Source organism: Nuphar pumila, chromosome 7, assembly GCF_984573655.1.
Source record: "Nuphar pumila chromosome 7, dmNupPumi1.hap1.1, whole genome shotgun sequence".
Lineage (NCBI taxonomy): Eukaryota > Viridiplantae > Streptophyta > Magnoliopsida > Nymphaeales > Nymphaeaceae > Nuphar > Nuphar pumila.
Genome location: NC_143255.1, coordinates 111,872,216 through 111,944,304, shown reverse-complemented (window position 1 = coordinate 111,944,304; position 72,089 = coordinate 111,872,216). Strand labels below are relative to the sequence as shown.

At 36.4% G+C, this 72,089-nt stretch overlaps 1 protein-coding gene across 3 annotated transcripts; it reads right to left on the bottom strand.

Annotated features, from left to right (window-relative positions):
* Positions 1-33,179: 33,179 nt before the first annotated feature.
* LOC149832952 (MADS-box protein SOC1-like) lies at positions 33,180-71,334 on the bottom strand. Of its 3 annotated transcripts, none has more exons than XM_090014798.1 (7): positions 71,064-71,334; positions 36,128-36,206; positions 35,258-35,319; positions 35,048-35,147; positions 34,906-34,947; positions 33,930-33,985; positions 33,180-33,468 (listed from the first exon to the last, which is right to left on the bottom strand). In XM_090014798.1, exons 1-7 carry the CDS (start codon positions 71,243-71,245, stop codon positions 33,384-33,386), a joined length of 606 nt encoding a protein of 201 aa, XP_089870924.1. In that variant the 5' UTR covers positions 71,246-71,334; the 3' UTR covers positions 33,180-33,383. The 3 variants fall into 3 exon arrangements, with proteins under 3 accessions (XP_089870924.1, XP_089870922.1, XP_089870923.1); XM_090014796.1 differs by having other exon boundaries at positions 33,944-33,985; positions 71,064-71,333; XM_090014797.1 differs by having other exon boundaries at positions 33,944-33,985; positions 35,258-35,316; positions 71,064-71,333.
* Positions 71,335-72,089: the final 755 nt, after the last annotated feature.

Here is a 72,089-nt window from a genome sequence, read left to right as displayed (position 1 = left end):
CTGAAAAAGAAACATCAAGCCTGGTTAGAGTAACATATTGAAGGGCTCCAACCACACTGCGGTATTGAGTAGCATCAAACATAGGTTCTCCATTGAATTTAGACAAAGTTAGTTGGGGAGCAACAAAGGTGACCATGGGTTTGGATTCTGTCATTTGAGTTTTAACCAACAAGTCATAAATGTATTGCCTTTGAGATCAAAGAAAACCATTGCCATCATTATGAACTTCAATTCTAAAAAAGAAATGTAATTCATCAAGATCTTTGATAGAAAATTCACAACCAAAATAATCTATGAGAGTTGTGAAGACGTTCAAACCAAGCCCTTGGAGCCTTCTTTTGGCCACAAAGAACTCTAGTGAGTTTGCATATACGATTTGGAAACTTCTTACTTTCAAGTACAGAAGGTTGAGCCATATAGACTTCTTCTTTCAAAAACCCATTTTGAAAAACATTATTGACATCTAGTTGCCTAACTATTTACCCCCAACATGAAGCAATAGATAGAACAATCCTAATAGTGGTAGGTTTAATCACTGGACTGAAAGTTTCAAAATAGTGTACTCCCTCTTGTTGATTGTATCCTTTGGCCACAAGTCTGACCTTGTAATAAGCAATTTTATTATCAGCATGACATTTTATACTATATATTCATTTGCATCCAATGATATTATGATGACTACTTGGTGGAAGTGAAACTCGGGTATGATTTTTATGAAGAAATTATATTTCTCTCTTATTGCTTGAACCCATTTTGGATCTTGAAGAGCCTATTTAATATTGCATGACTCTTTCTCATTGGGAGTTAATTCACTAATGAGTGCATTAGATATAGGGTAAAGGCTAGTGGCAAAGGCTTTGGGTTTTCGAGTTCCATCTTGTGATCAAGTGACTATATGATGTGTTTCGATAAGAAATTGAGAAGTAAGATCAATTGTTTATACCATCACTCAAATTTTGAGATTGCAATTGAGCACCTATGGGAATAGTGGGTTCAGTAGGGTCAGTTGAACTAATGGGCTCAACAAAATCAAGTTCAATGTCAAACTCGAGTTCCACAAAGCACTCTTGGGAACCAGTTTCAACATGGGGTTCAGTCTGATTTGGACGATTTTGGGTCTGATTTTCAAAGTCATGTACTTGATATTGGATAGCAATCAATTGAGATGAAATGGGCTTATTCACGTTGAAAATACGGGAGACACCGTTTTTGGCATTGTGCTTACAAAGTCATTCTTTGACTTCCATGGCAGCAGTGCATTCTTTTGTCCCAACATATAAAAATTTTTGTTCATCAAAAACAATATGCATGGAAATGAAAACCTTCTTTGATATAGGGTCATAACAAATATACCCTTTATGACAAGAGCCATATCCAATAAAAAACACAAGGCCTGGATTTGGGGGACAACTTATTTTATTTGTATGGAATGAGATGAGGATAACAGGTGCAACCAAAGATTTTGAAATAGTCATAATGAGGAAGCCTTTGAAATATTAACTCAAACAAAGATTTGTTACTTAGATTGACACTTGACAATCTGTTTATAGTGTGAACGACCATACAAAAAGTATCAACCCAAAAAACTAGATTTGATGGTAGCATATATCATCAAACTCATACTCGTCTCAATCACATGTCAATGCTTTCTTTCAACCACTCCATTTTGTTGTAGGGTATGAGGACATGCCAACCATCTCTTAATATCATTTTTCCTCAAAAAATCATAAAAGCTAGAGCTTAAAAATTTACCACTACCATCACCGTGAAAGATCTTAATCTCATGACCAAATTGTTTCTTAGCTATGGTTTTAAAATTTTCAAAACATTTTTGTGTTTCAGATTTTCTAGCCAAAGTTAAAACCCAAGAGAATCTAGAGTAATCATCCACCAAGAGAAGATAATCTCTAAAACCTTCTCTAGATAAGCAAGGAGAAGGTCCCCATAAATCAGCATGAATTAATTCAAGAGGATGAGAGGCATGGAAATCAACAAAATCTAAAGGAAGTCTATGCATTCTAGCAATCATGCATGTAGAACAAAAGTTAGATCCTCAGTTTTTCTCAAAATATAAAATATTGTTTTTTCCAATTATTTCAAACACCTTATGTTTAGGGCGTTCTAACCGACAATGCCAAACATTTGCAGCAACTTTCTTGGCTGCAACATATGCTTCCTTTCTCTTTATACCATCTTTCTGAGATGCTTCAGTCCAAATGTATAAGTCGCCCTTACTCGGTCTTTTTTTTAGAATGGTTCCTTTCTACACATCTTTCACAGTGAATCATTGAGAAGAGAACTCAAAAGTGCAGTTGTTGTCTCGAGTGAACTTGGCCACATATAATAACTTTTTCTTAATATTAGGAACTTATAAAACATTCTTTAAAAAAAAGGAATTGGAATTTGAGTTGAGGATCACATTACCGGTATTAGCAATAAGTAAACTAGCACCATTCACAATAGTGAGAGAATTGTTTTCTTGGTATTCTTTCTTGTCAACCATACCTTCATCATCGGAAGACATATGATTAGTTTCTTCAATGTCAGGGTACTAAGCATCATTCTGAGTGGAGTTTAAAGTTGTAGCAGCAAATGCCTTGGGTATGTCATAGCACTGTCGAGTAGTGTGATTTTTACGTCCACAAAATTGGCACATCACACGCCCATCATGATTGAAGTTGGACGTTTGATTGAAACCAGATTTTTGTGCTTGGAAGTTACTTTAAAAGTTTCTCCCAAAACTGCGTCCTCTTCCTCCACGGCCTTGGAAATAAGTTTAGCGACCCCTACTTCTTTGAGAAAAGAAAGTTGTTGAAGAGGATTTCATCTGATGAAATTGTTTTGGCACGAATAACTTCAGTCTCTTCTCTTGAGTGAGAAGTATGTCAAATAATTTGACAATTTGTCTTGAAATGCATAAACAATGGTGATAAAACTCGTATTTGATAGGAAAGCCATTGAAAGTAAACAAGACTAGATCCTCATCTTTAACTTCCTCAATCATGGCACTTAGAGAATCCGCCACAAATTTGACATGATTGAGATAATCAATTATAGATTTATCGTCCTTCTTGACATTATTTAGTTCTCTTTTTAATTGAAGAACTCTCAATTTTGATCGGGACGAGTAAAAACATAACAACGGTGAGTCATGCTTTACGCATGGTGGTAAATCTTATAATTTGCTCAAGAAACACAATAGCTTTTATCCAACTAAGGGCCAACTGATCAACCCTCTTCCAAATGAAAAATCTAGGATATTGAGAAACTTGCTCACCTTGAACCATAAGCTGATTTGAAGAGGTGACAGAACCATCAACATATTCGATTAAATCCTGACTATACATTACGGATTCTATATGTGAACGCCATAACAGATAGTTGATGTAATCTAATTTGATCGACACGAGACTTGAGAAGGCACTTCTCTGCACAGAATGGTTAGTAGCCAACGAAAAACTTGGAACCATGCTTGATGATGAGGACGAGCTTGAAGCAGCCATGAGAACATGTCAACAGCACTTCAGGGGACGATAGAAGCTCTTCAGCAGGGATGACAACATTGTAGATCGTGCATGCTCTGATACCATGAAATTTTTTAAAACTTAAAATAACAATCACACTCACACAAGGATACACACGGGATTAACGTGGTTTAACATTTGATGCCTACATCCACGGTAAGGAAGACCTCTCTCCTTTTACATCTTCTTTTTTTTCACTCTTTACGATTTTGGTGAGTGAATGTGCAACTTATGTACATTAGAGTCTTTACAGTTTTATGAGACTCTGATTTAGGTATGTAAGATTAGATTGCCAGTGTTTACAAACTTGTGAAGCACATGAATAAAATTTTCTTTCACATGGTAAGTAGATGACATTTTTAATTTTGGGCTGAGATTCTTGCTTCTTATGACCTTCCTTCTCCAACATGCCATCTAAAAGAGATTTCCTTCGATGAAGATTGTTGCCTTGATGGTCTTTCCTTTCTGTTCTCATAAGAACACCTTCCAAAGCCAAGTGACTTTGTTTCCTTTCTGGATGCAATCATTGCATGTACCACTTGCCATATCAAACCTCCTTGAGTCCAGCTACCTTTCACACCCTCTGAAGTCCAGTTGCCCCTCTTGAAGATTGACCTGCCTCTCTTGAGGAATGACCTGGATTTCACTTTCCTTAACATTCTTTTGAAATATAATCTAGTAATTAAACTTTCCCTAACTCCTTTGAAATACCTTCAAATGCCTTCTCCCAAACAGAGCCTAATATCTCTTGAACTCGAATTCTCAGTCTAAGAACTGACCATTAGCACTATTTAGGGATGTCAACAGGTCAGGTATGACCAGATTTGAACCCATATTGGATCCAATAAGGTCAGGGTTTGGTAACAGAAGAAGGAGTCTGATTAACTATTCGAGGTAATTGCTGGGTACAGTTCGAGGACCAACCCAAGTTCTGATCATGTTTTGCAAATTTTTAATGTAAAAAACTTAAAACATATTACTTTGTCATGATGGACCAGATATGATATATGTAATCTTTATTGGATCTGTGTATAGTTTTTCTTCCCAACGAACCTGAATCTGAATCCAGCACCAACACCTCTTACTTGGATCTAGTTTCAAACCCACCCATTTTGGCATAGGCTCATCCCGTTGACACTCCTAGCATTATTGCATGCACTAATATCACCATGAGAACAAAGGCAGAGAATAAAAATCTTTATGTGTTCAATAAGTGGTCTTGGAGTTCCACTTATTCAACTGCTTCTGCTCTTATAATAATGATAAAACATGCCCCCACATAATCCAATCCTTTTGCTCTTGTAATAAGAATCAAGACTCTGATCCTCGTGCACATTGAGGGCTATTTAATTGCATAGATATATAGGATTGTGTAGGACAGTCCTGTTTGGATATTGTTGGTCAGGCGCAGAGGTGTCATAGACAAGTCGAATCTTTGTCCCAAGGATTCTGCTCTCTTTTTTTTGTTTTTTCTCCTAGGTGTTCTTAACACCACTAATGTGTGTGTGTGTGGGGGGGGGGGGGAGGAACAATGTGGGTAATCTTTTTAAGTGTCTTGTTGGATGCATGGGATGCAGTGTTTCAGGCATCCTTACATCCGTCGTAAGTTCCAAGCTCCTATAATTTATGGGACCCAATCAGATCAGCCAAGCAGGACAAGTGGGACCCATCCTTGGGACGCTACCTTATTTCAACATTTATTTAAGTGGGATGTCCCCTCGAAGAATGGCCATGGAAGAAAGCGTGCCCCACCTCCTTGGTGCTCCCACCAGCTCCAAGAAAGACATGTAGCCCTTTGACTTTCCCAGCCTTAAGGCACTCCAAGAAAGACATGGAACTCGTGCAACCCTCCCTAATTGTAGCTTAGGAAAAGTCAAAGGGCTAACCTAATTTTGGGAGAAGATACTTTACATTAAGAGAGTCCAAGTAGGTGCATCTAGGGTAGGCCTAGGTGCTATCAAAAATTAGCTTTAGGTTTTATCTAAGATTAGGTTTATTTATTTAATTTTTTCTTGGTTAAGTGTGTGATATTTAGGAAGTTAGCTTTGACCTTTATATCAGCCAAATATTGTATTTAAAGGGAAGCATGAAATGAATTGAATCAATTTTGATCCCACTTTCGCTCTAAAAAGCATGGCCCACTCACTCTCTTTATCTCCCTAGCTCTTCTCTCTCCTCTATTGGTGTCCCTCTCTCTCTCTCTCTCTCTCTCTCTCTCTCTCTCTCTCTCTCTCTCTCTCTCTCTCTCCAATGCTTGTCCATAACCTAATCTACCTCAGTGTCTTGATCCTTGAGGTCTATCTCACTAAGAGAGCCATGTGGCCGTATTCAACAAACTGCATCAACCCCACTAAGCATTTCCAACCCAATTTTGTATAGCCCACACCTTCCCAAGCTGACCAAGACTTTGTAGTAGACCCTAGACAATCCAACCTAAGTCAAGTAAGTTAAACCAATCCCTTTCATTAAGCCAAACCCAGCCTAGAACCTATTGGACCCAAATAAGACTAACCTAAAACCTGACAACCCTAAAATTAGCCTAAATTCTAAAAAATCACTCAGCCTAGACCATAATGTATCTAAGTCTGAAAATTGAATCCAATATACTTTAGGGTGTCTAGTATCTACCCTAAAAAATTATGATTTATTGAGCTCTCTGCACTGAGAACTCAATTTTATAAGTTGATAGGTCTGTCTTCAAAACCTAGTCTATCTCTTTCCTGTTCTATTTCTTCCGCCACTTGTTCAAGTCATATCTCTTTGTTCTGGTGTCGCCTGTCCTTGAAATTTTACTCGAACCTAGTCCAAGGTGTCCAAAATTGTTCCTTTAAATTTAAAATTTTTTCTGTGTTGCCATTTGGGCACACTTATTTTTCTACCAAACCATGTCAAAAACTTGCACACTGTTTACCCAAGTTTGACCATTGACCTAGACCTTAACCTAACCAAGCCTATCCCTGACCAAAACTTCCTAATCCATACTCATGAACGCATAGTGGTATCAGAGTGAATGATCCTTCATTCCTTAATTTTTTTTCCAAAATAAATTCTTCATTTGACAAAGCCGCCAAGAAAAGAAGCAATGCCAAGCTTGTTCGTGTGGAAAACTGCATGCCCGCGGCTAGCTTCCAACAAGTGTTGAGTTTGTTGCAGCAACTCCAATTTAGCATCCAAGCCACTCAAATGCAACTCTGGCCTGCTTCCCTTGGTGAAAATTTTTTTAAGAAGCATGTCAAACTTCCAACATACGAATCGACACCAACGTCGCAGTGTGATGAGAAAATCATCGAAGGAAGCTCAAAAGCGGCTAAAGTGCAGTCGTGTGATATGTGCGAGTCTCATGTGCACATGACACTATTGTAGATCACCTACAGCAGTGGCCTTTAGAAGCCCTAAACCCTGCTCAGTGGCTCATGCGAGATAAAAATCCAGCCAGCACCTCTACCACCAACGGTGATTCCTTAGCTAGCATCACCATCTTCAAAGCTTGGAAGACAATGGTTGTTGATTTGCGCAACAAGATGACTCAATTTGTGGTGCCAACACCTCTACGGTCATCATCACCAATGCTACAACAATGCACCACAGGACGAGAGCACGTCAAGCCGAGCTGGCAGCTCGACCAACCTGCAACAAGTCATTGTAGCCCTAATGGTCACACCATTGTGCTTAGGGAAACACTCCTATGCACTGCAGTTGGCAAGAGACACCAAGTTGTTGCAAGCAGTGCATCGCATGCTACACAGGGCATCCAAAGCGAGCCTCCCCATGCTTGATATGTGTTGGACCCAAAGCTCATGCCCATGGTAGATGGAGGCCCTCGCGATGACTGGAACATAGGAGGCAAGATCATCTACTCTCTAGTGTGTAAGAGTGTGGCTGATGCACCCCACACAAATGCTATTGGACCACTTCCAGCATATGGAAATCGGCTACAATTGTATGCTGAAAATGGTTTGACAACGGGAGGCTTGAATCAGGGTCTCAAGGTAAGCCTCTTGTGTGTCGATAACCATGCACCCCCGAATGAAGAAGTCGTGCAGACTGAGCCACCCATTGCCCAACTTGTTAAGCTATAGGAAAAAACCCAATATGTAAGTTTGAATCAAATCCTTGATGTTGCTGACATGTCAATCACTTTTTAGCATCTTCTGTGAGGATGTCATACTTGTAAACTAGCCAAGGAGAGGCTGGATGGATACGTTAGCATGTGAGGTGTGTGGCTTTCATCTTCTCTTTTCCACACCTTCATCATGAACTTCATAACAAGTTGAAAGGTCTATAGCAGTGTTTAGCCTGAAGTTAGATCGCTGACACAAATCAATTTGTCCATGGAAGGACAAAATACGTGATAAGCATTTGGCTCAATTTCCTCCAACTACTACTGTTGTTTTTGTTGGGTTTCCCTCCTTTGTGGGATCCATTGGTTCAATGCACATTCAGTATCGCTGCAGAATTCCAAGCACGACGCTTGAACTTCTTGAGGATGATTTGGAGTATTTGCTAGATAGCGATTTATAGAAGTCCTCTCAGCTGAATAATGATTCAGTTGTTCAGAGTTTGAGGTTCAACGATTTGTCGATGATGATTTGTGGTGAGTGCCTTCAGTTGCATAGCGATTTGTGGTATCGTTGCATAGCGATTTGTGGTATCGCTGCATAGCAATTTGTGGTATCGCTGGATAGCGATTTGTGATAAGGCGTTTCAGGTGCATCGTAAGTGGTGCAAGACATTTAGTCTTCCATATTAAATGCGGGTCTCATCCTCTATTTAAGGGATGGATGAGAGAGAATCAAGCGTGAGCAAAAAAGGCCAAACATTGAAAAGAGAGTGTGAGAAACACTTTTAGGGCACCAAAAGGGTGCGTAGAAAACAAAAGCAAGAAGTGCCGCTACACTTCTTTCAGGACAGCTTCGTTAAGCTGGTTCTTCAGATCATTCATTCCTTGTTCCTTAGTGAGGTATATCCTCTTGTTCATTTCGTTATACCTTTGTGTGTGTTTGTAAGGCGTATGTCTTTTGGCCACTTTGTAATCTTTGTTTGAAGATAGTGAAGGTGTTGACCTATCGGTCGTCGTGGACATACCTCATCTTGAGGGAACCACATAAATCTTTGTGTGTTTTTGTTTCCACTGTTGGTTTTTGTTTTTAGTATTTTCTTTAAGTATCATCGTTGTATTGCCTCCATCGATTTACACTTGTGGGAAAGCCAGTTTTTCCCAACAATTGGTATCAGAGCCTTGGTTCATATATTTGTGTGTGAAGTCATGAAGAACAACGTCGGTCGTATGATCAGTTTGAATGGAACAAACTGGATGACCTGAAAAACTAAAATAGAAGACCTCTCAGTTTGTAAAGATTTGGATGGACCCATTGAGGGTGTCAGCGGCAAACCAGAAGAGATGAAAGATGATGAATGGAGAAAGCTAGACCGAAAGGTGGTCGGTTTCATTCGGCAATGAATAAATGACAGTGTCTTTCATCATGTATCCAGAGAAACTTTGGTGCATGGTCTTTGGACCAAACTAGAAAGTCTTTACGACAGAAAGACAGCAGTGAATAAGGCTTTTCTATTTCGAAAGCTTGTAAACCTCAAGTATAAAGAGGGCGACTCTATTGCAGAGCATTTGAATGAGATCAAAAGCATTGTGAATCAGTTGGCCACAATGAAAATCACTTTTGATGATGAGTTGCAAGCTTTTTTGCTCCTTATTTTCCTTATTGAGAGTTGGAAAACCTTGGTGGTCACAATCAGTAACTCTTCACCTGATGGAACGGTAACGATGAGCCAAGTTACTAGCAGTCTGTTGAATGAAGGGACCAGAAGAAAGTTATCAGATCCTTCTACTTCTCAGGTGCTTGTGATTGAAAACCAGAAGAAGTAGGAGTAAGAGCAAGGCTCTGCACTACTGTGACAAATCCAGAGGCCACTGACACTCAAGCTCAAAGAAAGGCGTCGAGTGTTATTATTGCCACAAGAAGGGGCATATGAAGCGGGAGTGCATGAAGCTCAAGTTCAAGGAGCAGAGCAAAGAGAAAAGCTCAGAAGAAAAGCAAGGTGCCACAGCCGCAGTCACGGATGGAGAGCTCATGGTTGTCTGTAATGGCACCAGCATAAATTTGATCGGTCAAGAGACTGATTGGGTAATTGACTCTGGAGCTTCATTTCATGTTACCTCGCGGGATAATTTCTTCACTTCCTACTCGCAAGGTAATTTCGGTAATGTCCGAATGGAAAATGAAGATGTGCCAAAAATTGTTGGCATAGGCGACATTTGTTTGGAAATAAGCGTTGACTGTAAATTATTGTTGAAAGATGTGAGGCATGTACCAAACATCCGACTGAATCTGATCTCTGCCGGAAAGTTGGATGATGAGGGCTACAACAACACCTTCAGTGATGTAAGGTGGAAGTCAGCTAAAGGCTCCTTGGTGGTAGCTAGAGGAACAAAGACATGTTCCCTTTATACTTTGCAAGCGAAGATCTGCAGAAGTGTTGTGAATACTGTGGAGAATGACTCATCCACAGAGTTATGGCATAGAAGGCTTAGGCATATGAGCGAGAAGGGACTGCAAGTCCTGGTTAAGAAAGAGCTCCTGACGGGTGCAACAGGTACATCTTTAGAACCTTGTGTTCATTGCTTCCATGGCAAACAGAACAGAGTTTCATTTCATAAAAGCATTGCATCTAGAAAATCTCATATTCTAGATTGCGTACATTCTGATGTGTGTGGACCTTTGAAGGTCAAGACACTTGGTGGTGCATTATACTTTGTGACTTTCATTGATGATCACTCTAGGAAAGTCTGAGCTTATACATTAAGAACTAAAGACCAAGTTCTAGATGTATTCAAGCATTTTCAGACCATGGCTGAAAGAGAAACTGACAGACACTTGAATTGTGTTCGCTCGGATAATGGTGGCAAATACATTGGGCCATTTGACCAATATTGCACCAATCATGACATCAAGCATGAAAGAACTGTGAGGATGACACCTCAACAGAATGGGGTTGCTGAGAGAATGAATCACACCATTCTTGAGAGAGTTAGATGTTTGTTGTCACACTCAAAATTGCCAAGATCTTTCTGGGGTGAGGCAATGAGGACAGCAGTTGATCTTATCAACTTGTCTCCTTCTATTCCCTTGAAGGGAGATGTTTCTAAGAAAGTTTAGACAGGGAAAGAACCTTCCTATGGACACTTAAGAGTGTTCGGTTGCACAGCATTTGTTCACATTCTAAAGGAAGAGAGGTCCAAGCTTAATCCAAAGGCCAAGCAGTGCATATTTTTTGGCTATGGACATGAAGAATTTGGCTATAGACTCTATGACCCTGTTGATAAGAAGGTGGTCAGAAGTCGAGATGTTGTCTTCTTGGAAGATCAAACCATTGAAGACATTGGTAAGTCTGAGCAATCTAAGTCCAGTAAAGGTGATCTTGTTGACTTAGATCCCCTTGATGCACCGGCTATTAAGGATTTTGTGGAGGAGATGTCACCTTCTCACAATGATGCAGAGGGAGGATATGATGAGACAAAAATTAAGGGGGAGCCAACACCCCAAGAGTCACTTTCTGAGACTCTGATAAAGAGGTCTACTAGAGAGAAACAGTCATCCAGAAAATACTCATCGAATGAGTATGTGATGATTACAGATCAAGGTGAGCCAAAAACTTTTGAAAAAGTTTTGAAGGATGAAAACCAAACTGAGTGGCTTAAGGCAATGAAAGAGGAAATGAATTCATTGCATGAGAATCACACATTTGATCTGGTAAAGACACCTAAAGGGAAGAAGGTGTTGAAGAACAAGTGGGTTTTTAGGCAGAAGACTGATGGGATCAACTCTCAACCTAGATATAAGGCACAGCTTGTAGTGAAAAGTTTTGCTCAGAAGAAGGGAGTTGACTTTGATAAGATTTTCTCACCAGTTGTGAAGATGTCCTTCATTCGAACTGTGCTCGGTATAGCTGCAAGCATGAATTTGGAAGTTGAGCAGCTTGATGTGAAGACTACATTTCTGCATGGTGACTTGGAAGAAGAAATTTATATGGAGCAACCTGAGGGCTTCATTGACAAGGGTAAAAAGCACCTAGTCTGCAAGCTGAAGAAGAGCTTGTATGGATTGAAGCAAGCACCAAGGCAATGGTACAAGAAGTTTGATTCCTTTATGACTAAGCATGGATATTCAAGAACCTTCACAGACCATTGTGTATTTGTGAAGAAATTTTCAGATGGTGCTGAGTGAGACCTTTTTCATGAAGGATTTAGGTCCAGCAAAGCAGATTCTTGGGATGAGAATCGTTCGTGACAGATCACATAGGCTAATCTGATTATCTCAAGAGAAGTATATCAGAAAGGTTCTTGAGAGGTTCAACATGGATAAAGCAAAGTCTGTTAATTGTCCACTTGCAGGCCATTTCAAACTTAGCTCAAGTCAATATTCTGCAAATGATGAAAAAGGAATTGAGATGCAGAAAATTCTCTATGCTTTGGCAGTAGGTTCGTTGATGTATGCTATGGTCTGTACTCGACCAGACATAGCTCATGTTGTTGGAGTTGTTAGTCGATTTTTGTCAAATCCAGGGAAGGAGCACTAGGCAATAGTGAAATGGATTCTGAGGTATCTTCAGGGCACTTCGAAGTTGAGTCTGTGCTTTGGAAAGGGTGAACCTATTCTTGATGGGTTCATAGAATCTGATATGGTTGGTGATGTAGACAATAGAAAGTCTACTTTTGGGTATTTGATTACTTTTGCAAGGGGAGCAATTTCATGGCAGTTGAAATTACAGAAATGTGTAGCTCTCTCCACTATAGAAGCTAAGTTCATCGTCATTACAGAAGCCAGTAAGGAATTATTGTGGGTAAAGAAATTCTTGCAAGAGTTAGGCTTGAAGCAAGAAGAGTATGTTCTTCACTGTGATAGCCAGAGTGTGGTTCACTTGAGTAAGAATTCCTTGTTTCATTCAAAATCAAAACATATCGATGTTCGATATCACTGGATTTGAGATGTCTTGAATAAAAAATTGCTCAAACTAGAGAAAGTGCATACTGATGACAATACATCAAATATGTTGACCAAGTCATTGCCCAAGGACAAGCAAGAAAAGTGTCGATTCCTAGCAGGAATAGAAGAAGCTTCCACATAAGTCAGGAAGGGGGAGAATTGTTGGGTTTCCCTCCTTTGTGGGATCCATTGGTTCAATGCACATTCAGTATCGCTGCAGAATTCCAAGCACGATGCTTGAACTTCTTGAGGACGATTTGGAGTATTCGCTGAATAGCGATTTGTAGAAGTCCTCTTAGCTAAATGATGATTCAGTTGTTCAGAGTTTGAGGTTCAGCGATTTGTCGATGATGATTTGTGGTGAGTGCCTTCAACTGCATAGCGGTTTGTGGTATCGCTGGATAGTGATTTGTGGTATCGCTAGATAGCGATTTGTGATAAGGCATTTCAGGCACATCGTAAGTGGTGCAAGACGTTTAGTCTTCTGCATTAAATGTGGGTCTCGTCCTCTATTTAAGGGATGGATAAGAGAGAAGCAAGCATGAGCAAAAAAGGCAGAACATTAAAGAAAGAGTGTGAGAAGCACTTTTAGGGCACCGAAAGGGTGCAGAGAGAACAAAAGCAAGAAGTGCTGCTACACTTCTTTCAGGACAGCCTCGTCAAGCTGGTTCTTCAGATCATTCATTCTTTGTTCCTTAGTGAGGTATATCCTCTTGTTCATTTTGTTGCACCTTTGTGTGTGTTTGTAAGATGTATGCCTTTTGGCCACTTTGTAATCTTTGTTTGAAGATAGTGGAAGGTGTTGACCTATCGATCGCCTTGGACGTACCTCATCTTGCGGGAACCACGTAAATCTTTATGTGTTTTTGTTTTCGCTATTGGTTTTTGTTTTTTGTTTTTTGTTTTTTGTATTTTGTATTTTGTATTTTCTTCCACTGTCATCGTTGTACTGCCTCCGTTGATTCACACTTGTGGGAAAGCCGGTTTTTTCCAACAGTTTTGGTCGGGAGTTTTCAAGATCGTGGTGAAAAGATTGTGCACATTTTTTCAACTCTTCCTATCATTTCATCTGCAGCAACTGAATATGTGAAAGGACCTAAACTTGATCCATTGTTTGCACAAACATCAGATGGTAGTTCGACTCTTCAAAGAAAGGATCTAGAGGATGAAACAGTTGCCGCCTCTGCAACGTCATCTTGAAAGACACACTTTTTGGATACTTAACTCTCACATGTTTTGTGTGAGATGAAAATGTATATTTATCAAAATGTCAAAATGTTACAGCATTTGGAGTCTTGGATAGATTTCCATCTAAAAAGTTACGAATAGAATATAACGAGATCTAATGTTATCAAACTACATTTTAGATAACATTTAGATAACATTCGATCTTGAGCACCACTATGTTGAGGTTATTGGAGTCCAGAAGCCTCTATCGTTATCAATAATAGTGGTGCTTACTGTATGTGACTCTTTTGCCTGATTGCTATCTTTAACACACACCCGCAAGCTCAGCGTGGGGTCCCAACGAACTTGGCTGCAGTAAGTGGCTTAGTAAGACCATCAGCAAATTGATCTTGAGACGAGATAAACTGAACCTGAAGATGGCCTTTGCGAATATGATCACAGACAAAGTGGAAGTTGATTTCTACGTGCTTAGTTCTGGCATGAAATATAGGATTAGCAGCAAGGTAGAGAGCACCAATATTATCCCACCAAAGAGTAAGAGATTCTTGAGATAGGAAGCCAAGCTCCTTGAGAAATGACATAAGCCAAAGGAGATCAGAGACAACACAGTCCAAGGACTTGTATTTTGCCTCATTGCTAGACCTTGTCACGGTCTTCTGTTTGCGAGACAACCATGAGACAATATTAGAGCCAAGAAAAACCATAAAACCTCCCATGGATTTGTGATCATGCATCAACATATATACTTAGCTAAAGAGATGCATACCCTTTGAACAGGAGACCATGATGAAGGGTGGCCTTGAGGTAGCTAGCGCAGAATGTGTTTGACTGTGAACCTTGGCCATGGTCGGCTGGTGCATATATTAGCAAACTTTATTTACTGCAAATGTAACATCAAGACATGTGATGGTGAGATATTGTAAGCCACCAATAATGTTGTGACATAAAATGTCATTAGGAAAGACAGGTTACCCATCTCTGGAGAGCTTGACAGAGGAGATCATAGGAGTAGACATGGGCTTGGCATCTGCCATGGATGCTTTCCACAACATATTAAGAATGTATAGACATTGAGTAAGGTGCACTCCAGCTGGAGAGTACAAAACTTCAATGCAAAGGAAATAGCTGAGTCACACAAGGTCTTTGATAGAGAACATGGTTTCTAGACAAGCGATGAGATGTTGAATAGCCAGAGAAGAGGACTCTATAATAATGATGTCATCGACATAAACCAATAAATATAAAAATGAAGTCATTTCTTTAAAAATGAATAAGGACTCATCTGACTATGATGTCAATAAACCATGGGAAACAAGATAAGAGCTTAGATGTTGGTACCAAGCACGAGGAGCCTACTTGAGCCCATAGACGACATGATCCAACTTACACACATAGTGAGGAATGTTTGAATCCTCAAAGCCTTGAGGTTGGCTCATGTAGACATCTTAAAAAATAAACCCATTTAAAAATGCATTGTTGAAATCCAACTGGTGGATCAACCATTGAAAAGAGGCAGCCGGAATGAGGACCACACGAATTATGGTGAGTTTAATAATGGGGCTGAATGTTTCAAAAAAATCAACCCTTTCCTCTTGATGAAATCATTTGGCGACAAGACGAACCTTGTATCGAGCAATAGTGTCATTAGCATGATGCTTGATCTTGTATACCCATTTTGAACCAACTATATTATAGTGTGTCTATAGTGGGACAAGGTGTCAGGTATGGTTGTGAAGTAGAGCTTAGTATTTATCCATCATAGTAGATCTCCACTTAGGATCTAGATAAGCTTGTTTGAATGAATTGGGTTCTTGCTCAAGCAAGATAGAGTTGAAATAGCTAAAGGAAATGGGATAGTAGGTAGCAAAAAAAGTCCTAGGTTTGAGGAAACCGATCATTGACCAAGTGACCATAGGGTGCACATGGTCAGCTAGACGAGCTACAGGTTGAACTGGGTCAAGGATGATCGACAAGACTGGGACAAGGTTAGGCAAGGATGGTGGACCAAGAGAGTCATCGATAAGCTCGCTGGGTGCAACAGTCATAGGGCTACACAGCTAAGATGGTGAGGATGGTTCCAACCAGGAGGCTGACGAGGGAAGGGGCATAGGCAGGCTCTGTGTAGGCTCGAGAGCAGGCAGATGCGAGCCACCAGTATGATCATAAACATGAGCAAGGACTACAAGAAGGCACCATTGAGTGAGATCAGGAGGAGATGACGAGTGGGAGAGAGAGGTCGGTGATAAGGTAGACTCGTCAAAGTAAACATGCCTGGAGGCATAGGTGTAGTGAGTGCAAGATGTATCCCTTGTGCCGAGCAGCATAACTGAGGAAGATGCAAGCTATGGTTCTGGGCTGGAACTTGGACGAGTTATAAGGATTGACAAAAGGGTAGCAGAGGGAACCAAACACATGAAGATGATGATAGTCTGGGAGATGGTTAAAAAATAGTTCATAGAGTGACTTGTGTTTTAAAACCAAAGTGGGTAACTGATTTATAACATATGTTGTTGTTCGAAAAGCATCAACCCAAAACACATACGAAAGAGAAGCACCATTCAACATACTAAGACCAGTTTTCACGACATGCTGGTGTTTACGCTCGACTAACCTATTTTGTTTGTGTGTGTGGGCATGAAAATTTATGAAAAATCTCATGATCTTGAAGGAAATTTTCAAGGTCACGACTTGTAAATTCACCACCATTATCAGATTGAAAAGATTTGATAATATATCTATATTGAATTTCAACGACAAACTTGAAGTTCTTGAAACATGAAAACACTTGAGATTTATTTTGCATAGAAAAAATCCAAAAAAATCATGTAAAGTCATCCACGATTAATAGGTAGTACTGGAAGCCTTCACGTGATACTACCAAAACTAGCCCCCAAACGTCAGCATGCAGCAACTCAAGAGGGTGGGACATGCTAGATTGAGAATCACCAAAAGGGAAGTTAGTGAGCTTTTCCAACTAAGAAACTCTCACAAATTTTTATTTTCTCGTCCTTACTAAATGAAATAACATTTGATGAATTAAAAAAGAAAACAATCTTTTTATTTGCATGGCCTAGTCGTTGATGTCATAGATCAAAGGATGCCTTCTTTCCCATATAGGCTGCTATCATCTGTGATTCACCCGTTTTAATTGGGTAGAGCCCCGAGCTGGTTTTTGGTCCCTAGAGCCGAATCTTTCTTGTTTGTCGATCCTTAACAAAGAATTTAAAAATACAATCATTATCCACAGTAAACTGACCCACAGATAAGAGATTTTTTACAATGCCAGGAACATGTAGAATGTTTTTCTACTCTTAACGAGGATAACTGCATTTCCAAGGGCCGCCGAAAACTAGAGCATAGGGTGTGCCGTGGGTGTTCTGACGGTAGTGCGATAAGCCCAGAAGTTCTCGAGCATCTTCTCATGCCATTCACGCTTCTTTTTGTGGACCACCTTCTTTAATAACTTGCAAAGCGTCTTGTTGAAGGCTTCCGCTTGAACTTACTTGACTTTCAAAGGGCTATTGAGTAAGTCGAATTTAAAACTAAGTCACTTGTATTTAAAATAAGAATAGTCTTACCATTGCAAATCATAATAGACTCATTTCCGTGGTATTGCAATTTGTTGGATATATAACTGTTGATCATCCATATTTTGGTGATTCATCGCACCAATGTTTGGGTCCCAATAGTCATCAGTGCTCTGTTGCAAGGACATAATAGAAAAGGCTTTGGGTATGTCCCAATAATTTTTGACAATATGCTTGTGTTTTTTGCAGTATTGACAAGTCACAAGTCCTTTCTGATTTTGAGAAATCTAAGAGCCCTGATTAGTATTTGTCAGTTATTGATCACCAGAAGAGCCTCTTCCTTGGTTCCTACCTCATCTACGATTGGACCACCGTACATAGCCTCGAGCTCTTAAAATATTAAAAGTTATGTGGGAGCTCTCAGGTGTGTCAGGTTGCATTGGGTACAACATAAGCACCTATTTTTTTTGTTAATAAGAAGATCATATATATCTGCAAACAAATGATGGCTCGGTTCAGTAGTAATTAAAGTAACAAAACTCTCATACTCAATTGGGAGGCCATTGACATTACAAGAAATCTGTGGATTAGCGATGGACGTAATCCATCACAAATCTGTCGCTGAAACAGTTTAGCGACGGACTAGCAATGGATTAGCGACGGATAACTTTTATCGCAATTTCCTAGTCACTAATTAGCGATAGAACATATATGTCTCTACTTTTATCGCTAATTTGTGACTAATTAGTGAATGCCATGATCTATCATGAGGTTGTCGCTAATCCGCAGAGATTTGGATTTGCGACAAATACACATCCATCACTAATTCTGTCACTATTGTAGCGACGAATTTGTGACGGATTATAATCCATCGCAAAACATCGGTCGATTCAGTTTTATGATGAATAAATATCCATTCATAATCTGTCGCTAAATTAGAGGCTGATACTAATTAGCGATGGATATTATCCATCGCTAATCTATCACAAAAATAAAAAATAAATAAATAAATAATTGTTTGAAATATAAATATCGAGAAAAACTTTCTTGCTATATAATTTATATATCCTGTGTATAAAAAATAAAGTACACATAAAAAATACATATACAAAGCAGGTGAAGCAAATTTAACACAAGTTACAAGGGAAAAAATTATTGATCCACTATAATCCTTGCCAAGTTCTAATTATTTACAAGTGAACATATACAAAGAGTTTTGTTTGAAACAACAAGAAGGTGCAACAAATTCAACACATAAATCTAATCATCGTCAAGATTCGGAGCATCATCCTCTTCATTGTCTCGATCTGCCCCTTCATCCATGCCTCCATCAGCTCCTCTACGCTGATTATCTCCAACATCCTACAAGAGAACCGAAAGGTTAGTATTGATAAACAAAATATAATGAAATAAATTATATGCAATGCACCTAATCTAAGGCAATCAAAGTAACATGGATGAATGACACATAAACTCACAATAAAGTGAAGGACATTAACAGAATTCAGATATGTGTTCTAAGGCTGACAAAAAAATTATAGTGATTCAATCATGCAGATATGTGTTCCAAGGTTGTCAAAAAAATGGCATAGTGATTCAACCATGCATATATGGCTTATAAGGTTGTCAAATAAATGTGTTATGTATCACAATCATGCATATATGTGCTATAAAGCAGTCAAAAAACTTTCATAGTGATGAAATCATGCTTATATGTGTTTTAAGGTTGTCAAAAAACTTTCATAGTGATTCAATCATGCATATATGTGTTATAAGGCAGTCAAACAATTTCATAGTGATGAAATCATGCTTATATATGTGTTCTAAGGTAGTCAAAAAACTTTTATAGTGATGAAATCATGCTTATATATGTGTTCTAAGGTTGTCAAAAAACTTTCATAGAGATTCAATCATGCATATATGTGTTATAAGGCAGTCAAAAAACTTTCATAGTGATGAAATCATGCTTATATGTGTTCTAAGGTTGTCAAAAAACTTTCATAGTGATTCAATCATGCATATATGTGTTATAAGGCAGTCAAACAATTTCATAGTGATGAAATCATGCTTATATATGTGTTCTAAGGTTGTCAAAAAACTTTCATAGTGATTTAATCATGTATATATGTGTTCTAAGGTTGTCAAAAAACTTTCATAGTGATTCAATTATGCATATATGTGTTATAAGGCAGTCAAAAAACTTTCATAGTGATGAAATCAGGCTTATATGTGTTCTAAGGTTGTCAAAAAACTCTCATAGTGATTGAATAATGCATATATGTGTTATAAGGCAGTCAAACAATTTCATAGTGATGAAATCATGCATATACTAGCTTGAAATCTAACGACATGAAACTTTCATACCTGATGGGCACCTGCAGACGAAGTTTTCCTGTCCTCAAAAAAACTGCACAACTCATTACGGACAATGTCGGAAATGGCTTCATGTAAAAAGTCATGCATTGTGTCCTTAACAAGCAGGCGGACACCATCCCAAGAATTAGTAAGGTCAATCAGACGCTAGGAGTTGATGATGACAGGAGAACTCTAAGAGCTCTGGCTGGAGGAGGCAACGACTGGTGTGGTGTTCATATTACTCCCAAACCCAAAAATATGACCCTTTTTTTGTTCACCGGTTGCAGTCACCCATACTGCAGGATCAAAAGGCGGATGCTGAGTGGAGTCATCTTCATATCGCTCTATCATCTGTTGCTCGTATGACTCCTACAAAGTAATGATTAGAGTATGGATTAATAATTAAGAATTACAATATTCATGGTAACTTGTCTATTATAATGTTTATTAATATAATAAATACATACCGTTGTCACTCTTGCCTTCTCTGATATGAACTCTTCCGTACTCTTACGTTTATGTGTTTCAACAAACACATCCTTGTAATACACAATGCCTCTTTTTTCTGCTTCTTGTGAGGTTAAATGATAAAAAAATTAATTAAAAAGTATGCAACAATACTTATAAATTTGATAATATATATTGATGAGTGACCATTTTCTTCTGGTGGTTCCCAAAAGTCTTAGATCCATCTGTGTGTAGATGGGCATTTGGCATCTTCGCTACGTTTTGTGCAGTCTTTGTTGAGCAGTTTCAAAATTCATGGTCTGCCCACTTGTCGCATATTGCATCCCAATAATCTGACCTGATAGTAGGAGGGTCATGGCCCTTCCACTGCAATGGATCATCTATCCTACCAGATGCTTTTATTGCTGCAATCTTTATATTGTGCAGCATGTCGGCAAATCGACTGGCAACCACCTTCTATCATACCCGTCTCGTATCTTGCTTCTTCTTTGCAGTCTCGAAACGATTCGAAGCCTATAAATAATTTTAGAAAGTTAGTATACATGACTATAACAAAAAATTAAATATGAAACACATTAGCTATGATAAATGATTGTATACCATGAACGAGGACCACAATTTGTCCAACACCTCCTTCGGGTACTATTTTCATTGAGTGATCGATCTTGGAAGATGTTAAAGTAGTGACTGCCTAATTTCTCGTATGACTTCTTGTGGCTCGAACCTCGCACTGCATATAAATTGGTATACATTAACAATCAACTATCAATATACACTATTTATAAGCTAAGTATTGGATAAGTGAAAATAAAATACTTACGGTCGACTATCGATATACACTATTTGAATGAGTCATTGTGTGTCAGACTGAGAAGACCCTGCATCCAGCATTGTCTCGTGATGTGTATCAATAGCTGTTGTAGGTGGGTCATGTGCACGCAAAACATTATCTATAGAAAAATGAGTTAGAAATTCACATAATGCACATTTAAACTAATCAAGTATACAATTATTTAAATTATATACATATCAAAGTATTACGTGAGGACAAAGGCTGAGACTAGCTATCACGGCCTCCACTTGATCCTCCACCACTGGTTGCTCAACCACTGCGGCCTCCACGAACTATATTCTAACAAATAAAAATGTGATTTGGATTAATTACATAACTCTTGATCTTATCATGGACATGACATATGCATGAAATATAAAGATTTAAAGGTCCTACATGAATCAGTTTTATAACTATGTATGAACTGTGCATGTACATGATAAGTATGCATAGAATGTAACATGATATGCAATTCTATGAACATAGATACATAATCAAATCGAAAATAACTTTATGCAAGCATGCATACAGTCACATTAAACATTACAATACATTCAAATCATTTATATCACAACAATGTCAAACATGTACATGCAACAAACACACTCCAATATCCCACTAACTATAACCATGACTAGCATGGTCTCCGAAATACAAACATAAGAGCATATGAGAAAGTGATGTGGTATGTATTACAAGATGTATTTCACTAGCTCGAGTATGCTTTCTCATCACTTGTTTAACTTTCATATTCTTCTTCTTTCTCCTTCTTCTCTTCGTCTTCTTTTTCATTGGGCACCCATCTACTTGGTATATCATTTGGATCACAATCTTCCATACGTGTGCCATCGAACGATGGAGATGTGACATGCAGACCATGTGTGACATCATGACCATAAGAGAAGTCATACATATCATCTGATTGATAGTAACCACCCTCTTTAGCAATCTTGTCTTCATGTAACTGATCATACTCGGGGTATAGTTTAGACTTCACCTTGCAAACTGCCCACCATTCATTTCTATATGACTTTCTTATATTCGGATATGAAGTATAGTAAACTTGTTGAGCTTGCGAGGCTAATATGAATGGTTCATATGTTCCAAACCTTGATTTATGATTCACTTCCACAATGCCTGAGGCTTTGTCGACTCTTGTTGCTCTATGATCAAACCAATAACACTTGAATAAAGTTACCGTGTTATTTATGCCTAAGTAAGTCAACTCCATTATTTCTTCAATAACACTATAATAGTCATGTTCATTTTTACCATAGTTGCTACCCTTGACACACATGCCACTATTCATCATTGACTTGTTCATACCATAGTCTTTTGTATGGAATCGATAACCATTTACGATGTATCCTTTGTAACATTGCATAACTTTGGTCAGACCATTTTGTAAATCACATATTCCTTGGTCATTAACATCACCATGACAGACCTACAAGCATAAACAATGACTGTGATCACGACCAATTAAGTAACATATATTGTTTACACGAAAAGAATGCATGTCATCATCCTTACCAACTCTTTCAACCATGGCCTAAACTTATTTTCACGTTCTTTTTGTACTTCTGAATCAGTGAGATGTGAAAGTTCTCTTCGCAACTCCAGATCAAATCGTCTGCACTTAATAAATATTTATATTATCGAACCATGTACGCATGTATAGAACTTAGTGTTACATATTAAATATACTTACTTGATGTAGTGGTCGATCACTGAGCAATTAAAAAAGATAAAGATATGTGTTGCGCCTTGCTCACGATCTTCCAAGAGTCTTAACCAACAACTGCCAAAGGCATGCCCAATTGGTTAAAATATCGATAATTTGTCAGCTACAGTAAATTGTTCTCCATCATCATTACAAGGTGGGCAAGTGTAACATGTTGGAATGTGAGGTTCAAAGTACATAGATGAGAAATTTGAAATCTCTTCTAAAGTGCATGCCTCACAAATTGAACCCTCCACTCTTGCTTTATTTTGAACCTTTTTCTTTAGGTCAAACATGCATCTGTCAACAATATACATCTCGTAATACAATAAATTCCCAATAGCATTAGAGAGAAAAGAATAAATAAAAATATACCTTTCAAATGGGTAATTCCATCGATATTGTATATGACCACCAACCCTAAGTTTATATGGCAATTATATGATCACATGTTCCATAACATCGAAAATTGTTGGCAAACATATCTTTTCTAGCTGACAAATAGTAGTGACGACAGAATCCTTGAGATTCTTTACCTTAGTTACTACAACTTTTGATGCATACAATATTCTAAAAAATCTACTCAACTCGGATAATACCCCCTATATAGGTTTGTCTAACATATCATGGAATGTTAGGGGAATCAACTGTTGCATAATGACATGACAATCATGGCTCTTCAACCCATATAATTGGCTCTCGTCTATCTTCACAGCCCGAGCAATGTTAGAGATGTATCCGTCTAGAAATTTCAATTGTTTCTACCACAAACACATCTGCTTTACTTGATCTGGTCCAAGCACGTACCTTGCCCTTGGTTTCAGTACTTTGCCATTGTACTCTTGGAGTTTCAATTCTGGTCTTTTACATATTACTTTTAAATCCATATGGGACTTCAGATTATCCTTCATTTTCTCTTTGACAATCATTACCGTATTGAATACGTTATCAAACACATTTTTCTCCATATGCATTATATCCAAATTATGTCGTATCAATAAGGTTGGCCAATATGGTAGTTCTCAAAATATAGATTTCTTTGTCCAATTATGATCCTTCCCAAATCCAAGGAAGAGCATCGGACTACGGGTATCTGTCAGTCCATATAGAAAGTATCGCAATCGTCTTAAAGTCTCTATGCCAGACAACCGTGTAGGTGGACCTTCTATTTCAGTTGTGCATGCTCGAAACACATTCTTTTGTCATCAGAACTGATGATCACTGGGTAGAAACCGACAGTGACAATCAAACCAGCACGGCTTCCTTCCATGCGTCAATCTAAAAGATTTTTTATCCTCCATGTAGTACGGACATGCCAACCTCCCATGTGTGCTCCAGCCAGATAATATACCATACACAGAAAACTCACTAATTATCCATCGAACAATAGCCTTCATATTGAAGTTTTATTTTTTATGGGCATCATACGTGAGAACACCATCATCCCACAGTATTTTCAGCTCATCAATCAATGGCCTTAAATATACATCAAGATTTTGGCCCAAAGAGGTCAAACCAGGGATCAATAGAGACAAGAAAAGATTTTGATGCTTCATACACAAGCTTGAAGAAAGGTTGTATGGGTGACAAATACTGGCCAACACGAGTATGGGGTTGATCTACCCCCAATTGAATTAAATCAATTTGTACATAAACCTAGCCTAACATTTCTCACTTCCATTGCGAAGGTCTAATGAGTATGATCAAAGTGCTTCCAAGCTTTCGCATCAACAAGATGTGTGATCTTGTCTTCATCATATCAAACTTTATTTGCATGTCATCTCATGTGTTTAGCTGTACTCAAAGACATATACAATCGTTGCAATCTAGGGGTGAGCGGGAAGCAGCGGAGTGACTTGTATGGCACTTCTTTTGACCTCGTGCTATCATTACCCCTTGTCTTTGGCTTGAACGGACATGATCTGCTATTTTCTTGATCTTTAAAATACAGCATGCAATCATTTGGACAAGCATCTATCTTTTGATACCTCATACCTAGAGCGATAACCATAACCTTTGCACGATAGAAATTTTGTGGCAATTTCTCATCTTTGGGCAACATAGTCTTCACGATAGAAAGCAAATGATCAAAACATGATTGACTCAAATTATATTTTGACTTTAAATTCAATAATTGAAGAACTGCAGACAAGATAGTGTGACTTTCGCAATAATTCATCAGCATCTCTAAGTAAGTTATAAAATCTACTAGCTGCATTGTTTGTTGCTTCTTTCTCTACCCCAGTTTGTACATCACTAGGACCACAGCAGAACCTAGTTCTGATCCTACAGCATCAAATATCAAATTCACATATGGATTATCGTGCACCACATTCACCCGTACGTCAAAATTATTCTAAAATTCTTTACCATGAAGGGTTCAATTCTGATAACCACTCACAAAACTCTTCATGTATAGGTGATGTCTAACGCTTCTACAAATCGATTGTTCTTACACATAATGCAAAGGCACCTGATCTGACCGATAAGATCTACTGTACTCACACTTGCCATTGTAAATTCAATAAAACTGTCAACACCATCCATATATTCAAGCGACAACTCATTATCAACTATCCTACGGTACATCCATTCACGGTTTACAGCTATTTTGTCCTATAATATTACGGATATTATCTTCACTAGTTGAAAGATAATCATAATCATGCGTCGATGTAAAAAATATCAAATTTATCATGCATTGTTGGATATATATATATCATAAAGCTATTTAGAAAAATGAAATCATATTCATAAACACGGTGCATTCAATTTAAGCATATTTTCATAATATAATTTCACATAGAGGGCATAATTAATTTGAAAATAACTTCATGCAAGCATGGATACACGATACACAATACACACACACACACACACACACATATATATATATATATATATATATATCACAAAGATATTTAGAAAGATGAAATCACATTCATAAACACGATACATTCAATTTAAGCATATTTTCATAATACAATTTTATATGAAGGGCATATTTAATTCAAAAATAAATGGATACATGACACGCACACACACACACACACACACACACACACACACACACACATATATATATATATATATATATATATATATATATATATATATATATATATATATATAGAGAGAGAGAGAGAGAGAGAGAAAGATGAAATGATATTCATAAACACACGATACATTCAATTTAAGCATGTTTTCATAATACAATTTCACATGGAGGGCATAATTAATTTAAAAAATAACTTCATGCAAGCATGGATACATGATACACGATATATATATATATATATATATATATATATATATATATATATATCACAAAGATATTTAGAAAGATGAAATTACATTCATAAACATGATACATTCAATTTAAGCATATTTTCATAATACAATTTTATATGGAAGGCATATTTAATTCGAAAATAACTTCATGAAATCATGGATACATGACACACACACACACACACACACACACACACACACACACACACACATATATATATATATATATATATATATATATATATATATATATATATATATATATATATATATATATATATATATATATATAGAAAGATGAAATGATATTCATAAACACGATACATTCAATTTAAGCATGTTTTCATAATACAATTTCACATGGAGGGCATAATTAATTTAAAAATAACTTCATGCAAGCATGGATATAATCACGTCAAATATTGCAATACATTCATATCACAATAATGTCAAACATATATCTGCAGCAAACACACTTCAATATCCCGCTAACTACTACCATGACTAGCATGGACTCCAAACTACAAAAATAAGAGCACTTCTATTTTCATACATTTAAATCATCATCGGCATGATCTCCGAACTCTAGCAAAGCAGTCTTAGATATCCACAACTAAGTGAGTGTGTAAACAAAAAAGTATTTTATCGAAGAAAGCAAATAACACGTGATGCGCTTGCAACACTTACTCCCCATGGGTATTTACCCGATTTGCATTGCTTTTGCCTTTGCATTTTTTTCTTATTTCTTTTTGCATTGCTTTTTTAGCCGCATGCGATGCTTAGCACTAAGCATCGCGCAATTAGCTCAGCTACATATATGCAATGCATATTTATATATTGCAATGCACATTTATATATGGCGAAGAGGGACGAGGGCGACGGTGAGAGGGGAGGCGCAGTCGGGGCTGGACCCCTCCCTCGTAACCCAAGCAACAGGGAGGGGGTCTCGGCCCCTCTCTTACAAAGAAGGATAAACGGGAGGGGGCTATGCCCCTCCCTCAAAACCAAAGAAAAAGAAGACAAGGAGGAAACTTGACCCCTCCCTGATGAAAAAGAAGGAACGGGTGGGGCAAGGGCCTTGCCCCTACATGCCGAAAACACCCAAGCAGTAGGGGAAAAGCCTCTGCTGACCGAAAGGAACGAGGGTGCTGCTCAAAGCCCTTGCCTCATTCTTTGTCACAGACGATAGGGGGTGTCTCCCCTATTGACCTGTCGAAAAAACAGGCAGGGGTGCCCCTGCTTGTCGGCCGAAAAAGGAAGACAAGCTGGGAGCAGTCCCTGCCTGTCGGCCGAAAAAAAATAGAGGACAGGCAGCCTCTGCCTGTCGGCCGAAAATAGGAGACGAAGAGGAAGACAGCGGGAGACTGGGAGAGAGAGAGAGAGAGACACCTGAGGGGGGCTGAAAGGCGGAGGGTGTCGCCAGTGGCAGATGGCGCACGGGGGTTCTGGCATCGGGTGACCTCCGATGAGGTGAGGATCGGGGCTCAGAGAAGGGAGCAGCGGTGGGGTGGATTCAGTCTAGGTTGCCGACGGCAGGTAGCCGGATGCAGGGAGGGCTGACGTAGGGTAAGGGGCCGACGAAGGCAAAGGCGGAGGGTTAGGGTTCTCTGACTGAGAACCCGATTTGGGGGTAATCAGAGAGAGAGAGAGAGAGAAAATTTTGTGCCTTAGACGGGCTTATATCAAAAAATAGTGACGGATTAGCAACGAAAAAGTTTTGTGTCAAAATTCGTCGCTAAGTAGCGATAGAAAAAATCCGCCGCTAATCCGTCGCTAAGTAGCGACAGAAAAAATCCGTCGCTAAGTTGCGGTGGAGTTTGACACGAAAATTTTTCGTCACTAATCCGTCGTTAATTAGCGACGGAGTTTGAGACGAATTATTTCCGTCGCTAATTCTGCAGCAAATTTCAATTTTAGCAACCACTATTTTTCTCTCGCTAATTCATCGCAACTTTGCGATGAAAATAATTCATCGCTAATTAACGTTTTTCTTGTAGTGTGAGGGCAATTTAAACCAGGTCACTATCATCAACTGGATGATTAATTGTTGCAAGGGAGTCAGAAAGAAACTTCATGTGATCCAAATAAGACAACGTCTCCATGTTTTTCTTATTGATGAAGTTGAGGTCTTTCTTCACAAGCATGAGTCTTATAGGAGATTGAGAGCCATACAATTTTTTAGCACAATCCAAGCTTCTCGCACAGTGATAGAGCACATGATCTGCCCAAGAACAGGCTTAGAAAAGGTGGCCCTAATCTAGCTAAGTGCTAGCTGATCAAAACGATGTCACACGAGAAACTCGGGATTTTCTTGCTTACCACCATCAATAGTGGTGATGGTGATGACATTCACAGGTTGGGGAGATGACCCATCTACAAACTTAAAAGATCCTGAGACAACATAACATACTCAAGTTGGGATCTCCATAGGAGATAGTTGTCGTGATTCAGCTTGATGGAAACCAAGATAGCAAGGGTGTTCCACTAAGCGGCTGGGAAGATGGACGCCATAAGAGAACTCGAGAATCACGTTAGAACTGGTGCAGCTCTGATACCATGAAAGACAAACAAACACTTTTTGGATACTTCACTCTCACACGTTTTGTGTGAGATGAGTAGGTATATTTATCATAAATCTCAAAACGTTACAACATTTGGAGTCTTGGATAGACTTTTATCTAACAGTTACAAACAGAATAGAACGAGATCCTTATCAAGCTACATTTTAGATAACATTTGATCTTGATCACCACTACAGACCTTTACATTTTCTGATAATTTGTTGAGGTTGTTGGAGTCCAGCTGGGCTGGAGCCTCTATCGTTATCAATAACAGTGGTTCTTACTGCGTCTCTTTTGCCTGATTGCTATCCTTTAACATATCTTCACCTTCCTACTCAAGCATGCAATGGGTTTTGTCATTCATAGCCTCTAGCCATCGGATCGCTTCTCAAATTTGGTTTTGTCCAAACCTACTCGTCGGTTCTTTCACCTCAGTCAGTCGACTGATTCTGCCACTAATAAACCTTGCAAGCAGTAAATCCTCTAGCCTATGGAAATGCAATATGGTCTCAAGGTACTAATGACCCTACTGCTGCCAATACAGCTACTGTTGCAGCAGCTTGGAACCTGACAAATGATGGGAACAAAATCCTTTTGGTTGGGAACTACAACCAAACAAAAGGAGAGCATTACCAAGATCCTGTTCCTGACAAATATGCCACACAAACCCAGTGCGTGGTAGGACACTAGCGGCCCCAACCTGTCGCGGGCTGGCTAACACCAATTGCACAGGGCATCCAGTTGGAGTTGCTCAATATTCATTCGGTTCAGCAACCAAACACTGCCGGCATTTTCCTATACAAGAACTAGGATTCCATTTTTTATGCTATTTGCAGTCTTGGAAAAGTTTTTCGCGCTGATTGGAATGGATTTAATGTCCTTTTCTTAGTACCGTCTTGTTGGCCTTAAGCTTGGCATTGTATCTCTATCCCACAATGCTCATGGGTTAAAATCTACAAAATTAAGAACACAATTCGGTGTGAAGCTCGGGGATGGCGAGTATACACACTCGACATATGTTCCAAAACCTAATGATATGGGAGCTTATCTAAAACAATGTAGGGTCCCTGCTCGAAATATTCTATCACTGGATGGAGAGTTTTACCTCTTAAGAAGGATGGTACTGAGGCCATTACTAAGAAGCTTGTTGAGCTCAATGCTAGGGATGAAACAACATTGCTTAGTGTTGAATGGACGGTTCAACGTCGGCCCCACTCCATCATTTGGAAAAGCATGCATCAAGGCTTGAGTCCATATCTCAAGCAAATCACACACTTGGAACTTAAACATATGACCATCCATAGATAGACATATTTCAGATTCATGCCTAAGGAACTAGGCAATTCTCAAGGAAGAGGGAATGATGATGACCTAATTATTGAAGACTTAGATTTTGATCTATTACCTCAAAAACTGGATATGGATTCAAGTGTGGCAAACCCAGATTTAAGTCCATTGCACCTAATACTTGAAGCAGATCCAATTGATGTTGATCCAAATTCAAGCTCTATTCTCCAAGCTCCTATAATTCACGGAACCCACTCATGGGATGCCACATCATCAGATCAGCCAAGTGGGACAAGTGGGACTCATCCTTGGAACGCCACCTCATCTCAACATTTATTCAAGTGAGGCCCACAGGTGGGACATCCCTCCTAGAATGGCCATAGAAGCAAGTGAGCCCCACCTCTTTGGCACCCCCACCAGCCTTAAAGGTAGGGGTGGCAAAATCTGACCTGACCCGCCAACCCGCTTCTTAGCAGGGTTAGGGTTTGGCTTAAACGGGTTCGTGTCGTAAACGGGTTGACCCTCCTAACCCGTTTATTAAACGGGTGGTGTTCGTGTTAGGGGTATGTCAACCCGCCAACTTGTTTGACCTGTTTAATAAACGGGTTAGGCGGGTGGGTCAACCCGTTTACACAAACTCGTCAACCCGCAACCCGTTTATATATATATATATATATATATATTATGTTATCGGGTTGCGGGTTAGTAGAAGCGCCGTAAGACCTATTTATTGCTAATAATTATTAATAAAGTATTTACGGGGCAACGTGGATTGCTTTATGGGGCAATGTGAGAGTACGGGAGGATGTCTTATTTTATTAATTGATTTTAAATACCTAGAAAAAAATAAATTAAATTCATTGGGATTGCTTCAATGCCAGGCACGTAGCGTTGATAAATTTTAAAATGAAAAATGGTGATTTTATCACAGGGTCAGGAACATTGAATCCAACCGATTTCTGAGGCCTTTCGGCGAAGGATGAGCTTCTCGATTGCTTTCTTCTCATGGGGAGTTGTCCATTTATCAAGATGTGGGGCTCGCCTCGACGTGCATTCGTCGTTGTTGATCCTGTCCCGCATGGTGGCGGTGGTCCTCCGATAGAGGCAGAGCTCGTCGTTGGCGTCTTTGGTGGACTTGTAGATGGCGTCAAGCAGAGCCGAGGAGAAGGATGGGTTTCTCAAGAACGTTCCCTCTTTCATTTCTGACCTCCATCTTTCCATCATTTCGTGTAATTATTATATCTCCACAGAAAGAGAGAGAGATGGAGATAGAAAGATGGGATGGCGATGGTGTTGGTCTGCTGAAAAAGACTCAAAAGTTGCAGAGAGGTGTTTGGAGGTTGGAACAATTGAAGTGAGCAACAATGAGACATCTTGACATCTTAAGATGAGTAGAGAGAGAGAGAGAGAGAGCAAAGGGTTATGCCAGCGAGAGAGGCGCAATCAATGCCTGCGGCAAAAAATAGAGGATGGCAGCAGAGAGAGAGAGAGAAAGGTCACTCCTTCATCATTTTTAGCGAGTATGGTCGTGTTTTTTCTTGGTAATTTCTAAAGCATGCACTTAAGTTTCCAACATATTTAAAGAAGTCGACCCATTTAATAAATGGGTTAACCGTGTTGTGTCGTGTCGGGTTACCCATTTAATAAATGAGTTGTGTTCGTGTTTGCCAGATTAGACCCGTTTAATAAACGGGTCGTGTTCGTGTTGAGGTATTCTGACCCGCCGACCCGACCCGACCCGATTGCCACCCTTACTTAAAGGCACTCCAAGTAAGTCATGCATGCAGACCTCTTGAAGGCTCTCCCATGAAACTCTTGCTGCCCTCCCAAATTGTGGTCTAAGAAAAGTCAAAAGGGCTAACCTAATTTTGGAAGAAGATACTCTATATTAAGAGAGATTAAGTAGGTGCATCTAGGATAAGCATAGGTGTTATCTAAAATTAGCTTTAGGTTTTATCTAGAATTAGGTTTATTTAATTAATTTTGTCATGGTTAAGTACGTGGTCTTTAGGAAGCCAGCTTTGGCCTTTATATAGGCCTAATATTGTATTTGAAGAAAAGCATGAAATGAATTGAATCAATTTCATTCTCACTTTCTTTCAAAAGGCCGTCTCTCTTTAAGAAAAGCATGACATTATTTTATATATAGCCCACTCTCTTTCTCTCTCTAGCTCTTCTCTTTCCGCTATCTCAAGTCCCTCTCTCTCTAAGGATCTCTTTCTCTCTAGGGCTTGTCCCTAACCTAATTTACCTCAGTGTAGTGACCCTTGTGATCTATCTTAATAAGGGACCTAGGTGGACCTAGGTGGTCAACTAGGCACAACTGCATCAACCCCATGGTTGGCTGACTAAGCGTTCTTAACCTAATTTCGTGGAGCCTAGACCTTTTCGAGCTGACCCTAGATGACTCAGCTTAAATCAAGTCGAACCAGCCCTTTTAATTAACCCAAACCCAATCTAGAACCCACTAGACCCAAATTTGACCTGACAACCTTGAAATTAGCCTAACTTCTAAAAAATCAGCCCAAACCATGACCATAGTGTATCTGAGTATGAAAATTAGACCCAATATACTTTCAGGTGTCTAGTGTCTATCATAAAAAAAAAATCATGCATTATTGAGTTCTCTTATTTTACATTAGGCCGGTCTATGGTCAAAACCCAATATATCTCTATCTTGTCTATCCTGCCACTTGTCTAAGTCATATTTCTTTGTCTCGGTGTCACTGCCCTTAAAATTTTACACAAACCTAGTCCAACGTGTTTAGAATTATTCCTCTAAATTTGAGATTTTTTTATAGTACTGTTTGGGCAGATTTTTCTACCAAACTTTGTCAGTAAGCTGCACTCTATTTACCCGAGTTTGACTATTGACCTAGACCCTAACCAAACTAAGCCTATCCTACCCAAAAATTCTTAACCCAGGCCCAGGAACACAGGTAGCCACTTGGAATGTTATTAACCAAAAGCATATATAAAATAATGTCATGCTTTGACTAATATAAACTTGTGGAGCCCATTTGAAAATTTCTGCCAAGTATTTCAAAAGGATAAATGCAAGGTTTACAACGGTAGCTTACAATATTGGACAAAATGGAATGGGCCGACACATTATATGGACTACTAGTTTAAAATCTTGTAGCTTCTTAAAACAAAAAAAAAAACTAGGAGCATATTGATTTTTTTTCAAAGAAGAAAAACAAGCAAAAAAGAAAAACAAAACACCAATATAGATGCTTACATGAAAAGTTGGACAGAAGCTTGTGACATTTTTAGAAATCTATCAAGCTTTTTTCAGTTTAAACTTAACAGAGAATTGTTCGATTCCATTCAAAATAAAACCAGCCAACGTTGGGTAATTTTTCGTACCAAGTATCTTTTGTTTCTACTATTGCAATTTGGTTCTTCTTAATTGTCTAACTTTCTAGTTCAAACTCTCATATATATAAGAAACTTCGATGTTTTGTCTCTCCACCCAAATATATACACTTTGAATGTTTTTTTGTTTTTTTTTAGAAATTCTATATAATTATTGGCGATCCTCAGGGACCATTAGCATTATTTTAAGCTCACAAGTAGGAACTCCTCCTCCTACCTTCTGGCCTTCCAATATATAATTCGGTCTCTACGTCAGGGTGTTGGTTATCCTCCAAATGGAGTTGGGCTTCTTCTTTTCGGGCAGCTTGGTGAATCTGGTGCTGCAATTCACACTGCATTTTAGACATATCAACAGATGATAATGAGAAACTTTTCAAATGGGTTTCACTCATCCCCTATGTCATCACTATCTTCATACCCCTCGAGATTTCATTGGTGCAAGTTGTTTTGATCAAATCAGACTCCATAGGTGTGATATACATCACCCATTTAGTGAAGAACGACATTTAAATTGCCAAAATCCAACTTGTGTGCAGGAATTTTTGGCAATTCAAAAATCAATGGTTGACAAAACACACTTTTTTTTTAAAAAAAAATCATATTTTTCGTTGAAAAAGTAAGATCCAAGTGTTGATTCTTATTAAATGGACCATGCTGAATCTATCTGTAAGGACAGATCTGATCAAAACAACTTGCATCATAAGATTTAAGAGGGGTATGAAGATGGGGGATGAGTGGAACCCGACTTAACTTTGATAGGAAGGCAAATTGAGAAGAGAAGGATAAAAGGCACATTAGAGAAGTTGCCTTTTCACGTAGCAATGCGTTTTCCTCGGACACGGCCCTTTGCTGAATAACAATGAAATACAATGTTAGTATGAAGGATGCAACATATGATGACAGCTTTTTCTTGAAATATTTTCATTTTGGTTGTTAACTTCTCAAATGAAGAAAGTGGTCATGAATGAATAAATGGCACCCTTATGTTTCCATGAATCTAGGAACTACTTTTGCATGCATTTTATCATTTGGTTTACGTACTTAAACTCATAATACTCAAGATTAAATACAAGATTATACACCAAAAATTCTTTTTGGGCACTCTTTTCAGCACCAGATTCCACTCTTCCTGTCTCCATACCCCTCCTTGGGATCTCATTGATGTAAGTCATTTTGAGCAAATTGGACTCCGAAGATGTGATCTACATCATTCATTTGGTGAAGATTGGTATTTAAATTGCTGAAATCTTGTGTGCAGGAATTTTTGGCAATTAAAAAATCAATAGTTGACAAAACACAATTTTATAATTTAAAAAATCACATATTTTTATCGAAAAATATGCTTCAAAAATCAATTCTTATTAAATCAACCATGCTGAATCCATGATAGGGTTAGATTTGATCAAAACAACTTGCATAATAAGATTTAACAGTGGTACAAAGATGGGGGATGACATAGGGGATGAGTGGAACTGAACTATGTTTTCTATCCCTAGGAGGTATTCCTCCATTAGCTGTGGCAGATAGACCTATATTTCTTGGTTCCAATAACACGCCTTACGAGCATTTTTATTTCTATTTAGTATTATCTAAAAATAATAATTTATTAATGTGCGGACAAAACCAAAAAATAACTTGCAGAGGCATTTTTTTTCTTGGGGGTTTGGTAAGAGAAGAACAAAGTTTCTTGTTATGCCATTTAGGTACCATCGGTCATTGGTCTTATTCAGGTTAACAATTAAGCTCTTGGAAATTTTGATGCAACTTACCTTTTCTTTCAACTTTTCAATCTGGTCCACAAACAAATGAATCTGAAAGCATGAATAAATTAGTACGTTGGTCAATAATGAACAAATATGGGCGGTTTTGATCTATTCTTTGTAGATTTTGAACATGGGTTTGATCGTTTACCTTTCGCTCCCTGATGTTATTGAGGCTCTGCTCCAATTGAGACTCTATTTCATGAAGCTCTTCCACGGAACACGATCCCAAGCCTTCACCCATAAACCTCCTACACAGAATATTCTGAACATGACTGTTCTGGAATTTTTTATGATGGAAGATCATATATAACCGCAAAATCCGAAAGTTATTTTATGTGATGTGATGATATGTAAACACCTTTTTGAGATCTCAAGCTGCTCAACCTTCTTGGCCATGTTAGCAGCTTCGTGCTTCCACTGCTGCATTGCAAGCATGATTTGGTAAGTGGGGCTAGATCATTTGCAGAGATACTTACAATTGCCCAAAAACATGGAAATCTTATAGAGAAGCCAAGCATGATAATGTCTTGCTTCGGCATATATTGAGATCTGTGGACCTATATATGATATGGGTATTTCCAGCAAAAACAGATCCAATACTCGGACGAGTATCATGCAGAGACAGTATTGGCCTAAAGTGGACACTTGCATCTTGTAGTATGGTAAACTTTAAATGATTATCTAAGTTTAAACTAGATTAACATCAGCAGTATTCAACCTAATGAAATAAACAAAACACTCTTAAAAGCAATGGCACTTTAAAAAAATACAGTTACAAGTTAGTCATCTTTTATGTGAGTGTTTTGATCATTTCAACTAATAGAATGTTAAATAAATGTATATATATTTCTTTATTAAAAAATAGTTGTTCATATAATAAGAGCTAGGATTTTTCGAGTTTTGGGCTTTCTTTGCTGGTTCTGCTCCAATATTAATGTAACTGGTTTAAACTTAGATAAATCCATACACGAGTCACCCATTCCATTTAAATGGACACATCTGAGAACGCAAATTTGGTGCAACCTTAACTAACACATACAAAGAACCTCACGATCCCATTTTAGTATTTTAGTTGCAACTGCTGTTCCCAGAGTTATTAAACTAATATAAGTCCCTCACAAGAGCATATATCATATTTTTAAATTCCAACTATTTGATGCTCTTCATATGAAGCTTTACTTATATAAATGAGTACTAACAAAACAAGTGAAAGAACAAAAGGACTTACTTGCACGCTTTGCTCGGCTGACCTGCTAGTATCGACATCTTTGGAATGATTGTTGTAGCGTTCCAAGGTCTTCTGCATGCTAGTAAATGATAAAAGATAAGAAGGAAATTTAACAACAATGGCTAGTTAATCCAAGGCTATCTATATAAGCATGTCATAAATGAAACATGAACATTAGGTACTGAACATGGAAGGAAAGTCAAGCTTATATACGGTGAACTAATTTAGATAATGTTAAAAAATGGGTGGGAGGGGGGGGGTTCCTTTGATAATACTTTTTCAATAAGGGGTACAGATAAATATGAATTTTTATGCACCTTTTGCTATCTTTGATCATGGGGTCTATAAAAAAGACCTTAAAATGGCTGAAGCATATATTGATCATAGTGACCTATGTCATTCAAGGTAATTTCTCGATGTGGGTTTTTCTCGGAGAGATTTTCAAAAACTAGTTTTTATCGAGAAAATCTCAGAAAAAAAAACTAGAAGTATCAAAAATAAATAAAAATATAAATAACAAAAATATTTTCATTTCCTCTTTTTTTCTTCCCTTCTTCTTTCCTTTCTTTTTTCTTCATTTTCTTTCTTCCTTTCATCCGTTCCTTCCCTCTTCTTCCTCTTTTTCTCTTCCTTGTCTGGCTCCTCTCCTTTCCTCTTTCTTTTCTCTTTCCTTCCTTCCATTTCCTCTTCTTTGCTTTCTTCCTTTCTTTTCCTCTTTCCTTCTCTTCTTCCTTCCTTCATTCTCCTCTTCCTTCTTTCCTTCTCTTATTTCCTATTTGAAAAAAAACTCCAGATCTCATAAAATCTCACAAATCTATTGTTTCGATTTGGTTTTTGAACCCAATCAAATGAAGATTGAAGGATTAGTTTTTTTTTTTTTTTTTTTTTTGGGGGGGGGGGGGGGGAGATTTTGATATTTTCAATTTTTGACATTGGGTTTCTAATCAAAAGGTTAAAAGACAGGTTGTTTTTGTGCTTTTATATATATATATATATATATATATATATATATATATATACATTAGGCTGATATTTTGAAAACATTGCAATATTTTGTGATATTTGCAGCTCATTTCAAAATATCAATATTATTGCAATATTTTCAAAATATCGACGTTGGCGACACTTATATTGATTAGGTTTCATTGTACCAATAATGTTCAGTTAGAATATTATTTATTTTTGTGTAGTTAGCATACTTATATTCATGGCACCTTTATGGTAAAATATATAATTGCATAAGGATAATTATGCTTTCTATAGATGATAAATAAATACTATCTAGTTGTAAATTTGTTAGAAGTTTCAATGGATTTCCTCCTGTCAATTTTGGAATAAAAATTTATAGAATGAGTGGATGTAAATCAATGTGAAGAACATCAGCGATAATTTGAATTTATCATAATATGATCACAATAAATTCAAAACAAAAAAAAAAATCTGATTGAATCAAGTTAAAATTATATAAGGAATTCCTAGATAGGATTGAAATTTGATGCAATAGATCCGACTTTGATGCCACCTCATGTGATTAATTGAATTGTCAATTTACTTGGTGTAAGCAGACTAACTCAAAATCAGTACTCAAGATTGAGGCAAGGTACAAAATAAATTGCATCTGGGAAAAAAATGATATGCCTCACTTTCTCTCAAACGGGGAAAGAAAATGATAAATCCCTAAGACAACCAAAAACTATTGACAAAATTGTTGATAATGTCCATTATTCATGATACTCTCCATCACATCTAGTTGTTTTCTCAGCTGGTATAGGCATTCCACCCCCAACATCTAAAGCTCTACTACATGAGGTTGTCTTGCTACCTAAAATAGGCATTCAAACTGAAAAGAGATGGTATATGTTTTTTATGATGAAGGAACCCCACCGAGAACCGGGTCACTTAATGGGCCTGTCTCTCTGCGAGGTAAAACTCTGGGTTGAGGACAAAAACACCGAGCCTTATGTGCCCCAACCGTAATAAAGCAATGGCAGGCCCCATGCACCAATGGCAGCCTTGCTAGTAACGTAGATAGAGCTTTTGTTTTCGTAACACATCTTTGATGATCCTAGAATTTTGATTCTCATATCAGCCATCTATCTACTCAGCCACACTACCTTCTTTGTGGTTGTAGCCATGGCTCGATATTCAACTTCAGTTGAGGAGAGAGAGACCTTTTTTTAACTCTATGAGATTAATGAATCACCTATAAAAACACAAAAACTCGTAGTTGAATGTTGGTTATTAGGATCACATTCTCAATCTGCATCAGTATATGCAAGCAAATCTAGTGCAGATGAAGGCATAAATAATCCTCTAGAAACTGAATTGTTTAGATATCTAATAATATGTAAAACAACTCCCATGTGAATAGATGTAAAAGCGTGCTGAAACTGACTAGTTGTTTGTACGACGTGTACTATATCAGGTCTAGCAATAATTAAATAAGAAATTTTTCTGATAAGTTGTTGATAAGGGGTTGGATCATCCAAAAGCTTCCCATCATCAATCTTCATTTTGATATTTGTTACTTCAGGAGTGTCAACCTTTTTATCATTTAATACTTCAGACCTAAGAATAATATCAGAAGCAAACTTAGATTGAAACAATAAATACACTCTAAGAGAATAAGCAACCTCCATTCCTAAAAAATATCTTAAAAAACCCAAATAAGTCATTTTAAAACTATTTTTAAGAATATTTTTAACATTATGAACTACCTATTTATCTCCTACAGTGATTATCATAACATCCACATAGAGAAGTAAGATGACAATACTTGCATCGAAATTCTTAACAAACAAAGTGGTGTCAGTCAAACAAGATCTAAAACCAATATTATACATAACATTACTAAATTTATCATACCAAGTTTTGGAAGTTTGTTTTAGGCCATACAATGTCTTTTCTAGACGAAGAGTCTTCCCTTGAGGTATTTTCATACCAGAAGATGCTTCCATATATATATATATATACTTCTTCTTTAAGATGGTCATTTAAAAAAATATTTTTAACATCCATTTGATATATAGGCCAATTTTTAATCGAAGCAACTGCAATGAGGGTTATAATTGTAGTCATTCGGGCAACAGTACAAAATTTTCTTCATAATCTATATCATATTCTTGTACTTATCCTTTGGTGACTAGCCAAGCTTTGTATCTCTCAAGGTCCCATCACTCTTGGTTTTTATCTTATATACCCATCTATAACTTATGGTTTCTTTTTCTGAGAAAATTCTTTAATAGTTTAAGTATGAGCCTTTTTCTAATGCATTTAATTCTAGTTTCATGGCATTAATAAGTGATCTTTGACTTGAGTGTAAGAAGAGGATTTTATATATGAATGTATTAGAGCTATGCATGTTTGATATTTGGAAGAAAAAGAGTCATAGGATACAAACTTAGATGAAGGTTCGGAGACTCTAGATGATTTCCTAGTTTGCAGTTCTTTTTCATTTAAGTTAAAAAAAAATCAAATGCACATAAAAGCTTTTTATGCCCCCATCTAGAATATTGTAAGCAAGATTGATCATCATGAGACTCATTATCTCTTGATTCATTTGATTCAATAATATTTTCAAAATCATATTCACAACCATATTCAGTAACAACTTGGTTGAACCCAAGGTCAAATAAAAAAAGAGTACTCAGTTACTCCTAAGCTTGATATTTTCTAAAAAAAAATCTATTTTAAAAAAAAGCAACATTTCTATAAATATATAATTTTTCAGTTTTAGGATCATAATACTGATATCCTTTTTGGTTATCAGCATAGCCAAAGAAGGCACGCGAAATAGCTCTAGGTGAAAATTTATCATTTTTGTTAGTTAATACAAAACATTTGCAACCAAAGACTCATAATTTGGCATAGTCAAGGGAGATTTTAATAAGTTTTTCAATAGGATAAATATTTTGTAAAGAAAAGGATGGCATTCTATTTATAAGATAAACAAAAGTTAGAATAGCTTTTGCCCAAAAAAAATAATGGCACATGACCGGCATTAAGCAAGGTCCTTGAAGTTTCAATGATTTGCCTATATTTGTTTTGGTCAAACCATTTTTTTTGTGGTGTGTGAGGTCATGCAGAGTAAGATAACTTTTAAATTAATTTGTGATAAATTCTTCTTCCAAATCAGTATGAAATATAAAAATTTTATTTTAAAATCTATTTGTAACTAATATATAAAAGTTTTGAAAATGAGAAAAGACTTGATTTATGCTTAAGGAAGTATATCCAAGTATGTCTAGTAAAATAATCCACAAAGATAACATAATAAGCATATCCACCTTTAGATAAAATAGGTGTTTGATCCCAAACATCCGAATGCACAAGCTCAAATGGTCTACGAAACAAAAGTTCTATCATTAAATGACTCTCTTTATTTTTTCAAAAACAGTCTTCACAAGAGAAATCACCAAGATTACAATTTTTTTTCAAATTTGAAAAATACTAGATTTTGGATGCATTAGGATGTCCTAATCTTTTATGTTATATATTTAAATCTAATTTTTGGATATTATAACAAAAGCATCTTTGGGTATTCCAAAAAAATCCATATAGTAGAGTCTTCATTCTCTATGGCCTTGCCCAATCAACTACCCTGACAGACGATCTTGTATCAAACATTAATTTAAAGAGAAGAAAATATTACAACCACAATAAACAATTTGAGAAACAGATAAAATATTTAAGTTTAGTTTAGGGATGTAACAAACTTTTGGAATAAAAAAGCTTTTTAAGTTTGAAAGATTTTTTTCAAAGTTTCATATTCCTTCAATTTGAAGAGATGTATCATCAGCTATGAAAACATCTGACACACTTGAGTTGTTATGATATTTAGATAAAATATTTTTGTTTGGAGTCATATAAAAAGATGCACCAGAATAAAGAAGCCAAAGAATTTTACCGGGATCAGAATAAGATAAAACAACAGCCCTAATTAAGAAAGATGCTCCTTTGAGAAGAGGTTGAAGCACTTCTACTAATTGAGCTAAAGACAAACTCCCAATGGATGAATCTTGTGGGAGATTCTACCGATGCAACCTTCTTATATGTCCCTCTCAGTTTAGGACATTAGGGTCTAATGTGCCCTAGTTCATGGCAATGATGATAAATAGCTTTTCTTATATCATATTCATAGCTTGTCTTCTATAGTATCTTTAATAGAAGAAACCTTTCCTCTACAAAGAAGAATAGATTTAGTAGATTCAAATTTTGATCTTAAACCATTGATGAATTGGTAAAAATGTTATGCATCTATTTGTCTTTGGTGGAGTTTTATATCTTCGAGGCAATGTCACTTTGGCTCTAGAAGAGTCAATTCTTCTAAAAGTTCGGATATATCATTATAGTATTATCTAATTGTTTTATCATCTTAGATCATAGTCCAAATTTTATATTGCACATTGCATATATGTGCAATATCTTTAAGAGAATACATTCGCTTAAGATAATCCCAAGCTTTGTTAGCTTACTCAAACTTGACAAGGCTCGAACATTTTTTAACATCTACACTACAAATAATCCAAGATATGATCTTGGCATGTCTCATCCTCCATTCCTTCCACTTTTCCCATAAGAGGATATAGTCTTGGTCTTTTCATTCTCGGTTAGAGGAACAACTTTCTCACCTTCTACCTTAGTGAGAACTAGTTTAGGTTCCGGATTAGAAAATCTACTAGTCTTCGTAACTCTTTTCCCCAAATAAAGTGCTTCATAATAAGAGCCCATGTTACATAATTTAAACCATTGAGTTTTATGGGTTTTATGGTGATATTATCATTGTTATCCATTTTACAAGAGCTAAGAGAGAAGAAGATAAGAAGTGAAGAAGGAAGAGAGGAGAAGAAAGAGCAATATGTGAAAAACAAGCACCCCACCAATGGTTCACACAATCACTTCGAACTCTTGCAAGATCACCAATACTTTAAGATCAAATAGGCTTTAATAATTCCAAGCTTTAATACCATGTAAAGAGGGGTTGAACACCTTCAAACACCAACAAATCATTCACCACCAAGTGTAATACACAAGCACAAGTGTCAACAAAGACACAATCACAAGTGATACTAAGAGCCGAATCACAAGTGCCACTAAGGGCATACACAAAAGATAAAAAATAAAATCTTTTATTGAAGAATAAGTATGCAAGAAACATACACTTACAAGGAGGATAGATCCTTATTTATACACATAAGAGGGAGAGAGGAGAGCCAAAAGAGAGAGCATAGAGAGAGGGGACAAAGCCCTAACAGCTGGATTTCTAGTAGTTGGGCCTTAGTCCAACGACTGAAAATCCATCCATTGGGCCTCCAACTCAATAAAGATGAATGATCCAATGTTGTCCAACCTATATATATATATATATATATATATATATATATATATATATATATATATATATATATATATATATATATATATATATATATATATATATAAAATTTAACATTCACCTCCAAAAAGAAGAGTTATTGTTGTTTCCAAGATATGTTTATTCTTTCTTTCAAACACTATATTTTGCTCAGGAAAGTAGGGACAGGATGTTTGATGAAGTATACCTTTCCCTTGCGGGAACTTTTCAAATGTATAACTAATATAGGCAGTTAAAAACAAGAAAAAAACAAAAATAGAACTAAACTATCCCTTACTATACTAATATACAAAATAATGTTTAAGTAACAAAAAGGGGTAGCACAAGCCTAGTAATACACCTGCTTTACATAAATCTCAACATCCCTCACTCTGAAATGTTATCATTCAAGAAGTTTTGCCGATTTTAACTTTTCTTTACCGCTTGTGGCCCTTCTGTCTTGGTTGTCATGTCCATTTGTAATGCTTTTAGCTCCTCTTCCCATGCTACTACTTGCTGAAAACGTGCTGCCCCTTCACATTTTGACAATTCAATGAGCTGCCAAAGTACAAAATCCACCATATCCTATTTATCAATAAAATCCACAAAATGCCTCATATTTCTAGTATATCTTTGCTCCATGTTTGATTCAAATGTATGGAGACAATTGAAATCTTCAGTGATGCACCAATTTACCAAGTTTCTTTACCCCAGACCTTCAAGCTAAACCCAGAAACTCCTCTTTAGGACTGGCGTGGTGGGACCATACAGTGGAGTTTGGGTGAAAGAAGGTTTGAGGGTTTGGTTTTTCAAAGGTAATTGAAACGAAGGACTTCCCTTTATCCAAAACTGTTCATGTTATACCCTCCTTCCAGGCCATAAGGACCCCCCCCCCCCCCAACCGTCCATTTGAGAGAATAAAATCATATGAGCAGCCCGCCAATTCTGATTCAAAACTCCCCTATCAAAACCTTCCATTTTTGTGTCTAATATGCTAAAGATGTCAATTTTCTGCTGCTTAATTAAATTTTCCAGAAAATTTTGTTTAGTGGGGCTTCTCAGGCCCCTAATATTTCATGCTTTGATTTTCATTTAAGAAATTCATTTGACGTATTAACCTTTCGGACTTGCTTCCAGCTATAACTTTGAGCCTGACTCGCTATCCTTTCCTTGATTCATGGATCCCTCCAGTTGTCGTATCTCCGTCTGTATCTCGTGTCTAGGGACACCCCACAATTTGATTTTTAGCTTGGAGAGAACCAAGACTAACATTATGTCATCCTAAAAAGGAGAACCATTTTGCTCCTTCAGTTTTCTTTGTGATAAACGAACCTCCTGAGTGTTTGTTACTTGGATATTCCCTAAGCCGATCCAAAAGTCTGATATATATTGATATAGTCTTTCTATTGCAAGTCCCGAGGTGGGTCTGTATAGCTGGATACAGTTGTTAGTCCAATATCTCCATGGCCTTCTTGTTCTGAAACTGCACCGTTAGCAATCCCCTCTTACCATTTTCACTTCTCGTTGCATGGCATACTTCTTTAATACTTATCCCTCCTGAAGCACCGCACTTTCCCGATATTCCAGCACGTACCTGGATTTGTAATGTGTCATCGCGATGGTGCTTCCCTCGAGCTTCATAGTTCCCAACAATGAATCCTATTCCCTCTCATGATTACTGCATGGCCACAACTTAATTACGAGATACTTCACACCCCACTACCTGCTGGAAAACTTTCCATTCGCTGGTCTTTTGGACTTTCCGGCCATTTCCAAGACCCCTTAAACTTCGCTGACAGAATTGTTTCTTCTCCAGACACATCCATGCTTTTTCACGGTCTTGCATATGCTAGTTTATGGCCCACCCACCTCGCTTTTTCCTATCGTTGCCTGATCTTCTAAGCTACGTTCCTTCGTGAACGATTTCCATTTGGTTCTCCCCTCCCTTAACAATATGCTTTTTTTGTTGTTCCTACTGTTGTGTTTGATAAGAGAGCCTGCTTGAAACTTGTTGTTTACCTTTCTCTCCTGCCGCAATTGGATCCCCCACACACTCCTCCCCGCTAATGGAAGCCGATGCCTGATTCTCGGTTGATTTCCTTATTCCCCATTCGTGTCTCTTGTCCTCTGTCTGAAACTTCCATCGGCGCCGATATCAACAATGCAGAACTCCAATTTGCCTCATCACACCAAGGCTGGCCGTGGCGTCTGCTTTGCTTGATCATTAACTTGACAATATGATTCTACACAACTTTTAAAAAAGATCAAGTGGTGGCAAAGAATAAAAAGAGATGTATGTTAAACCCTAAAAAGTAGATGCATTTTAAGCATATTGAGGTGCTTTTCCGTTCAGCTGGGGCCACTGATCACTTAATCATCCATAATCCACATCCTATGAATAGAGGTGACTCTTCCATAGAAGCCTTTTCTCTATAAAGTTTTAAAAAAACTGAAGGCCGGTTGGCAAATTATGGCTGTCTTGAAACCATTCAGCCTCATCCTGGTGTAATGCTCGTGTACAATTCAAGAGCATTCCTTCAAGTGGCTCTTCAACAGTAAAAGTAATGGCCTTTGTAACTTTTGATGAAATCCAAAAATATTTAAATATGGTCATGATTATATTCATGAATTGTTCTTCTCACATAAATGCAAGATGAGCTCATATGAAAACTTTTATAACTTGTGTCAATATGGACACAAAAAAAAACCCTAACCTCAAAACTTTAAAAACACTGCATTTGATGTCTAACAAACAAGGTTAGCTGTATAAGCATGAGTGAGTTGGGGTGACGTAATGTATCTTTTTTTTTTTTTATAGTAAGGTCTCTTGAAGATGAGGCCATCAAGATATATACATACTCATAGCGCCAGTATGAGAAAATCAACTGAAGACCCAGCAAAGATTGTAGAGAATGTGGCATACATGCTTGAAGTGGACTCGACATTGTATATTTGTCAATTAGGTAATTTAATATGTGTGGGAGTAGGTAGCCCTATTGAGAGAATGATTGATAACCATACTCGTTAATAGCTTTTGAGATAAGATTGGCTATGTGAACTTTAGTCTTAGATAATTAGTGTATCCTATATTGGTATCGTATGTCTATATATGAGGCGAGTAAAACTTTTTTGATGCTCGTAACAATAGCTAGTATGAGTGCATTATATTAAGGTCATACTTCTAGTACATCTTTAAATGTGGGCATAGTTAGCATACTAGTAAATATGCATATATTGAGTGAAAGTTTTGGCAAATTGTCAAACAAGCTTTTTTTAAATCTTCTTTTTGAGACATGTTTATAATTAGTGTTAAATTTTGTTTTTGTATTTCTAAAATATCTACAATTTTAGAGTTATTTTAATTAAAAATGTTACCCAATAAAGGATGGGTAGTTGAAGGTTGGCACCAATAGGGACTCCTTTTCTTACTGAGAGACCAGAGTTTCCTACTCTATAATTAAAGGTCTCATCCTAGGAATGAGCAATGGAGAGATAGCCTTGCGTCATGTAGCTAAGAGGCAGGTCTAGGTCCGCCCCATTCGATGTGTATCTAAACGTAGGGTGGAAACAAAAACTTGAGCCCGGTTTTCTTTTTATGGTACTTCAAGTTAAAGTAAGTTGATTTAGCCTCGTACCTTATTTTTCTTTCTTTTTCAAACAACATAGATTTGGAAGTTTTTGCTAGTGAAATATACACTTTTTCTTTTTCTCTTTCTTGATGTTATTATTAATTTATGTATATTATGTTTTCAAAATCGTGCTTGGATCCTATATATATATTTAAGTGGATCGTAACCTGGAATCAAATATCACTTGACGTAACTTGGGGAAGCCATCACTTTGCAGCCATATATCAAAATTCAATGATATTTTATGTGTTAAAAAGCTTATTCAATTATCTAAATTTTATCTTTTTAATCTAAAAGCAAATTTCTCATCTTTCGTGTCTAAAATTGCATGAAAATCAAACAGTTTATATTTTAGCAGATTTGGTTGCTTATTTAAATAAGCTTGATCTTATTTCTGATCTTAACTAAAATCATGTTGATGAATGTTAATTATAACTACATGTTTTTTTCTCATTGTAAGTATAAATTATTTGTAATTAGATTCATTTAAATTTGCTTAGATATGTAAATTGATTATTTATAATCTTATATAATAATTTAGAACATTAATTTGGTCATAGAGATTTCATTTGCATTATTTAAATTGACATGTCATACGGATCATGTATAAAACTATATAACTTCTCTCGTTACTATGAATATTTAAAATAAACAAAAATAAAAGAGATATATGATTGTTTCTCAATAAAACAAAATAATGAATTATACACTTAATTGCAATCATATGTGAATATGTCATACTCGATTGATAATATTTTTTATAGTATTTGAATTTTATAAAGTTTATAGGTTATTTTTAGTATTCTGACCTATTACATTTTTCAACAAAAATTTATTAATCTCAAAAGCAAGACGAATTAAAATTGAACAATGTCGATGATGTGGTATCACCAGCCTCAACGAGGAACTCCACCACTAAGCCATAACCAGATTCAGCAATGTCCGCACTCAATCCTACAAGGCCCGATCCACTCAAAATTGTCATGACATTTTAATCGAATTTTGCCCTTCAGTTCTACTCTTATGCACGTTAACATGACATTGATGTGTGATGATTCCAATCTGAAATCTAGATTAGTGACACCTTTAATTACCATTTATTGGTGCATTAACTTATTTCAATGAGTTTTTAATTTTTGTTTTGGACACAAAAACTTAGTACATACACATCATTCAATCATCTCCTACTAGATCTCATTGTCAATATGAGCTCACCCCATAAGAGACTTGCCAAAACTTAGTATATACACATCATTCAATCATCTCCTACTAGATCTCATTGTCAATATGAGCTCACCCCATAAGAGACTTGCCTATTTCTAAATTCATCGTAACAACTAGATAGGATGGTAAGCATTTATGGTTCCTTAGCATTCCTTAGTTTTTGTATGACTTATCTTCTAACAAAAAGTGGACAAAAATTTTTGTTAGAAAATTTTCCTTGTGGAAATTCTACAAATTCTGTACTTATTCAACACTTACATTTGTCATGTGAAATCTCATGTTACGGTTAGTATATCTCCAAATCATAACAAACCAATCAAAGGTTTACACTAATATAAAAAATGTTTACATTCATATTAAAAATACATCAGCATAATTAAACACCTCTATGACCACGAGGTCTCGTTATCCCTATGTTATTCATGCAACAAATATAGCGTTTTAGCGAGTTCTAAGTTTCTTATTATCCTTTCATGTAAAAACGCCAAGTTACATTTGCAGAAAAACGTTTATAGTATATATGTCTTCTAAATTTTTAAATAGATAGATATGAATATTGCAGATCAGTTAGAATATATCTACGATAAAAATCAGTTGCTCACATGTTCTTTACTTTTGTTTTTGTTTGTTTTTTCTTTTGGTTGATAGAAAGTTTTCGTTAGGAAAGGAAAGTAGCACGTGGCAAGTTGTGCAATCACCTCAGAAAAACCTGAAACACAGTTGAGTGATCCCTAAACAACTTAAAGGCTATTCTAAAGTCAGAAGCTAAGTTGGTTAGACGTTTGAATGTCTTTTTTTTTTAGATAAAAGTATAACTTATTAAGAACACTATAAGGGTAGTAGGACAGGTGACGAGAAGTCAACAAAATCCTGTTACAAAGAAAAAGGAATGCAGGAAAATACAATCAGTCCAGCAATGAGCTCATTGAGCATTCTCAGATAGCCGTCCAACACGATCAATGCGGCCTTAGCCAATCCAATGCAAAGATGAGCCATACCACTTGAGCTGAATTCGTTCCAGCATCATATACTTGATGGACAGAAACAAACCGTGTAGAGAGACATGAGATCTCCCAAAAAATCTGTGATTCCTGTCCAACCACACGCACTTCCATGTAATCAGAACCCAACATCTGCACAGAAAAACCCATTTCCAACCCATGACCATAATCTCATGCACTGCAACTAGGCATCTCAAGTTAAGGTTAGGCCCCCAAGGTAGGCCCTTATTCCCCTAGGCACTATTAACTAGAAATTGAACCGAGGGACAACCCCAAAACAGGTGGGAAGTATTCTCCTCCCCAGCCTGGCAAAAAGAACGTCAACTTGGTAGATAAAAACCTTTCGTCTTCAAGTTGGCATCCGTGAGAATCTTGTCAAAGAGTACCAACCACCTTATAAAAGAAACTCATATCGGAAGACCACCACTCCACAAGGCATGCTTTGGAAGCCACTGTACTATTGGGTCAGAGACAAAATCATATGCATGAGCCAATGTAAGCTCAGGACTTCTAGGCGCCTTCCACCATAGCTTGTCAGGTGCATTGTTCAACTCCATGGGAGCAAGAAGACACATGAGCTGAATCCACTCGAGTGCGACCTTAAGAAATAATACATTTAGCTCAAGAAATCCATCTTCACCAAACCCAATTTTTCTCAAGCATGACAGAAGGTACTTTTAATTGACCGAATCAAAGGCCTTTAATATATCGACCTTGAAAACAAAGGCAGGCTTTTTTGTTTGATTAATATGACATAAGGCTTCATGGGCCAACACCACACCTTCATGAATTTGCCATCTTAAATTAAAGGTGCATTGCATAGGGGAAACAACTTTATGAATGATCTCTGTCAACCCTTCAACTAAGACTTTTGAAATAACCTTATATACACATCCAAGTAAGGATATTGGTCTTCGTTGGCCAATATCATCAACATCCCCTTCTTTAGGAATGAGAACCGTTAAGGTTTTGCAAAGCTCCCTGGGAAGCTTCGCATTATTATAGAATTGTGCCATCATCTGAAGGAAATCCTCCTCACATGCCTCTCAAATAGTACAAAAAACTTAATGGGGAAGCCATCTAAACCAGGAGCTTTGCAAGGGTAAGGCGCAACCAACCTTTTTAATCTCCTCCCTTGAGAAAGGCCTTTCAAGGGAGCCAACATCCTCCACCGGAAAGACAGGAAGCCGAAAGTCTCACCAAACAATGAGAGGAAACCATTGTAACACAAAAATGTTCTTTTAAGAATGAAGTTACCTTATGAAGAATGGCATCCCCCTCCACTCATGATCCGGTAATAGAACTGGCCGAGATGAAATTGAGTTTGCTTCTCAATGAAGCATAAGAATGGAAGTAGGTGGTGTTTGCATCCTTGTGTTGAAGCCATTGAACCATGCTTATTTGCTTCCATCCAATCTTTTCAAGTAGACATCATTCTTTGATTTTCGATGCCAAATTAATTTGGTGGATAGTCCAGTTCGTCCACCCAAGAAGAAACAAGATCAAATTTAACCCATCCTTACTCCCTCGACCAAGCAATTATTTTACTCCTCTCATACACGAGCCTTTTGGCAATACGAATCGCAGCCAAACTACAATGCGGACCTGTGGATCCCTTCAATGGGCCATCAAAACCTTCTTCCCTAAGCCACCAAAGGTCAAGTTTGAACCCCTTCGATAGTGTAACGCCCTCGACTTTCAAACCTAAGAGATTTTTTTTACACAGCGAAAGACTTTTTGAAACTACTCCCAAACTCTCGTACGCGTCGCAGGTTTAGAATTAAACCATTCAAATCATTGTAATTTAAATATAACAAAAATAATTTCATAAATGAAATTCAAAGTTTACAATCCAAAAAGACAAAATAACAGAAGAGTCCAGTCCAGCCCATCCCAAAACCTAGAAGTCCTTATGACCAGTGACACCCATCCATCTACATACGTGGATCTGAAAAATGTATAGTAGAGACTATGAGACACATCATGTCTCAACAGAATTTTACAGTCTCTTACTAAGTCTCACTTATGCAAACAATACAAACACTCAACGGTTATGATATAATTACATAAGATCTACATTATACTTATCCTGAGATGATGTGGGAAAATACAAGACACACATATCATTATGCGTGAATAACAATAAAATGTATTTGTATCCTTTATGTGTACACTATCATACACACAAAAATTCCAAACATATAATCATATGTACTTGTATTTATGCGCACAGGTCATTCGCGCATACTCTTACACTCACATGCAATTCAAGTATATAGTTATACATTCATTTCACTCAAGTCTACCATAACACTCTACTTCCGCACACAAAATGTTGTGAGCGCCTCTAGGAGGCTCCGGGTCTTGTTTTTAAATGCTTGCATGATGCAACCCTTAGATAACCCATCCATCCTCACCCCAATAGATCTTAGCTTTTAAAATCCCACAAAATGTGCTAATGACACATCATGTGTGTTAAAATGTAAATTATAACATATAAATATATATTATTATTATTATTATATTATTATTATTATTTTATTTATTTATTTATTATTACCTTTTCTTTTCTTTTATATTTTTGTATCTAGTTCAATAGAAATTAGATACCCTTTTTCAGTCAAGTTCCAGTTGGAACTTGACTGAGATATGGCCGTTGGACTCTAGTTCATCGGCTATAATAAGAGTCGTTGGACTAGAGTCCAACGACTCCTTCTTGGGAGAGCTCCAAATGAGCCCTCCCCACTTATTCTTCTTTGTATAAATAGGGGTGAACCCCTTCCATGTAATGTGAACAAATGCTTCTTAAGCATTCTTGTTATTAATAAAGATATTTTTATTTCATTGTTGAGTTTTCCTTTTATACCCTTTTATGGGTTTTACTTGAAGTGTCTTTTTAGGCATTCTTGTGGTGGATTCAAGTGATTGTGTGGAAGCCACCATTTTATTAGATGGTATCAGAGTCGTGGAGATCTTAGATCATAAAAAGCTTCTGCCTCATTTTCCATTCCTCACTTGCAAAAGGTGTTCTTGGCTCAAGAAGGTTCGTTTGAAGAAAGAGGCTATTGAAGAAACGTTTGCTACAAAAGTTTGTATTATCCACCACTCTCTTTGCCTCTTATCTATTCTTCTCTCTTTCTACAAAAGATGGATGATAATGATAAGATATGAAGCTAAATGATACAAATTATGTAATGTGGGTTTCGATTATGAAGCACCACATTTGGGGAAAACGGTTATGGGGTATAGTGGATGGTTCTGATTCGGAACCTAAACTATCTCTCACTAAAAAAGAGGGTGATAAAGAAGCTCCTCTAAGAGTCAGGCTTTAGAAACTTATGAGAGTGGAGGATAGGGCATGCAAAAATTATGTCATGACTAATTAATAGCGTAGACATTAATAAATGCTTTACTCTTGCTAAGTTTGAGCATGCAGATAAGGCTTGGGAATACCTCAAAAATATATATTCTCTTAAAGATATTGCACATGTATGCAATTTACAAGACAAAGTTCAGACAATGACTAAAAAAGATAGAACCATTCGAGAATATTACAATGAGTTATCTGAACTTTGAAAAGAATTGGCTCTTTCAGAGCCGAAATGGCATTGTCCTGAAGACATTGAGCTTCGTCAAAAACAACTTGATATAGAGCATTTTTATCAATTTATAAACGGTTTAAGATCGGAATTCAAGTCGACTAAATCGACTCTTCTTCATCGAGGAAAAGTTCCTTCTATCATTGATACTATAGAGGAACTAACTATGGAGGAAAACAGAATTAGAAAGAATACTCCAAAAACCGAAGATGATTATGTTCTAGTTGTGTCTAGACCAGGTGACCATGTACGCTCTTACAAAGCCTCCTCATTTCAACAGACAGAATGATAATTATGACAGAAAAAAAATTATTGGACACCATTGTCATGAACTAGGGCACTATAGGCCTCAGTGTCCTCAACTAAAAGAGCTCACAGAAAAGAGAGTTGCGACTACTGGATCAGAACTCAAAGATCAAAATGCACCAGTTTCTATGGCTCAATTAATAAAGATTCTCCAACCTCTTATCAAAGGAGCTTCTTTCTCATAAGAAGCCTCAACTGGAGCAGTGGTTTCATCCTTCACGGATCCAGGTAACTTTCTTTGGCTTCTCAACTCTGGTGGCTTCTTTTTGTATGACCCCAAATGACAGTAGTCCATCCGAATATTTTTAAAATAAATCAAGTGTGTCAAAAGTTTTTACAGCTGATGGAACCACTCTTGAAATAAAAGGAATAGAAAATTTTGAAAGAGTCTATAAAACTAAGAAATTTTTTATTCTAGAAGTCAGATTTATTCCTAAGCTAAATTTAAATCTTTTATCTGTTTCTTAAATATCTAATTATGGATGTAATGTCTCACTTTCTTCTCATGGTTGTTGGATACAGGATCGCCAGTCAGGCAAGTTGATTGGGGAAGACCATAGAGAAGGAGAACTCTATTACATGGATTTTTTGGGATTGCCTAAGAATGCTTTTTGTTATAATATTCAGAAAATAGAGTTGGATTTATGGCACAAAAGACTTGGTCATCCTCATATAACAAAGATCCAACATTTTTCAAGTCTAGGAAAATTTTGTAATTCTGAGAATTTTACTTGTAAAGATTGTATTCTTGCCAAAATAAAAAAGTTACCATTTCATGATAGAACTTTTATTTCTTCTCGACCACTTTAACTTGTACATTCGGATGTTTGGGGTCCTGCACCAATATAAACACCCCAAATTTTCCAGGTTCATTCCAAACACCCTTCTTTCACATATGCCAACCCCCCGCAGTACAATATAGGAGTCTCACCCCTAGGTCTACTCCAGTTTAGAAACCATTTTACCCCGATTTTGTCAATAAAATTATCATTTTACCCTTAGGTCACCCCTAGACCTTTTATCAGTTAGACCCAACCCAGCTCATCGTAAGTTCAGAAGAATTAGAATGTCAATCATTTCTAGCTCTTCTGAGCTTACGATGAGCAGTGTCAATTCATTCTGGCTAAATTTAGTTTATTTTTTATAAAATGAGCTCATTTCTAGCACAAATTCTAGTCAATTGTCACCAAGTCAGTCAAATTTCAGTAGATCTTATTCTCATGTGTCTAATTTGAGCTCATCAAGAGTTCGAATGGTCCAGTTCCAGTTCAAAGTCACTTCTCACATTCTTGGACCTTCATTTCAGCTCATTTTTAGCTCATTTCAGCCAATATTTGAGCTAACCACAATCAGCCCAGCTAGTGTTTTTAGCTCCAAATTTAGTTTACCTTAGTAAAACTAACCTTTAATTCAGTTATATCCAGATTAAACCAGTCCAGTCCAGTGACACTCTACACCCTGCAGGGCAAAACAATATATATATATATATATATATATATATATATATATATATATATATATATATAAAATTTGGTCCTTTTTCTATCAATTTTCAAGCTGGGACAATTCTCAATCTAGACTCTGATCAATTATTTTATCTGATATTTTATCTATATCTGAGATCCAATTTCATTTTGGGCTCGATCCAATGCTGGATCGAATACCCAAAACCCAATTTCTAATCCTGGGCCCGCAATTTTTAATCAACCCATTCTAGTGTCTATATCCGGGGCCCGACCATCATTCGGGAGTCGCCCTATCATTTTACCTATCATTCGAGATCCAAATCCAATTTTATTCAAAACTTCGGATCCAGGTCCAATTTTAAAATCCAATTTTGATCCAAAATCAAAATCCAATTTTTATTCAATTTCAAAATCAACTCTTCCATTTCAAATTCAAAATCAATGTTTTGAAAAGTTGTTTTTTAAAAACAATCTTGATCCAATTTAAAACTTCAATTTGGATTTCATTCTAAAGCACAAATTTCAAAATGGATCCTGGATCCACTTCAATTTTAGACCCCAAATGATGTCCAATATTCATTTTTTTATTCTGGACCTGGACCTTTTATCCAATTCATTTTATTATCTATATCTAGAGTCCAATTTACTTTTTGAACCTGGATTATCTCATTAGATATCTAGGATCCAATCAATCATTTCCAGATCCATTCCTCAATTTCTAGGATTCAGAATCTATTTTCATCTTGATCCAGACCCAATTTACAATTCTATCTTCATATGTGGGATGCAGTTTACTCTTTTCATCATCCGGGATCCATTTTAAGTGTTTTCATCCTCAATCTAGGATTTCTTCATTATTTTGAAACATGGATTCTGACTCATGATCCGAGATCCAGATCTGTTTGTCATTTTCAAACTTTGGATCCATATTTGAATTCAAACTGTCTTCTGATTTCAAACTTGTGTTCAAAATAGATCTTTTAAACCCAAAACCCAGTACTTTACATCAGATATTTTGAAATGTTTTTCAGAAAAATATCTTTTTCAATATATCAGATCTGGATCTGGATCGGATTTCTGATTTGGATTTCATCAAGCTTCTATTTTGAAAATGGATCTTAGATCCAAATTGATCCAAAATACCCACCTAAGTGGTGACACTCTTGAATCATCCCTTTCACATTAGTCTTGTTTTAAAACTTTATTTTTCATCTTTTATTCCTTTGCTTTAAACTTTGTTTTAAAACCTCGTTTTAAAAACCTTTTTAGTTACTTTTAAAAACCAATATGAGGCCCACCTAGGTGGCGCCACATTAGAAGTTTTAATTAGGGTTCTTATTAGATTGAAATTAGGAAAATCAAAATAAACCTTAATTAGGTTAATTGAAAAAGAGGGAAAAATCTCAAAATCGCCCCTCTTTTTGTCCTTTCCTCAAGGGTAGGGTTGGGATTTTCTAAAAAATCCCAACCCTAATTCTCACTCTAGCCTATAAATAGTCCTAGCGGGGTGCCAACTTCAAGGCATCTCATTCAGCCCCTCTCTCTCATTCCCCTTTTAGTATTTTGCTCTCTCTCTCTCTCTTCCATCTTTCCTTCTTCTTCCTCTAGTAGAAGCCTCTCCTCGTTCATTTGGATTGCAGCAAAGCCTTCTCCACGACAGATAATCTCCTCTCCTCTCCTCTCTCTCATTTTAGTTTATTTCATTGATTTCTATCCTTATATTGATGTATTTTCACTTTATTACAGCCACCATGAAAATGGAAATCGGTTTTTTCATAAAATTGAGTTCCTCTTCAATCGACTATAACAATTGCTCCATGCCTTTTGTTGTTTTGATTTTTTTTTTGTTAATTCTTTAGTATATGTGTTTTGGTCTTAGATTATTGTTTTTCTTCTTGCAAAATCAAAAAAATATTGCATCTATGCTTCTATTTTCATATTATGCATGATTAGATTAAATGTTTTCATGCTCTTTTACAAATCTTCATGTATTTTGATTCTAGCCTCATATTAGCCTTGTCATTTTGAGGGTTTATGTTTGTCATTTCAATCTGATTTTTTTATGGAAGATTCATGGTTGTGTATCAATGAATATGTGAAATTTTCATGATTTTTGGGGATCTGATGACCCACTTTAAAAATCAAGAGTCAGGATTTTAGCAGAATCAGACCCAACTTGCCGGAGTGATTTATCCCTAACCGGAGATGATCTCTCCAATCTGTAAAAAATTGTGTCTCTGTGGTTGAATCTAATTTATTTATGCCAATTTTCAGAAATTTCTATGGCCATTCTATATTACATTTTGATTAAATACCGAAACCCTGTCAGATTACATCATCTGGCGTTGCTCAGATCTTGGGCCATCTTGTCCAGATCAGATCTCCTTAACCAAAGATGGTTTTTAAGAACTGTAAAAGAGTTTTCTTTCTTTACATGTCTAGTTCATCCCTAATAAATTTGGCGCATTTCTATAGTTAATTGATATTTTATTTTGATTAAATATCAAAACCCTATCTTTTTGCATCATCTGGCATTGCTCAGATCTTGGGCCATCTTATTTGGATCAGATCTCCCTAACCAAAAATGGTTTTTGAGATCTGTAAAACAGGTTTTCTATCTTTACGTGTCTAGTTTATCCATGTCAATTGTTAGAAATTTCTATGATCATTTGCTATTTCATTTAAGTTGAAAAACATGACTGATTACATAACATTATATTTCATAATAAGTTTATTTCCTGAGACAGAACAAGGACCTTGCAAAGTCACTACGCCCAAACCACAATAACTTTTTGATTTTTGTAAACTAGAGTAGTTTTAAGATCTTTTCAAGTTACTTCTCTCACAAATTTAGGAGAAATTGAGTCGGTTTAGCCTCTGAAACACCCAAATTACAGAAACTTGTCTAATAAATTCAATCTCCTACTTCTAAAATTTAATTTTCCAATGTTTCATTAATATCTCAAGATTCAGAAATGATTTTTAAATTTTGTAAAAATGAGATATTTCTCTGATTTGTCTTAAAACCATGGATTCAATTTGGGCTTGAATTGAGTTTGTTTAGGCCTCCTTTCACCTGAAAAAACATGATAGGGTTTTTTGCAGAATGTCATTTCTGCAAATGCCTGTTTCAAAATTTTCAAAGTCTGATAGAATACCCTAATTTGGGTTTTTCCTCAATGTTTTTAGCAAATTTTTCAATTCTAGATTGTTCTGAAGGTTGTTAGGAGTAAGTATATCAATTTTGAGCATTTTAGCATATCATTTGCAACTTCATTTAATTAATTTTTCAAAACTGGTTTTCTAAAAAAGTCATAATTTTGCTAAAACAGGGGCAAATTAGGCATTTTCTCATTTAATTTTGTAATTTCGAATAATATTTTCATGATTTACAATTTTTGATAATGTTTTGATCACATTAACAAGCTCTCCTATCTATTTCACAAACTTTTGAGCTTCTATATGACACATATTTTAAAATTGTTTTCAGAAAACCTTAATTTTAAGGCCATAGTCTTAATTTTAGGGGTAGTTTGGTCTTTTGCCCCTAATTTCGAAATTTGTTTTCCAAAATAGAACTATTTTGATGGTTTATCAAATCATGTATTCATCCTTTATTTCATTTATGATTTTAATTTTATGAAAAGCATGGAAAAAGTTTATTTTAGGAAAATATCCTTCAATTTCAAGATATTGTTGGCTAAATCCAGAAAAACCTACATTTTCCACTAACATGTTTGTTAATTTTGCAGGAAAAGCTCAAGATGTTGAGTTTCTTTATTTTCTCTTTTATTTTTCATATTCCATTATTCAATTATTCGATGTAAATTGTAATTAAATATAAAAAATAATGAAAATTTCTCTTTCTCCACTAGATAGATTGCATTTGCATATAGTTTATTTTTCAATATTAACTGCTATGGTTTGTCATATACATTTTTTAATCTCACTTATGGTGAACACGAATAGCTCGTGCACCTTCTTCTAAGAAGTTGATAAACTTAATGAAATTCGTATTTATGGCCATAGTCAGAATACAAATAAAATTCAAATTTATCAATTTCTTTTAATCACAAAAAGCCCACACTCTTGGGCTATTTTCAAAAAATCATCACATGTTTCAAAAGGTTTTTCAAGATATTTCAAATTTAATAAGATATATTTAAACATATTTGTAGCTACGTGGCAAATCCATCTTTAATAAATTTTATAAAGGCACAAAAAACAAATTTCAAAAAAAAGGAAATTTACAAAGTTTTTCTTTCTCAAACTTTTCAAAAATAAAAAGATATTCTTCAAAATCAATTTTCTCGAAATCATATGGATTTTTCCTTCTTAAAAAAATTGTTTTTCTCAAAAATATCCCGAAAGTATTTTCAAATTTTGAATTTTCCAAAAAACTTCAATTTCAAAGCAATTTCAATTTCAATTTCAATTTCAAAGCATTTTCAATTTCAAGATAATTTCAAAGTATTTTCAAATTCAAGATTATTTCAAAGCAGTTTCAATCTCAACACAATTTCAATTTCAAGATAATTTCAAAGCAATTCTAAATTCAAAACAATTTCAATTTCAATTTTAATTTCAACTTCAATCACCTGGATTTTCCTTCTTCAAAGTCGATTTTCTCAAAATCATGTAGATTTTCCCTTTTCAAAAATCGATTTCCTCAAGATATCTCCTTTTTCAAAGCATTTTCAAAGTGATTCCATGCAGGCATTGCGATTTTTCAAAGTATCTCTTTTCAAAATAACTTCAAAAACAATTTCCAAAATCATCTCCAAGAAAATTCAAAATAAATCTCAAAACAATTTCAGAGCAATCTCAGAGCCATTCTAAGCATGTATCAGGGTTTTCCTTGAAAATTTTCTCAAAATCATTGATTTCCTTTCTGCATTTTAGGACTTAGAATAATTATTTAGACATTTTAAACAAAGCAAGGCATACAGTTCAATCCTTGGTTTGATTATCCCTGGTAAAGGCGTCAGGAACGGTTGAACCTCGTACCGACGGGCAGATCCCATCTCCCAATTTTTCCCACATTTTTCAAAAAACGGAGGCGAGTTTTCAAAATCTTCTTTTCAAAAGGTCAGTGGACTTGCAAAAAGGTAAAAAAAATTGCAATGATCACAACTGATTACTTCAAAAGAAGGATTTGCATATTATGTCATCTTTGTCGGTCATTTTTTTAGACATACTTGGATTTATTTTCTTAAACATAAATCTGAAGTCTTTTCATACTTTCAAACATTTCATAACATGGTTAAAAACAAGTTTCAAAATTATATTTCTATTTTTCGCACGGATTCAGGGGAGAATTTATGACCAAAAAATTCAAGGATTATCTTAATTTAAATGGCGTTACACACCAAAGGTCGTGTCCATATACACCACAACAAAATGGACTAGTTGAACGTAAACATCGACACATTATGGAAACAACTAGGACATTATTAATAGCAAATCAAGTTCTAAAGGATTTTTGGGCAGAAGCTGCCCTTAACTGCTACCCTATCTAATTAATCGAATGCCATCTTCTTCTTTGAAAAATATAACTCCTATTGAAAAACTTGTGAATATTTTCCAAGACTACTTTAGATTGAGAGTATTTGGATGCAAGTGCTTTGCTTTCAGTGATAAAAATGATAAACTCTCACCCCATGTGATTCCCTGTGCCTTTTTAGGATATTCTGATAATCAAAAAGGCTATAGGTGTTTTGACTTTCAAAATGATAAATTATATGTATCAAGAAATGTCTATTTTCTAGAAAAGAAAAGTTTCTTTGATTTTGAAAAACCTAAGTCACGAAATACTCCATTCTGATAGATCTAACATCAAAACCTAATCTTGAATATGACTTTGACAGTGATCAAAGTACTATTGATGTTGAACACAATGATGACAATGAAGAGCAAATCCATAAGGATGTTAGATTACAATATTCAAGACGAAGTGAGTCAAATCTTCCATGTACACTCGAAAAATATTCTGACCAGAAGGTCATCCCAAGTCTCGAGACCTAGAAAATTTGTGTCATACGAATCTTTCTTACTCACCTATAAGGTAGTTATTACATTAATACACTCATATGAGGAACCATCATCATACTCTCAAGCCAAAAACCATGTAGAATGAGTAGAAGCCATGAGAACTGAGTTAGATGCACTTGAAAAGGCTTCTACTTGGACTATTCAAGATCTTTCTCTAGGTAAGAAACCTATAGGGTGTCGATGGGTTTACAAAGTTAAAACCAAAAGTGATGGAACTCTTGAAAGATATAAAGCCTGATTAGTAGTCAAAGGCTATGCCCAAGAATACGACATCGATTATGAAAAAACCTTTGCCCGAGTTGCTCACATGACCATTGTTAGAACATTAATTGCCTTAGCTTCTATTAGAAAATAGCTCATATTTTAGATGGATGTCAAAAATGCATTTTTAAATGGTAAATTAGTTGAAGAAGTGTACATGGAAGCTCCACCTGGTATTAGTATTCCCAATGGTAAAGTTCTTCGTTTAGAAAAGGCTCTTTATAGTCTTAAACAAGCACCGGAAGTTTGGTATGACAGGTTTAATCAGGTTATGCTTAATATTGGTTTTCAATTCTGTTTGACTGACACTGTTTTATTTATTAAGAGTTCTGATGCAGGGATTATAGTATTTATTCTCTATGTGAAGGACATGATCATCATCGGAGGCGATAAACAGGGAGTTAAAAACATTAAAAAACTTCTTAAAACTCATTTTGAAATAACCGATTTAGGTTTATTAAGATATTTTTTAGGAATTAAAGTTGCTTATTTCCCTCAAGGGTATTTGATATCTCAATCTAAGTTTGCTTTTGACATTGTTTTCAGGTCTGGAACTACATATGATAAGAAAATAGACACTCCAGAAGTTGTCAATGCTAAGATGAGAATTTATGATAGAGAACCACTCGAAGATCCTCCTCCTTACAGACAGCTTATCGGAGTACTTTCTTATCTTTCCATTATCAAACCAGACATAGCACACGCTGTACACACAACTAATCAATTTCAATATGCTCCTTCCACAGTCCACATGGGAGCCGTTCTGCATATTGTTAGATATATTAAGTCCTCTCCTTCACAAGGACTTTTCTTGTTTTCTACCTCATTAGATATAATTGCATATATTGATGCTGATTGGGGAGGTGATCCCAATAACAGACACTCAACTACTGGTTTTTGTGTTTTTCTAGGTGAATCATTAATTTCATGGAGATACAAAAAACAACAGAAGGTCTCTCTCTTATCCACAGAAGCTGAATACCGAGCCATGACAACCACGACCATGGAAGTAGTTTGGCTCAGAAGCCTGCTCATCGACATGGGAGTTAAAGCAACACAAGCTTTGCGTATGTGCTGTGACAATAAGAGCGCGATGCAACCAAACATTTCATGAACGCACCAAGCATATTGAAATGGACTGGCACTATGTCAGAGAAAAATATCTACATGGAACCATTGATCTATCATATGTTACATCAAAATACCAATTAGCAGATTTCTTTATTAAGCCTCTCGTTGATCCCAGATTTCACTTTCTCTTAGACAAACTTTCGCTCATTGTACTGTAAGTTTGAGGGAGAGTGTTAAAATATAAATTGTAACATATAAATATATATAATAATATTATTATTATTATATTTTTATTTTTTTATTCTTACCTTTTTTTATTTTATATTTTTGTATCTAGTTCAATAGGAATTGGATACCCTTTTTCAGTTAAGTTACAGTTGGAACTTGACTGAGATATAGTCGTTGGACTAGCATCCAATGACTCTTTCTTGGGAGAGCTCCAACTTGTTCTTCTTTGTATAAATAGGGGTGAACCCCTTCTATGTAATGTGACCAAATGCTTCTTAAGCATTCTTGTTATTAATAAAGATATTTTTATTTCATTGTTGAGTTTTCCTTTTATACCCTTTTATGGGTTTTACTTGAAGTGTCTTTTTAGACATTCTTGTGGTGGATTCAAGTGCATGTGTGGAAGGCCACCATTTCATTATAATATGTCATCAATAGTTGGCAGAGGAAGCAGAGTCCTACTAGAACTCCAAGACTGGGATTGTTGTCAGCAATTTGCTAACGACACATTGATTGTTGTTAACAGTTTGCTAATGACATATATTGTTTGTCATCAACAATTGACTCTTTGAGATGATTCCTTCCTCCAAAGGAGCCTCTTCAATAGTCATTTCATGCATTCATGTGCATTCCATGCATTGCATTTTTCTAAGATATTTTCATGCAGGGACCCTGTTAACCCTTAGAAAAGACTACCCAATTCTATCTTAGGATCATCTTATAGGTAGATGGATATTAGGTCCATAGGATGTTCCACGGATTGATAGAGCAATCCAAATCTCATTTTGATGATCGCATAAACCATCCTTACCCAAGCCTTTTCTCTCCAAAGCATATCTTTGAATCAAGTATCATTTTTTTAAAATGGCTTTACCTTCTTCGATGCTTTTGCTTCAAAAAACTTGTCTCTATTTTTGTCTTTTAAGAAGTCTGTCTTTTACAACCTTGTCGGTCGTCATTTGTGCAATTTCAATCGACAAGGCATCTGTTTCATCTTTGTTTGATTTTGCTCGACAAAGACTTTCTGCTTACAATTACCGAGTTCAAGGGAAAGTCCTCATGTGAAACAAGGTACTAGCTTAGTCTTCGATCCAACCTCGTTTGGTGAAACATCTCTTCTTATATAGACAGGCATCATAAAGAGACCCTCATGTTGAGCTATTTACACACCATTAGCCGTCAATCTCTTTGTTTTTTGCAAGACTTTTTCAAAAATACTTTGTCAAAGCCAATCTTTCACTCTTTTCAAAGCCCGTGTGTATTTATTTGTTATCAACAAAGAGGTGCATTTGTAGACACCTCATTTTTTACCAAGGCATTTTACTTATCAAAGATCTCATGTTTTGTGCTTACTCCAAAATAACGTTAACTTTGATCCTATTTTTGGCCTTCAAAATGCCTCCATTAAGGTTTTTTACCAAAAGAAAAATTAAATTAGAGGCTTTCAGCTTTTTAAAAAGCCAAAAATTTGGTCGATCCGACATCAAAATCAAAAGTTATATATGTGACAATCTATCATCTCCTGATAACACATCATGTGTTGCCAACACTTTTTAATGATTATCATTAGTTAGCCTTTTCCAAGATGTGTTGTTACAACATTTTTAATGACACATGTGTTTCTCATCAACAATTAATTGATTCATGATGTGTCATCAACACTTTTTCTAATGACACTTTCTTTTTGTCATCAACACTTTTTGTTGATTAAAAAATGAGTGTCATTTAGAGTAACTTGCCTAAAATCATATCCCTCTTCTTCTAAAAATAAAAAATCATAACTATCACCAATGGGGGCTCTGTGTGGTCGGTAGGAGCTGTTAGTGCACGTCTCCTTGTAGTGGGACGATGCAAGTTCAAACCTCAGTGGTACCATTGAATAATAACTGGTGAGGGTCTGCATATCCCCAGCTTGTCTTTCAAAAAAAAAATCATCCACATCCTAATCTTAAACCACCTAAAACCTATCTAACCCCTAAAATCAAGCTAAAAGGATCATGAACCAATAAAAAAGTCTATTCGAAAACTATCCAATAGGATTTGTCCATGTCAACTTTAGATGGCTTTGGATCCATGAATCTTGGATTTGCGATAATCGTATTCGGATTCGCTTGAAAAAATGCCGCCCCCCCCCCCCCCCCTCCCCCCTCTCTCTATTTCATCGTATGGAGTTCAAAACCTAGTTGCACCTACACTCAGCTGAAATTTCCGCACAACTAGACCCAACAAACCTATCCTAGCTGAGCAACTCAATATAAGTATTTATTGGAGTTACTGAATAGTTTTGGCATGAAACATTAAAAACTTGTGAAGGCAACTATCACAAACTTGTTAAGACAACTCTCTCTTAATGCTCGATTGGAACAAAACCAAAAAGGTGATGCTCTTCTTACCAGTTTAGGAGCTTAGTTAGGGCCCTCTAGTGTCAAACTTTAGGCTCCTAGACTTAATGTATTCAGTTAACTAACTTTCTGTTGGGGAAGGACCCTTCTAATTACTGATGTTTCTAAGAAACAAACACAGGAAAAGGAAAAAATAGTCACACGAAGAACAGAGATTTTATGTGGTTCTGCAAGAATTGCCTACGTCCACGACCGCACTAAGTCTTCTTTTTTATTGATTGAGATATCATACAAGAATCAAATTGGCTTCTTTAAATAGGAGTCTACAAGTTTTACAAGGAGTCTTCTAGCGTTGTTTAATATAACAAAGGGTCTATGATAAAATTATAAAACTACCCTCCAAAAAATAGGAATTTATATCAGGCTCCACACTTCTCTAACAATCTCATGATTTATGTATGATCCATAGAAAAGTTGTATGCATGCTGCCAAAAAATATTGCAAGGCACATTCACCGACACTGATGACAATCTATAAGTGATCTGTGAGAAATAATGTGGCATCTGCATTGTTTGTTGTCATGTATTCAGATGTGGATTTGATAGGTGCAATATCAGTGACAAATCATGGTGTTTATGAAGGCTTACACCATGTTTTTCATCAAGCAAGTGATAGAAAATGGCAACCAGGTCTCTATCGAAGAAATCAAGTCACGGACGCTACGGCAGAAATGTTGTGGACTTATCATTTATTTTCATCATTGCATTGAACCATTAATAGATCTTTGTTATATTGTAGTAATAGAACTGCAGCAGCTATATCTACTAATGCTGCATAATATGGCAAAATGAAGCAAATGGAGTCAGACCAGCATTGTTATGCAAACCACAACAAAAAATAAAGCAAACTACAAGATAGAGAAGAGAGAAGACACAAGATTTACGTGATTCGACACTCGGACCTACATCCATGGGCGAAAGGAAGAGCAAAATTCTACTAGCAAGATATAAGTAAATACAAAGGCGAGATGCAGACTCTCAAAATCTTGATCCCCAATACATCAAAAACTCTCACACCCAACTCTCAAAGGATGCAGCTATATATGACGAAGGGCATAAAATCCTAGTCGGTACAAAGAAAAAATTACAAAACTAGAAAGGTTCATCCCACGAGGATTCTTCCCTGCACCCCCAATACCTCCACTACCACTACAAAACTCATTGAAAATTTTCATTGTACGGTCACCAAAATATGTTTGAAGAGGTCTAAAATTCAAGACACCCACAACAATCACTTTTTAAATGAAAATGTAAAAGACAAGGAGATCCAGCCACCTTTATTGGATTATCTGATCAAATTGTTGTATTATTCACTAAACCATTATCCAAGTATCATCATTGATGGTTAAAAGGTAAACGGTCTATGGTTCTCACTAATGCATAGTCAAGAATCCAATGCATTGTATATTTGTGCTTGTATTTGTAATTATGAGGTATGTAAGGGTATTCTGTTATTCAAGTTAGATCTGGGTTTCATGTGCATTTTGTCTAACATAAGGATCTTTTAATCGTTGTTTTTTTTAAAGGAATTATTTTAATCATTGCTTTTATCAAGGAAATATTTTAATCATTGTAAAGACTATGAATAGTAAACAATATAGACCGTCCAGCCCTAATCACTTGCTGGGATGCTTTGCAGCTGTAGCCTCTCTCTTCCGTTTTCCTTAGCATGTGCAAAGCACGAATTCCAACGCAGGAAACTTATACTAGTTCCCAAAGAACATATTCATACATTTAGGATCCTAACCAATTGTTCATCTAAAAGATAATGACCCTTATTCTCCTGTCATCTTTTTTTCTACTGTTATATTAGAACATAGATATGGTTGCAAAAGTTTTCTTACGGAAACAATTTCAAGGGCCCAAGATTCTATTAGGGACTCATCAAGTATCTTAGTTTTCTTTTAAAAACAACACAAATCAGTACCTTCCCATTGGGAATCAGTTAACAACCCACAACCCAAATATTCTTTTTTTTTAAGGAAAAATATATACTTTATTTCAGCAGAGAATTACTATACATTATATAGGACTAACCAGATGTCAGGCCACATAGATTACAAAAGGGATTCAAACTGTAGGATGAAATGGTCTTGAAGATTCGGCCATTTGATCGAGATACTTTGACGTAGTTCTTACCATCTTTGAAAGCACTTTACTTGGCATGGATTTACCCAAGTGTCGACGCTCATTCCTTTGCAACCAGATTGCCCACCAAAGTATCAAAACAAAACACTTCCACTCAAATAGCTTGTTGTTACTATTCATTTTGATAAAGCTGCCAAGAATTACATCTTTAAGCTTAACATCAATCTTTCATAGAGAAGTAGGCATTTCCAGATTACAATGAAGCACTCCATGATAAAATCACATCTCCAAAATAAGTGATTAGAGCTTTCTTCTTTCTTACCACAGAGCAAGCATTGACTTGGGAGGGGAATGTCTCTTCTTCTTTTAAGAGCATAATCCGTGAGAATGCAGTCATGGAGGATAAACCACCCCGTGAGAGATGCCCCCGATGGGAAAGGCCAAGTCCCATAAAGCTTTAGGGGGTAACCACAAAACCTTGGGAGAGCCAAGCATTCGGTAACATGAAGAGATGGAAAAGGATCCATCTCTAGAGTGATTGCAAGTGATGTCAATCATAGAATTGTTTGGTCTATAGAGCTCCAACAACCCTATAAGCCTCCTACATTCCTCAAAAGCTACGTTAGATGGGTTTCTCCTAAGCAAAAAATTTCAGCCAAACTGCTCATTCTAAAACATGCAAATAACTTTTTTCTTGCCCTTCGCAACCCAATATAGAGATGGGTAGACGTCTTTAAGGCATCCTTCCACACACCAAATGTCCTTCCAAAATCTTGTTTTATTTTCTTTTCCCAATTGAACCCGAATGGACTGTAAGAAGATGGGTAGTAACTTCACGAAATATTTCCAAATATCCGAGCCACATTGCCATTTAGCCCCTCCCATCCATTCCCAAGGCCAGTCTTTCAATGCATATTTTTCTTTTAGAACCCTCACCCAAGGTTTATTCTCACATGATAGACACCAAAGCCATTTTAACAAAAGATACCGGTTCCATCTACCAACCTCTCTTACTCCTAATCCACCTTGCTCCTTAGAATAAGTGATAAGATCTCATGAAGCAAGATACATTTTCTCCTTAGAATCCATTCTAGACCAAAGAAAAAACTTGAAAAGCTTTATTGATTCTCTTTCTAAATTTTAGAGGAATAGAAAAAATTTGTGCAAAATGAAGTAGATAGGAAGAGAACACGTGCACAACCCAAATATTCTTGCTCCATAATCATTGCTACCTGCTTCGTGGCTTGGTCCTTTCAACTTACTTCTTTCTTGTTCATCAATTTGCCGAAATTGGGAAAGTAGCTGAATCTTATGTACTAACACAATCCTGAATAAGATGTACTTACTCAAGATTAATTTCCTCAAACTTTAACTATATATAGAAAATTAACACATTATAACCTATATAAAAAACGTTATTTATGGTACCATGTTGAAACAAATGGTCTAGGAAGAGGTAGTTGCACCCATCAAGTATACAAAAATTAAAGGTACGCTGAATTCCGAACTGGCACATTTAGATTGTACAACTGCATAACTATTACGTGCTAGAATTTAAAATGAAAACCTTACAAGCATAACTGGAAAAGAGTACGCATGAACAGATGATTAGAAGCCACAGATCATTAATTTGGTCAGGATTTTCTGTTGAAGGCAACACACATCTTGATAGCGGTGATATAAGTAACATGTGTAGTACGTAAAATAACAGTTACAAATGAAAATTCGGTAAGACCATGGTCAAAGGGTTACAAATTCTGATGATTGAAACCGGAAAATTCCTTTATTTTATTGAAAACCAAGTATGTTATTAGTTTGCATATTATGTTTTAATAGGTCCCACACATGGTGCAATTTGTTTTATAGCTGTTGGCTAATTACAATAGAAGACATATGGTGTCAATATACTTAAGATTGCTTTTGGTACATGGAATAACCTAAAACCAATGTGAACATGTCATGAAATGCGTCACAAAAAGTCTTGAAAAGCAATTTTTGTCCTTAAAGACAATTTTATTTTTTTTCTGAAAAAATAGCTGCAGCGATGGTTGATAAATTATATCAAGGACGTGTTCGGGATTTTTTCTTTTTTAAGAAAGAAAAATGTGTTTATGGGACTTGAAGGACAAAGGGGTCGTAATAGCTTGGCCATTCAGGTTTATGTGTCCCAACTCCCAAGGACACCCACCTCATGGAGCAAAAGTTATTTCCTTCTGGCATAAAAATTACGGTGGCAACATCATTATTGTCCTGCACTGAGATATATGATAAAGTTCTGCAAAGAAGTATATTTACTAATCAGTCTTTGTTAAGAGTATAAATGAAGAGATAAACTCAGTTGTATGCATTAAAAAAAAAAGATTAATCCAGATGTAGAATGAAAGTAATCTAGATTTTGTTTTTGAAAATAGTATTTTGGAGCTCAAACTGCTTTGCTGGTTGCCTAAAACTCTTATAATCATGATGATTTTAAGGCATGTGGTAATATCTCAATCTAATGCATATTTTTGGTAAGAAAGCAACCATATGCACATTGCCGTACCAAAATAGTTGTGCATTATCAAACAGCTCAAAGTACGTACCACAGAAAAAAGTTGTTTTCTTGCCAGCCATTAATTTCAACAACGATAAAAGACACATAAGGATATGTGGTACACTATTTTTTTCCATAAAAGGGTACACTATCATATACGAACAAAATACAATAAAAATCTAAAGTTGACTAACATAATCGGAAGTTTGAAACTTTGAAGCATACAAAAGTTAAAAACGGCAAAAACTCACAAGAATTTGAATTTATTTTTTTTGAAATCTCTCATTTTTTGGCAAAATCTTGGTAATAAAAAATAAATATAAAATATAAAAAATATTTTTATAAGGAAATATAAATAAAATATATGTAAAAATAAAAAACACAGTTTTTTCCCTGATAAATAGCTGATAAAAACATAAATATCATGTTTAAATGTGATATTTATGACGAAAAACTAATGAGAAATTACCGTTTTTAACTTTCAGGTAATTTCTCACGATATTTTCAAGAGATTTTCATAAATCTCAAAATCTAGCATGATTTGTCACTATGGTTTGCGGAAGTAAATTGGTGTTTAACGTATTTAAGGCTACACTTTTTGGACATATATACATGCAATCTTGATTTCAAACACTTTAATTAGTTTTATAAGGCTAAACATTTTCTTTTTATAGAAGTTTTTATGAGGGTAAAAGTGAGGGGCACAATCCACAAATAAACATAGAAAAAGTTTGTGCCTCGTGGATTGCCACAAGTGTTTCGTAGGGTCGACAGTAAAAACAAAATCCATAATCACCAGGACTATACATCTTTAACCATGGTGATTGCAACTTCTCAGGAAACCTGGTCCCTTACTAAATTTTTTTTAATGGCCAATCTATTAGTGAGGTTAATTTTGCCTTAGATGCACCAAATACAATGACATATTAGAGTTACTCGAATCTGATAGATACAGGTTTGTAACAATGAAATTCATTCATTCATACTTCCAAAAAAAAACAATGAAATTCATACAACCAAAAGAGAAGCTTAAAAATAATAATGATGGCAATAACAAACAAGACACAAATTCTTCTCGGAAAGTGAATAAAGAAACATCCAACGCGTCTCTAACATTTTGATAAATTCCTTCTGACATTAAATGCATTAATCACCCCCCTCTTTAATCTTTACCTTTTATTTGTTATGTGATAAACATGTGGACCATGAAGCGCATCATCAAATGAAACAGTACATCTTCAATCACAAGAAATATCACGCCTTCTGATCAAAGGAATCTATGGTGTAGTAAAAGGAGATTGAAGCAAGAAGGAACAAAGGATCAATCGTCTAGTCCTATTGGGGTTTAGTTCTATCAACATCTTCGTAGCTTTATATGTTAAGTCACTAAACTATGTACTTGTGCTGCTCGTACTTTCTGAGGAAATGGTTTATTTTGGTAGCATCTAACTATTGCAATTTAAGGTAATGGAAGTGCAGGTTGCTAACAATGCAATGACATGATTATTGCTGTTGTTTCTACCAGATTAGATTTTCTATGTCAAAGAAGCCATGTAATTTGTCGTTTGTTACACAAGAATTGGATGTAATCACAAATGCTTCTCTTAGCATTCCTTGTTTCATCTAAATCCCCGTATAACTATCCCACCATGTTAATGATTAATATGCCTTAAAAGCTTCATCTTCTGTCAAAAGCGTGATAACGATTAGTACAGGTATCTAAAAAAGTTTAAACTCATGATGATCATGACGAAAATTTTGATGTTATGAGGGAAAGAAGGCCAAGAATAAGAGTTAAATTTGAATAAGGCAATAAACCGTACGGTTATAAGCTACAGGCATTTAAGAGGGATGAGTTTCGGAAGGTAAGAATGTAAAGCACGTGGTTGCAGAGGTAATAAACCATATTATGGAAGGAAGAAGGCCACCATTCTCATTGTAAAGGAATTAATTGGAAGAGTCCATATATACTCCTAACAAGCATTATTTTTGTGAGAAATTTTATTTGAGAAATCCTAACAAGCATTGTTGATCGTCTTATCTTTCTATTTTCCCTACAAAAGACAGGTGAAGCACAGTCGTACATCCTACAGGCCAAGAAATAACAAAAGACAACGGAACAGCAAAAATGGTACGTACAAAAAGAACAGCTTAGTGGTGTGTTTCATAGGGGAAGAAGTTGGAGTATTGCTCTTAATTATTTTGTTCTTGAAAAGAAAATCAAGAAGGTGACCCAACGGATCTATCCGGACAAACCAACCTGGTGAAAGTGTACCACCAAAACCCTAAAGAAAGACGCACACTCTCATCCTTATTCCTACCTCTTGACATGTATTCATATTGATATGTATTATGTACTATATCGTTTAAAAGTATATATTTATATGATGCTAATTATAGAGAATCCAAGGAAACCATTTGTTCCATATCTAAGATAGATACTAATTTTCAAGTGTCAGATAACATGAAACGACCACATAGAGATGGAGGAAGTTGGTAACGCTGCTTCACTCTTGGCAGGAGAAAAACCGAGGCCAAAAGTGATCTTTGTGAGACAAATTAAGTCTACATAAGATTTGAATTTGTGCTTTTACTAGATCTTCATCTATCTTTCCAAAAGCAACCAAATCACGAAGGAGCAAAAAACCCATTCCAGTTCCATTCAAAAATTTATCTTGCTTGTTCAATTGATTATCACCAAGAGAGAGAGAGAGAGTTTTGTGTACCTTGTGCTGGAGAACTCATAGAGCTTGCCTCTAGGGGAGAAGACGATGAGAGCAACCTCGGCGTCGCAGAGGACGGAAAGCTCGAAGGCCTTCTTGAGCAGCCCATTCCGGCGCTTGGAAAAGGTCACCTGCCTGCTCGTTGCATTCTCGATCCGTTTCATCTGGGTCTTCCCCCTCACCATCTTTCCTTCTTTCCTTATAGATGGGGTGTCCTCCAAGCGATCGGCAGAGATTGGACTAGATAGATAGATCTCAAAAAGGGAGAAACACCCAAGACTTTTTATAGCCAGAGAGAAAAGGAAACAACCAAAGAAGGAAACAACCAGAGAAAGAGAGAGGGGGAGGGAGAATTTTTTCACCTCCAACTTTTGCTTCATTTGTCATGACATGATTAAGATTGTCATTTACCGTTTTAACCAAACCAATAGTCGAAATGCAATGGGAAACATCTCTTAAAAAGGAACTGTGCGCGCCATCCTCGTCACGCCTCGTTAAAACAGCTACAATAATTCTTTAACCATTTGCAGGAAAAATTTAAAAAGCAAACAAGGATAGAAAAGACTGATGGATTAAAGAGGTTTCTCTCTCTCTTCTTTTTTTGGGAAAAACGGGGAGTCCGTAGTTGGGTGGGCAATAATTTAAACTGGCGTCGTAATCGCCGTACTGCGCCTTAGGAATCCATCAATGTCAAGTGTACCGGTCCGTACAATCGTCGGCTGGGCTGGCCTTTGAAGGTGAGACACGTGTATGGGTAGCCATCATCGCCAGTTCGTGGGACTGCGAGGCACCAGCCCACAAGGACCACCCCCCCCCCGCATCACGTGGGCCTCCTATCCCTTTGCTTCTCCCTCCTAAGGAATCAAAATACTCTCTTTTTATAACTAGGTCAGGTCCACCACCTCCCCTATGTCAAAGTCTCCCTCTTTCTCTCTCTCTCTCTGGATGGCATGGCATGGTAGTAGATTCTAATTTCTGATGAGTCCAACTTTCCTTTTCTTTGTGTAGTTCATTGCTTTGGGAACTTTG

Coding starts and splice junctions, on each gene's coding strand:
- LOC149832952 (XM_090014796.1), bottom strand. CDS start 71,245: ATGGTGAGGGGGAAGACCCAGATGAAACGGATCGAGAATGCAACGAGC. Junction 36,207..71,063: donor TATGAGTTCTCCAGCACAAG/GTACACAAAACT, acceptor ATCATTTACTAG/CATGCAGAAGACCTTGGAAC. Junction 33,469..33,943: donor ACGCATTGCTACGTGAAAAG/GCAACTTCTCTA, acceptor TCTAAAATGCAG/TGTGAATTGCAGCACCAGAT.